Genomic DNA, 70,801 nt, shown 5'->3' on the forward strand with positions numbered 1-70,801 from the left:
TAACAGCCCTCCATCCGGCCGTGGGATTGGGAGGCCCTCTGGTTGCTCCTTGCTGACTGTAAAGGAAGAGAACCCTTCCTTTGGAACACTTGCCTGGAGGAGGGAAGCCTTCCTGCGAGGTGGTGGGGGAGGCAGAGCCGCACAATGTGGCGGAAGATTCTGGGTCCCAGTCCTAGCCTGACCCTTGCTGCGAGCTGTGTGTCCCTCGAGTCACTGGGCTACAAGACGAGGTGTCAGATTCATCGGGGGTCGTGAGGGTCATGAGACGCTTGTGAAAGCTCTTTGAAGATTGCACTTAGCTGCTAAGAAGTCTCCCTCATCTCAGAGCTTAAGCTGGCGGTATTGAGTGGCTAAACCATCGATACCTGTCTGGAAAACGAACTTTTGAGAAGACTGAATTAGGTGCCTCTCTCACACTCCGCTTTATTTATTTATTTTTTAACCTTCTATTTTATATTGGAGTGTAGCCAATTAACAACGCTGTGACAGTTTCAGGGGCACAGCAGAGCGACTCAGCTGTACATATACATGTATCCACTCTCCCCCAGAATCCCCTCTCACCCAGGCTGCCACATAACATTGAGCAGAGTTCCCTGTGCTATATGGTAGGTCCTCGTTGTTTATCCTTTTTAAATATAGCAGTGTGTACTTGTCAATCCCAAACTCCCTATCCCTTCCCTGCACCCTTCCCCCACTGTTAACCATAAGTTCATTCTCTAAGTCTGTGAGTCCGTTTGTTTTGTAGATACGTTCATTTGTATCATTTCTTTCTAGAGTCCACATATAAGCGATATCACATGATATTTGTCTTTCTCTGTCTGACTTACTTCACATGACAATCTCTAGGTCCACCCACGTCTCCACAAATGACCCAATTTCGTTCCTTTTTATGGCTGAGTAATATTCCATTGTATATATGTACCACATCTTCTTTATCCATTCCTCTGTCAATGGACATTTAGGTTGCTTCCACGTCTTGGCTCCTGTAAACAGCGCTGCAATGAACATTGGGGTGCATGTATCCTTTTGGACCATGTTTTTCTCCAGATATATGCCCAGGAGTGGGATTGCTGGGTCATATGGTAGTTCTATTTTTAGTTTCTTATGGAAACCCCATACTGTCCTCCATAGTGGCTGCACCAATTTATCACACTCTGCTTCAGCCTTGACAATAGCTAACATTTATCAAGCTCTGGCTCTGTGCCAGGCACTGTGGACGTGTTAAAACGAGTAACTCAGGAGGTACTGTGAGCGTTGGACTCCATCTCAAAGATGAAGAAACCGAGTCATGGAGGGGCTCAGCAGTGATGCCCGAGGTTACACAGCCAGTGGGTGGTCCAGGGGTGGGAGGGGAAGGGGGGGAAGAGGGGATCCCAGAGCAGGCACTTGTGTTCGTTACCACTGTATGAAATAGCAGCCGTCCTGTGACTCCTTGTCTGTTTCTGCAGGGAGTGCGAAGACATCGTACCTGGAACACTAGGTGCCAGAAACACATTTGTCGAATGGGGTGTTTGGTGCAGGATATGCCCGGCCCATGACCAGCCCTCACTTATTGAATGAACAAACAGTGCCCGAGAGCCCCACGTGTAAGAAGGGGTGGCGAGAAGTCATCATTGTTGATGGTTGGGATGATTGAAACAGTCTTGGGATTTGTACTTTTCAACAGATCCAAAAATCTCACAGGTTTATCTTCTTATGGGGTGAATATAGTGGTAGGAGAACTGAAAGTGGCTCCCCAAACAAACAAGCAACAGAGAAAAAGCTGATCTTCAAGCTGGCCTACCTGCAGACCTCAGTGTGGGCTGACTCGGGGGTCTCAGAGGAAGTTCAAGAATCGGGCCCAGCTCCCGGTTATCTGATAACTAATAGCCCATGAAGAGATAACAGAGCAGAGATGACAAAGCCTAATGAGGAATGCAGGTCTTTTTCACTTGGGGTAGAAAAGTAAAGGGAGGGTCCCAAGCCTGCTCTGCTCTCCCCGGGGCTTATGGGGATCCTGTTTCATAGCTGGAGGTGGGACAGGCTGCAAAGCTGCAGACTTCTTGGGGGACAGGCGGCTGACGTCAGTGAGGGAAGCAGGTTCCACGGTGGGGGGGTGGGCGGGGGGAAGGGGTCAGACTGTCTTCAGCAGCAGCCCTGACTGCCTTGCAGGCCTGTCTTTTGCCAGAAATGTATTTCCCAAGAGGAGTTAAAATCCTTACTTTTACGGGAAAGTTCTCATCTCATATTGGCCCGTAAGTCATGATGAGAGTCAAACTAAACACGCCCGCAGGCTGGATTTGGTTTACAGGCGCCGTTTCTCTCTCTTAGACACTGAAAAGAATGGCAAGAAGTCACGAATAGCACCAGCCCCTCCCAGGTGGAGTCAGGATATGGCAGTGCTGACAGGTGCAGGGGAGGGAGCTGCCGCCGTCCCGCTCACCTGCGGGAGGTAGGAGCCACCCTACACCTGGCTGCCCCCCTTCTCTCTGTTAAGTTGCTCCCGCCTGTGGCATTAGCGCCACCTATTGGACTTTCCAGGAAGTGCTCTATGTTGACACCCACCAAGGCCAGAGGGAGGAAGGAGATGGGGTTCCAGGGCAAGTCGCCAGCAATGAAATGGAAGCTGTGTTTTGGATAAGCATAAACGCCAAGCTCCCGTGGGATGCTGAGGCACGGTCCGAGGGAAATCAGCAGGGCTGTCTTGCTGTGTCCTCAGGCCGCCCAGTTTTGCTTACCCACCCGATGGGATCTGACCCTCCACGGCAGCAGGAGGCCTGCAAGCCCAAGCCATCGGCTCAGAACGGCCAGACGTACTTCTCAGGAGGAATTAGGTACATGGGAATCGACGTCTGTGGCCCAGTTCATCCCGTTTCACGAGGATAACATCTGTGTTCATGGTGTTTAAAATCCGTTATATTTTGCATACTCTTCAAGCTCTGAGTATTTTCCCATCACTTTTAAAATCATTTCCCATCCCCTTATTTTTGGAAAAAAGTCAAACTCTGTTTCCAAACTCTCCTGCATCTTTCCACACGTGTTTTCCTAAAACTCATTTGCTTGAGGGACCCAACCCATGTTGTCAGAAATTGCCCCCTGCCACCCAGGGCATCGGCGTTTGCCGTCAAGAGCTGTGTGCAGTCTTGGGGGCGTGTGTGTGTTGTGTCCCACGGAAACCCTCTTAAAACCAGGGGGCATGGGTTTTGTCTGCTCTGCTCTTCCTTGCCGGCCCAGTGTAGACCCTGCACACGTGTGTCGGCTGTGGCCAGTCAGCTCTTTGTGATGTGCTGACCCTTCCCCCTGGCATGTTTGTTGCCGTTGCTGATGTAAGAGCAGGGCAGAAATGATCTGGTGTAATACCCAGCTCTGAATGTTCGCCTCATGGCAGCAGGTTGAGAACATCACTAAGGCAACTGGAACTTTCATTTTGGTGTGACCTCTGTGTCCTGACTTAAAAGTCCCAGATCTCCGCAAAGTCGTTAGAAAAGTTAGTCACTAGAGCATGAACAAAAGACCTGGGATTTCGAAGTCTCCACTCCATCACTAACTTCCACTCGCAGAAAGGGCCCTTTTGTCTCAGGTTTGAGGTTTTCCACTTATAAGATGAAACGGATCTGAGAGTGTGTTGTGAAGGGGCCGTTGGATTGACCCAGAGCCAGCTGTGTGGGATGGAATACTTGCTTCTTCAGCGGCCTTCCCACCTGCAACATCCGTAGCCCCGGATGGGAGAATCCAGCCTTGCTGGATGGAACTCCTTATGGAGCGGTGTTGGAGTGTTATTAATGGACATGGCACCAACGCTGCAGGGCGAACAGATCGGGAGGGGAGGGAGGGAGGGAACTGGCTGGACAGCAGGTCATGCAGAAGAGGATTCCAAGGATGGTTAAGAGTGGCAACCAGAGGCCTTGGAAACTCCAGAGAGGTCCAGCGGACTCCACTAGGCAGAAACCCAAGAAAAACGTTATCCCTACTTTTCCCCAAGAACACTGGAAATCAGTGGGGGATGGAGAGAAAGAGGAATTTCGAGAGTCCCTGTAAGATGAAACATCCTATAGAGTGGAGCTCCTTGGGAGTAACAGGGAATGTTTTCATCTGGACTTTCGCACCGTGACCAGTATTTATCTTCCCACTTGCAACTCAGGTCAGAATGAAACTGGAAAACAGCCTTCAGTGACTTTTTTCTTTTTCCTTAGGAACTAGGTTATTATTTTGTGTCTGTGTAGCTCTATTTCCTTTAATATTTCATTGTTTAACTCTCACAGAAATTCACTTATGTTTTTACTTTTATTTTCACATTTAAACACATTTTATATTGGAATATAGTTGATGTACAATGTTGTGTTAGTTTCAGGTGTACAGCAAAGCGATTCAGTTATACATATACATGTAACTCTTCTTTTTTCAGATTCTTCTCCCATATAGGTTATTACAGAGTATTGAGTAGAGTTCCCTGTGCTCTACAGTAGGACCTTGTTGATTATCTGTTTTATATAGTGTGTATATGTTAATCCCAACCTCCTAATTTATCCCTCCCTACCACCTTTCCCCTTTGGTAACCACGTTTGCTTTCTAAGTCTGTGAGTTTCTGTTTCTGTTTTGTAGATAAATTCATTTGTATCATTTCTTTAGATTCCACATGTAAGTGTTATCATATGATATTTGTCTTTTTCTGACTTATTTCACTCGGTATGATCATCTCTAGGTCCAACCATGTTGCTGTAAATGGCATTATTCATTCTTTTTTACGGCTGAGTAATATTCCACTGCATATATGTACCACATCTTCTTTATCCATTCAGTGACTTTGAAGGAGACAGGGAACTACAGAGAAAATGAATTTTCATAGTAACATCAACAGGGCCTGACCCACCACTCTTGGGAAAGAGGCTGGTCTGAGTCGCTGAGGTCGCGGAGCAATGGGCAATTTGTTTAAGTGTGGACTTTCCCACCCCTTTCCCAGGCTCTACCTCACCACCCTCCCACCAAGGCAGAGGGAGTCCAGTCCTCACAGGAGGGATACAGAGAGGGAGGGTCAGGAAGCAGGTGGGAGCCGGGAAGAGCTGCAGGCAACCAGGAAAAGCTGCGGAGGTTGGGTTCTCCAGAGACACGCCCTCCCCTCCCCGCCAAGCCAGGAGATACTCACACCCAGGAGTGAGTAGCTGGCAATAATCAGAAGATTAGCATCTGAGGTCTGGTCAGGACAGCAGTGACTGACCCACCTTCTGAAGGTGGCCTGAGGCTTCTGGTTTATAAGAGGGTTGTACGGGTGACCCAAAAGTTAAAAAAAAAAAAAGGTCATCAATTGGTTGCACCGCAAATGACACACAGAGATGACCCTCCAGGTTAGGATTTGCATTTTACCCCAGCACCAACTGCGGCCAACAGAGTCCTGACTCAAGAAAGTTGTGTTCCACGCTGAGGATCGCTGGTCAAGAAAGAAGTCAAAAGAGCCAGAGAATTTAGGTCAAGGTGAGTTTATTGTCCAAATAGCATAACCTAATTGCATCCAAAACCATTTTCAAATCCATCTTTAAGCTAGTCAGAAAAACAGGTTATTATTTTTAAAAATCACTTAACACCGAACAGATAGGACCTCTGAAAAGGCAGCTTGACTATACCATGTCACCATCATGGCCAATACAACATTTTTTTTCCCATACTTCCTAAAAACCTTCCGTGTATACTCATCACGCGACTTCCGCACTTGCTCGCATGCCGACCAAATAAACACCCACACCTCTTACAGAGTACATGGTGAGAGAATAAAACTGACGGGATATGGCATTACACTCAGTTTAAAGCAAAAAAAAAATTTATAATAATAATAAAAGAAAGTCCAAGACGAGAAACTGTAACTGAGAGAGAGAGAGAGAGAGAGAGAGATCTGAGGTACGTGGTAATGAACATAATGGAAAAAATCCAATGGCCTGGTGATCTGCCGGGGATTTCAGAGCTGGCCAGCAGTAAGAAACACAACCAATTAAAAAAACAAAACAAAAGAAACCACGAGAACTTTTTTTTTTTTTTAAAGGATAGGCACCTGTCAAAATACACTGGCTACTGTAATGGCTACAGTCAGTAAGGCACTTTTTTCCCCAAAGTAGGCTGCAGGCAAAGGGATAAATGTGGCAGCTCCAGCATGCGTGTGTATGTTTGCCGATGGCTTCTGGAAACCCAAGCCAAGAATCGGGTCTGACAGCCCAGCCAAGTCTAAAAGCAGAGACACACGGATACAAAACGGTGGTTCTGGCTGAAGTGACGGTTCTGGGTCATTTAGAATCCAGAATCATGAAAAGCCAAGTGGGATGAGGAAGCCATACACGTCCTCTTGAATCTCCCGGCCCGATTTTGTACAAACGGGTGACAGGAACTGCCCCGAGCTCACTGTGCTCCGTAGCTACAGAGCGTCTGCTGGCTGAAAGGGACTTTACCGTCTCAGCAGTAATTTCCCTTTTAAAGCTATTCTCAGGGTCGGACCGTCTCAAAGATAAACAAAGAGGAATCCTTTTGGCTTAGAAGCCAGCTGGCTTACTCAGATTTCCCCCCCCGCCCCGTTCTTACTTCCCATTTCCACTCTACCAATATTCTCTTCTTGAGCTAGAAAATTATTTACATGAGATAAGGTGCGAGTCTATTTCTTCTCCCAGCCCTGACCCCTGTGGCCCGTGGAGGGAAAATGCCCCTGCCCTCTTTGAGAAAGTCATCCAATCCTGCTACCGTCCGCAGCCCCTTCGGAAGGGAAGCCCCCGATGCCCGCAGCCGAGGTGGCGTCCCCTCGGAGCCACGCGTGCCCGACTCGGATGCTGAAGGAGGCCGAACCGGGCCTCCACTGCGGCACACGCACCAACAGGGACCCGGCTGGGGGACGCAGTGGGCTGCTCAGTGGGGTGGGGCAGTTCCAGAGGACAGCCTCCCCGGACAGAAGCCCCTTCTCTCAGCCTGGCGGGGGGGGGGGGGGGGGGTGCATCGGTCCCCTGCCCCCGCCTGCAGGCTTCTCGGCTGTTATGAACCCGCATGGAACTGAATTATGCTTAGCATATATTTTTGGCATACAAGGATTTTCCCCCGTAGGATTTGGCCAAAATTTGGCAGGTTAGGGGAACAACTTAGCTCCCACTGATGGAGAAAAACATAAACAAACAAACAACCAAAAAAAACAACCAAAAAAAAAAACCATACAGAGGAGGAAGTAAAGAAGAGGGAGAAAGACAACAAGGTAGAAAAAGACCAGAATAGGTTTGGAACCCTCTTAGTGGGAGGAAAGAGAAAAAAATGCATGGGGAGAAGTGAACTCCTCTGGGACAAAAACTCCTACCGAGGAAACCAATCCAAGGAGCGGGTATAAGCCAGTTCAGCAAAGCCGGGATCCCTTCTTTTGTGTTAAGGAGAGAGCAGGCAGAAAAGCTAAACTACCTGGCACCCTCCTCACCAGCAACCCTACACCTCCCATCACACTAGGCCCTGAGGATGGGAAGAAGACAAAGCCAGAAGGCCCCAGTGGCCCCCTGGGGGCTCCAGGGCTGGGAAGAAGAAAAAACCAGAAGGCCCCAGTGGCCCCTTGGGGGCTCCAGGGAAAGTGGAAAGTGAAGGACTCTGGGGGAGTCTGTTGGCCTGTTTCCTTATTTGTCAGGTTCTCTCATTTGCTGCTTCCCTTTGAGCTTAGCGGCTGGTCACTGTTCAAGGGATCTGTACCTGGCTTTCTCTTTAGGTTCCAAGACTCCCAAGAACTCTAGGGTCCATGCATTCCTCCATCCTGTGGAACCCCTCAGGGCCTAGAAGAGTGGCCTGTGCAAAGTGTGCTCCCGATAAAACACAGGCTGCTCAGCCTTCCTCTCCAAAACCTCAGAATACAGCACCCACTGGCCCACCAGAAATCCCTAGAATGTCAGGGTCACGTAACTCACCAAGTCCTGAACCCTTCTAACACACTTCAAGGGAGACTGACGCATCTGGGACTGCATATCTCTGCAGAGAAGCAGCCTCCCTACCTCCCTTCGACCACCAATCCAATACTCATCTGACCCATTTTTCCAACCATGCCAATTCAACGCACGACCTAAAACCTGAAAACCATTTAGTGCCACTTAGCAAGGACCTGGCTGCGCTTGCCTGCCGCAGGCCGGACAGGCGGGAGCAGTTGCCGTGGCAACCTTACCTGCTGCAGGTTCAGACCTAGGAAACCCTCCGAGATCATCCTGAACGGGGTCTGCCCGTATCCGGGAAGGGGCCAGAGAGAGGGGAAACGTTTGTTCCAGATGAAAGGACCCAAAGCAGATGAGAGCCCTGCTTTAGAAAGGCCTGCAAGATGAGACTCTCCAGATAGCCTGCTGCAATTCTCTAGTCTGTGTCCTGATCGCTGGTACCCACGTGGTACCTACCCCACTGCATCAACCTCTGTGCTGAGTGTCAGCCTTGCGGGGGAGGGGAAATCCCTTGGTTCAATTGCATTTTTTCCATCATGATGAGGATACCAGAGTCAGAATGGAAGCCTGATGACCTTCACCACGGAAGAGGTCCCTGGGCGTGAGAGACCCTGGGGCCAAATCCTCCACCTGCCACCTGGGAGGGGCCGCACAGCCTCTTCCCCCGCCTTCTGCCTTCCCTGACTAATGGGCTCCCAAGCAGAAACTGTCCGGTTGTGAGGTATTATGAGAACAAAAATGTGAACCATTTTCTTTTGTAGCTATTGATTTTGTCCAGTACACCTGAGGTAAAGAATACTCTGTCTTTGAAGGATGTGACCAGAGAGGAAAAAAAAAAAAAAAAAAAAAAAATCCATGAATACGCTACCAGAAGAAAACAAACTATGTATGGAAGGGCTTTTCCAGTACGAAGAACTCCTATCTCAACCATCTACTTCAGGACTTGGAAATTTAAGCGGGAAAATAATATATTATAAAATTGTTTATAAGATAGCAGCACACTCGGTGAAACATTACAGCTATAGGTACTGTTAACGTGGATAACAATGAATGATCTCAGCTTCTTAGCAGCGCAAAAAAAAAAAAATAATAAAAAACTGAACATAATAAAATGAAAAATAAGAGACCCTTAGATTTTTCTCCATCTTAAACCCTTATACTATGAAACAAGGCAGAATCTGTGTATAAAACAATTCTTCAGAGTAGCCCTGTTCTGATTTTTATTTTTACTTAAAAAGGCAAATATTTTAATAGCTTCATTACCTGTCAATTACAATTGTGCAAAAAAAAAAAAAAGTTGGTGCTTCAACCTCTCTGCTAACTGAATGCCTCTAAGACGTGGAGAGGAAAAAAAATTCAAGTACGCTGAATGCAACCTTGCAATGAAATCAACAAAAAAACGGAAACGGGAACGAAATGCCACACTGATGACCCGCTGTCTGTCTTTGCACCAGCAATAACGCTTTTTTCCATGTCCAAAGGAGGAGTATAGAGGTGGGAATTAAGATCCTTCTGTGCCATCAAAATGGTAACAGAGCTTTGTTTTTAGGAATGTTGTGATGGGGATTTCAGCGGAAGAGGATGTGTCTTGAGTTCCGGTGGGGATGCCAGAGAGTGTCAGATACAGGACAGCAACCCAACTGGGGGCAGGAGGGGAGGGGGCACAGGAGGAGAAGGGAGGCATCAACTCTGCATGATTTGCATAAACCATCCCATCTATCCCTCGGGAACAATTTTTAAAAGTGCTTTTCGAATGGAATGGTTTATACCAAAACGCTCACCTGTGGACCAGACACGCCAATCAGCACCAAAGAATTCGTTTGTTTCCTAATGAGGGATGCCAAGGTCACATTACTCTCTTGAACACATCAGGAGAAAAGTTTCCATTCCAGATCCCACCCTCGGGCTCCATCTGCCTCCATCTCATAGGAGTTTGGGGGATGGCCCGTCGCTAGATTTTGCCCCTTTTAGATAAAAATTGGGTGGTGTCTGCAACGAACCATGTTTGGAAGAAGAAGCAAGAGGTCGAAAAATGTGAAACCCCAGGATCCAATCACCTGTGTCCAACGGGCAAACATCACCTCTTTTAGGTAGCAGCTACTGTAGACAGCAAGAGTTGTCACTAGACGCCCAGCAACGCTCCTGACTTAGTAACAAACAGGTGGTCGGGAGGAAGGGCGCTTCTCCATCCAAAACGGTTCGATCGCACTGAGATCCTTTTGTAACTCCCTCCCCATCCTGTCCCTCCTTATTTCTAACTCCTTCTCGAGTTCATTGCTTTGCAATCTAATCCTGCCATAGTGGCGTCTGCAATTCCTCGAAAGTATCCTACCAGGGGTATATACATGCTAGCTCATAACAGGAAAAAAGAAAAGTCTCTAATTTGTTCCCATAGTGCAGGCATACATTTTCGCTAGCTACTCTGCAGGTTCTCCTGTAAGCGTTTTACTATGACTTTTAACATCATCAAACAATAATAACTGTTCGCATATATACGGGATTCCCTTCTGTTGTACTTCAAATAGGCACCAAATGCTTTTACTGATTCCGTGTTTATAGGACCTTTATCTCTCACTTCTAAAAGATCTTTCAATATGATCTAGGTGGGGGCAGGTTTTTTTTTTTTTTTTTTTTAAGTTTCATTCTAAAACATTAAGAGAACAAAACACAACCGGAGAGGAGGAGAGAGCAGATTGGACGCTCCTCTCCCATTCGGCCTGCCCGACATCCTCACAGGTCAATATCCCGCACGTCTGTAGGGGTGCTGGCTTGGTCCAGCTCGTCCTCCGACTTGGATCCGTCGCCCTGGTCCTGACGGTACTGCTGCAGGCTGTTTAGCAGCACCACCTCAATCTGCTCCTGGCAGGCTTTGAGGCAATCCTAGAGGAAGAACGGTCCAGACCAGAGCTGTTAGCAAAGGCAACAGTACGCAGAGCAACTGACGAAGTCTGCGCTCGCTTTCCAGTAGAAAGAAAGCTGAAATGTACAGGAGATGCATCCTTCCGGTGCTGGAACCTCACCGCTCCAAGTGGGGTCCACGGACCGGCAGCATCAGCACCATCTGGGAGCTTGTTAGAAATGCAGAACCTAGGACTTCCCCGGTGGTCCAGTGGTTAAGCATCCACCTTCCAATGCAGGGGACGCGGGTTTGAGCCCTGGTCGGGGAACTAAGATCCCACAGGCCGCGGGGCAGCTAAGCCCACGGTGCCGCAACTACCGAGCCCGTGCGCTCCGGAGCCCACACGCCAAAACCAGAGACAAGCCTGTGTGCCGCGATGAAAGATCCCGAGGGCCACGACGAAGACCGGATGCAGCCTAATTAATTAATTAAAAAAAGAAAAAAGAAGTGCAGAACCTCATCCCTCTCCAGACCAGTCAGATCAGAATCTGCATTTTAGCAGAAGCCCGGGTGAATTGTACGCACAGGACCTGCGCACCACTGGCCAAGGTGAGCAGCTGTTTGTGGCCACACGGTGCCTGGTAATCCAAGGGCCAACGAGATGCTTCCCGCCTGGGGACACTGGGAGGTGAGAAGGAAAAGGGGAAGGCCAGCCGTACAGACAGTGTGACCGCACTAGACTACCCAAGGGATAGATAAGAGAATGGACTGAACTACACTGACCCTCAGAGCGACTGCGGAACCGCTTAAAAACAAGCAATCTGGTTTTCGCTTATTTACCGTTCCCTCAACTCTCATAAAAATACAACACAGAAATGTTTTCAAAATCCTGGACACTTGAGCCGTCTAATTTGGGAATAGGCAAAAAAAAAAAAAAAACAAAACCCTGCAGCATTGCTTTGATATTAGTCTGTATTTGGTCGGGAAGATGCACGATGTGTTAATCTCAGGCAGGTGTCTCTGTTAGCTGGGTGGCACGGGACACAGCAGCAATTCGTGGGTGTCCCTAGGGAGGGATGGTGGTTGGTAGTAAGTAGCAAGTGGGAGGTGAGCTGAAGAAATTGCTCTTAGGAGCTATTTCCCAACATCTCTCCTTGGCAAGCCTGCTTTCCTGTGCCCTCGTAAGCAGCACAGACACATGGAAAGTATGTTAAATCCACTCTGCCCGGGTCTTTCCACAGTTTAATGTACGTTTCCCTTGTGCTTGTTTCACCATGCAACTGCCCAGGGGTTACTGTTTGCCGAGCACCAAAGCGTTATCTGTTTTCCCAAGATCTAAAAATAAAGTTGGGGTTCTTAGGAACACCGTTTCCATTCCCTTCTCATCTCTCATCCATTTCAGCTTTGTATGAAATTCAAGATTGGGAGCAAAGGCAGACCGAGCACTAAGGGCAGAGATGAAATTTCACCTGCAATGAATTAAGAGTGACTAGAAGGCAGGGCTATTTGCTGTCGCCCCACCAGACTTGCAGGCAGCCGCTAAGTTATCTTCCTTCTCTGACCTCAGTTTCCCCACTTGTAAAATAAGGCTCAGGAAACGCTCACAGACGGAGGACCAACTGAGATCATTTGGACAAAGTGCTAAGTTCAACACACGACAATCATTTATTATGAACAGAAAGAAGTCCATCCTGGGCTGTGAAAGAATTCCTGAGATTTCTTTGAATCGAGGTACGAACGAGCATTTGCTCAGGACAGGCGAGGCGGGCAGTGCAGCGGGCACAGTGGATGGAGCGTCCGGCAGGGCAGACGTACCCCGGCCCAGAGCTCCCTGTCCCCAATGAGAAAGAGCCAGGGACTGGCCACTGAGGACCCAACAACATTTCTCAGACTGGCCTGTGGCCTCGCCTGGTCATGTCCTCTAACCTGCCTGACCCCCTAACTGGTGAATTAGAAGCTGACGGGCCTCGCCCACTGCCTGCTCTGCCCGTCCAGCACTCCTCCTCCAAGGCCCGTCCTGCAGTGGCCGTGCTTCTGGTCACTCACCACTCACGAAGGTGCTCGGCGGTGAAGGCTAAAGGCAGGATGCTTCTAAGGGCACCTGCATTTCAACGGAAGGCACTAGAGGACCCGAAAGCCTTATGATCTCAAACAATCTTAAAGAACAAGGTTAACAATGTAAAAACTGGCGACAGTCAAAACTCCTCTGGCTTGTCCCTGAGGAAGCTCCTGGCCAATCCTGTCCGACTTTCCTTCCCCAAGGCTCTATTTCTGGGTCAGCACATCTGCCACCCCAATAATACGACAAACTCAGGAGGCCGTGACCATCACTGCCTTAGCCACACCAGCAGCCGAGATGGATGGTCCTCCAAACAGGGAGACCGGGCTCTGGAGAGCTAAAGAATTTGATCTGGGGCCACGGACAGTCTCCCTTTGGGTCACCCATGTTCCTACTGTTCCCGGTATTTAGACTTCCCTCCCAGCAGCCTTAGACCCTAAAGGAACAGTTCTGAGAAAGGCCTACAGGGAGGGCTGGCACACTGGGCAGTGACTTCTACGGAACTTCAAGAGAACACAGGCGTCGAATGTCATATTTATGTAACTTCCAGCCAAAAACAGCTTTCCCGAATAAAATGAAGAAAGATTTCACATAAAACACAAACTCTCCTTTCTTGATTTTTCCAGTCCCACTTGAATTTCAATCTAAATCATTCCTGACTATGGCCAGCTCTTCCTCTTTGATACCTCTTACTCCAAGGGAAAAGGGACGACTATAGTAGCTCCCCCAGAAACGAGGGACCCTGAAGCCCACAGGCTCAGCTGTGACAGCAGGACGCTAAAGCTCTCGGTGGGTCGATGGCGTCCCTCATTCCTGGAAAGCGCTCTGGGGTCTCCGTCTAACCCTCCCCTGGTTCCACTGCTTCATGACTTGGCTGTCCTAACCTGAGTTTCAACCACGGGGACCTCTCGCTCTCGGCTAGATGAAAACCTACTTAAGGGCAAGAGCTTGTCTTGCATAAAGAATGTTGCAAGTTCTACTCTGACAGTGGCAGGAAGGAAACCGGCATCCCTCTTCCTGGAAACAGAGCTCACTCCCTGCATTTTAAACCTTCCTTTGGGATTGCAGGAGTCCTTCTTGGGCGTCCCAAGAGCGTGTGGATTTCCTGTCAGCTGGTGGAAAGTGAGGTCCGAGGGAGGGCGGGCTGGTGCCCCTACCTCAGCAGACACGCCCCTCCACCCAGTCCACCCGGCCCCGGTCTTGCCGGAGGGGCTCCCAATCTCCCGAGTGGGTAGGAGAGCGCCGGGGGGGACTGGGGTGGGAGGGGTGATCTGGAGGAAGGGAGGCGGCCAAGCCCAGTGAAGGAAACAGAAGGAGGGACAAGTTGTAGAGCCTGAAGGGAACCCAAAGCAAAGCTGGAGAGAGTGATGGCCATGTGCCCACGGGCGGAGTTCTAAGATTCTTACAGGATCTGAGAACTGGGGGCTCTGGGGGGCTTTTGGAGATCCAACAGCCAGCTGCGCCCACTTCACAGCTAGGGAGCCGACCCGAAGCTGGCTCCCCCCCCCCAACCACACCTGGTTAAAAACGATCCCCGGCCTTCAAAGGGTGAGACTCCAATTCCAGAACCGTCTTCCCTGTGCGCCTCTCTGCCTCTTCCGGGCTCTAAGGAAGGACAGAGCAGAGAATCTCCGAGAAAGGGAGACACAGCCCAAGCGGCCTGGAAAACCCCCGACAGCGCCTCCGATGAAAAGATGCTGCGTGCACGGCAAGTGCCGCGGCTCCGGGCCCTCTGCTTCTCCGCAGCCTCCAGAAGCACCAGCCATTGTGTCGAGATGCCCCAAATTAAGCTGATTAGAGGGAGAGCCATAATGCTCGTCTGTCAGCCTGGACAGGTGGCACTCCACAGTGTTGGGGGTCGGGCAGGCCTCCAGCCCGAGGATGCTCGGGCCCCTCCCCCCGCCACCCCCGGCCCAGAGCCCTGACAGCGGCATTTGTGATGCCCGGCTCCTTCCCCGGCCCGACTTCCTCCGCGTGCTGGCTCCAGCCCCGCGCCCCGCACCCTCCTCGGCCCTCTGAATGGGCTGCGGAACTGCTACCATCAGCCTCCAGTGTCACTGCATCACGGCATTGTCACCACACACGCACTGCACTCAACAGGGCCACAAAGGGCTGAATGAGCCCCAGACCCGCGGCCAACTCAGGCACAGACAACTTAGGAAACTATCTCATTCTTCTTTTCTTCACAGCCTGTTGGGCTTATTTCCTTGAATACCAAATGAGGCCCGCGGCAAAACTCGAGCTCAAGCAGGGGCGGGAAGCATCGGCCTCCGTTTCTGTTTCCTCTGCCGTCCCGCCCCCGGCTTCCCGTCCAGCGACTCTCCTGCGGGCTTCTGACCACAGGCCCTGTTCGGGGCACAAAGGGCAGTCTCGGGGACACGGGGGCCCTCAGGAGAAGGTGTGCTGTGAGGGCTCCGGGGACCAAGGCAAGGGTGGGGACCCTGGGGTTCTGACATGCAGTCACTATCGAGTCTTCCCTGGCGCTGCGGATGACCCTAGGGGAGGGATGGCCTGGAATCTTCCTGGGCAATAGTTAAGAATTCAAGGGACTTCCCTGGCGGTCCAGTGGTTAAGACTTAGCCTTCCAATGCAGGGGATGTGGGTTCGATCCCTCGTCAGGGAGGTAAGATCCCACAGGCCTCCTGGCCCCAAAACCAAGACATAAAACAGAAGCAAAATTGTAACAAATTCAATAAAGGCTTTAAAAAAAAAAAGAAAAAAGAAGGCAACAGACAGTTTTGGTGTAATCTAGGTAGAAGAGGATACATGTAATGACAGGACGACTCCCATCTGTACCTGTCCTGTTAAATACCTTCCAGTAACTTCCCATCTTCATGGCCCGTGAGCCCCAATTCTACTTGTTCATTAGTGACTTAGGAAAATGGTGTCACGTGAAAACAAAGTGACTTGCTCTAAGATAAAGTCAGGTAAAACTCAGGGGACCCTGACATATTGTTAATGTTAACATCTATCTAGCTTTTCCAAAAGACCTGGGGAGACCAAAGCACTAGAAACACACTTGAAACCCACCTGCCCAGCCTTTGTCCCCCTTCCTTCCTCCCCCGCCCTCCCTACATCATTCCCCAATGACTCTGCCAGGGGATCTGGAGAAAAGGCTGAGTCAAAGTTGGGTCTCGTTCAAAAGAGTCTATATACAAGTGAACAGGGAGATAAAGGCTGGCACCAAGCTCTAGCAGGATGCCGAGGGGACGGAAGAGGAACCCCGATTCTGCCAGGGAAGTGGCCCAGTCGGTCCCCCCCTTCGCAAGCGGACCCTTGGCAACGGAAGCCCCAGTAGACGTTCCCCCAAAGCCAGAATGGCCTCTCTGGCTGGTGTCTGTTTTTAGCAACACTTAGGAGTAGAAGGAAAGAGTACTTAAAATACACCACCCTCTGAGACTTTTATTCCCTGTAAAACTGTCAGGCTTCTCACTCAGCTTTCTCTTTGGAATGAAGCGTTCCGGTTTATTTTGACAACCAGAGCAAACAACAGAGAGCAGCTTTCTCAGGGCCGCGTGGGTCCCTCCTATCAAAGCTCTCTGCCGCTGGCCAGAGAGCCAGAGAGATGGCTCTGGCTGTTTCAGGGGAGAAAGAGGGGATCCTCTTTCTACAGTCATATCTCTGACAATCCCCGGAAAAAGGACACCGTCAGCTGGCCCAGGTCTCTAGGTGCAAGGTGCAAGGTGCACGGGGCTAGCACACAACTGTAGGGACTCTGGGGTCAAAGGCCAGCACTTCCCGATTCTTATCTGCCCATGCACCAGGGCCCATAGGGCAGAAGGTGGTCTGGGCACCGGGCTTCCCTGTGGGAGGGGGGCTCAACGCAAACCCCTGGGCACTTCAGTGTGGCCCAAGGACATTTTACGTCTATGTGGGTATCTACAACTTTTTGTTGTAGCAATATATACACCACCCAGCACTGAGCGACTTCATCAGTATTAAAAGTGTACAGCGTCAGCTTTGAGTACATTCACTGTGTCGTGAGACCACCACCCTCTCCAGGACTTTTCTTCCCAAATGGAAACTCCATCCCCATTACACAATCACTCCCCCACCCGCTGGGCCCTGGGAACCTCTATTCCACTTTCTGTCTCTATGGATTTGACTACGTCTAGGGGCCTCGGGACCTCATGTAAGTGGCATCCCACAATATTTGTCTGTGTCTGGCTTATTTCACTTAACACGTCCAAGGCTCATTCATAGTGTAGCATGTATCGGAATTTCATTTCTTTTTAAGGTTGAATAATGTTCTACGGCATGCACATACCACAGTTTCTTTCTCCATCCCAAGGACATTTTCAACCACCAAGTGATGGCTTCTACTCTGTATCTTACGTTAGGCCCGGAGAGCTCCTTCCCGAGGGCTGATTTCCTACTGCACGTCTAGTTCCAAACACCTGCTTAGCATCCACTCACTTGATCTTCATTTGCTGGGGTTTTACGTGCTTTACCGTGGATTCACCATACAATCGCTACGTTCCTTGATGACAGGAACCTCGTCTTTTATTTTCCGTGTGCCGCCCACCCCCCAACTTCTTCCACGCTGTCTGTGCCTTGCTTGTTCATGGGCCTCGCTCACAAGGTGACAGCCTGCACCAAGAGCTCTCCAGAGAACATAGGCTGATGGGTGGGAGCACTTAGCGCCCGAAGTCCGGCACACACAATAGCTGAGGCACCGAGGACGTCCCCAGGGAGAGTGGGAGTGCGGCTCTGGGGACCCGAGGTAAGCTGGGAACTTCCTGAGCTCTCCAGCTGTTCTCTGAAACAGTGGTACATGCATGCTTGGTTTTTCACATTAAAATGTTTAACCCGGGGCCGACTGGTGAGAACGAGGCACGTTCAACAGCTGACGACTTTTAGAAGGAACCTCTAAGCCAGCTTTGGGTCTAGTTGACCCAGTCTGACAGCGACTAGGATGGTCTGGCTACATAGTATCTGAAAGGGGCAAGCAGTGTCTCCCGTGTGAAACGAGAGACTGGTTTGCGGACTTGATAAGCAAGGCACAGCCCACGAGCTCCCTGGCACCCCAGGAGTGACCTCTGTCCATCTGAAGCCTGCAGTAACGGGTGACAGAGAGATGCGGGAGAGAGCTGGAGACCCCGTGGGACAATCAGCCCATCAGGGCACATCTAGAAATATCTGAAGGAGGTTACTATGCTGGCGGGGGGTGGGGTGGGGGGGAATCAAACACTTGTCACTGACATTTTTGTCCCCGGGGGTCGAGGAGGGGCTGGTCTTCAGCGGGTTGGGAGTCCTTTTGGCAAGGCAGCCTTAATAGGAGATATTCAGAAAAGGAGGGAAGCATATCATTTCTATAAATGCTAAGCTCCGTCCAAGATTTGCCTCTAGAGGATTCGAAGAGCATTCTTCCCAGGAAGCTGCACTGGAGGGTCTTTTCCATCTATATTTTGGAAACCATGCTTCGGAAGCCTGTTTGGAGCCAGCGTTTGAAAAGCATCTCTAAGAACTGTTTCAGAGGAGAACCCCTCCCTGTGCCATGTCCTTGAGATGGTAATGAAGGCTGAGGCAAAATCTGGGGGGGGGGGGGGGTAGGGGGGGAGGCCAGCCAACTGCAGTCTTAGGCGTGCTGACATCTACCCTTTCGCCCAGCATCCCCGGTGGAGGCACCGGCCCCAGGCCTGTAAGCCACATTATCCCTTATAAGTCAATATATGCCCACAGCAGGGCATTCAGAATCCCCCTGACCATCTAGAGGGGGTCATCACAAAGTTCCCCTGCATTCTTGAGCCTCTCCCTGGTGACTTGAGAGGGGCCTCAGAGCTGACACCCCTCTCTCAAGTGGCTTTAAACCAAAGGCCTTTTTCAAACAAAAAGATCCCAGGAGCTGCGGCGAGGGAGGAATGCAGGGTTCCCAGGCTGGGCGTCAGAGCCTCCAGGTTCTGGTCCCAGGCCGGTGACCCCGGCTTCTCCCCCTCTCTGACCTCACAGAATGAACCTTCTGAGGACCACAGTTTCCAGCTAGCTGAATCAGAGCCTCCCCGGACCCTGGGCTGTCCCCCAAACCTCTCTTCTTCTAAGGAGCTCCGAATGCTGGCAACCAGAGTTCCAGCCTCTGCACTGTCCACAGGGCACCCGGAATGGAAAAATCTATCGCTAATAATAGTTCCTTGCATTTGTACGGCACTTAACTCTTTTTAAAGTGCTTTTTAATCCGTCATCACGTTGAACTAAAGGGAGGTGAGAGGCAGGCGGGGTGGAGAGGTCTGTGGAGGTGGACGCCTCCTGACGGTGGGGGGCCCCTCCGTCTCCCAAGCCCTGAGGTGCAGGAGGGGCTCGCCCGGGTCCCGCCTGCCAGCCTCAGCGCCCGTGAGCAGGCAAGAAAGCTCCGCGCTGGAGGAGAGGCAGGCTAAGCATTGTACATAAATGGAAACAAACAACAGGCGACAAGTCAGACCCACGGGGAAGCCCGGGCCACACAGGAAACTGGTCAGCAGCCCTCCCTCCCCCGCTGTCTCTGCTTGCGAAGCTCTTTTCTCTATTTGATGGCACGTGGGGCCTCACCTGCTGAATTCTGTAGGACCGCGGGTGCCGATCTTAGAAAACAGAAACCAACAGCAACAAAGAACCTCTGCCACCTCCTCATTGAACCAACTGTCTCTTTCCCCGAGCTGAGGAAAGAGAGGCCTGGTCTCAGCCAAGAGGATGGATGGGGGCCACCTACCACGTCGGTGTTGGTGATCTTGGCCAGAAGGTCCACCAGGGCGTCGCCCGTGAGCGAGCTCACATCCTCGTCCTGCTGGAGCCCACAGATGGCGGCTCCCACGCTTCCAGTTGCGATCATCGACGGCGGGTACATGGCGAACTTGAAGTCTGCGAGGACGAGAGGCGGAAGGTCAGGACCCCCACGGACGCATCCTCTCCTAAGTCTTTCCTTCACGAGACGCCCTTCATTTGCCCACGACCGTGGCGGTTCCAGATTTAAAAGGAGGAGACTGAGTAGAACAGGTAGGTCTGAGACCAGTACAGACAAGATAGCCCACGTGCTACACAAGTGACACGAGCCAAGGACTCCACGTGTTCGAAGGAGGGGGAAGTACGAGCAGGTAAATCTTAGGAAGGACGACAGCCCTGACGTGACTGCCAGACTCTCTGGACAGGCATCAAGGACTGAGACGGCTCAGAACAAGAGATGATTTGATTGAAAAAAAAAGAAAAGGATGGGACTTCCCCGGTGGTCCAGTGGTTAAGACTCCATGCTTCCACTGCAGGGGGCCCGGGTTCAATCCCTGGTTGGGGAACTAAGATCCCATGGGCCATGCAAGGAAAGTGGGAGAAGCAGCCATGGGGGGCGGGTGCTGGGGGGCAAGTTTCACACAATTCCCCACTTCTACCCGGCGTTCAGGGCCCTCAGAACGTTAGAAGAGAGGACAGGAAGTCAATCACACTCCCGCTATTAGCCGTCCTAATCAGAGGAACGACTTGCTTTAGAATTTATGGCTTTGAGGCCTGAAGATCCCATTTTCTTGCTGGGGAAAAAAAAGAGCGGTTTGCTAGAGACAAGTGGAAAAACGATGATACATTGGATGGGCTCGAACCCCCTCATTTTCCATTTCTCCAAGAGCAACTACAGAGGATGCTTTTGTGTACCAGCCTGGGAGCCCAAACACCAGTTTCTTCTGGGGTGGGGGGGTGTCCCCCAGAAGGGCCGGCAATCAAATCGGCCCCTGCTGTCCACGGCGGGGAGGTAAGGATACACACCCCTTAGCCCTGCTCTTGCTGCTAAGGGCTCCCACCTGCCCACACGGCCAGGACCTGACTCATTACAGCCTGTGTGATCCAGCCGTCAGCCACAGAAGCTGTGTACAATCAGTACCTTAACGTCGTGGATGAGAAACCGAGCTGTCTGAGTCTCCACTGCCCTCACCCTGTCCTGTGCTGATAGATGAAAGAGGTGAGAGCTTTGTCCCTGATCCTGACTGCAGCCCCGGAGTGGAGAGCATCTTCCACAAAGGGTTCTCTCTAGTTTTGCTATCATCCCAGTGAATTCACTGCACGTAGAAGTGGAAAGTTGGAGGGAGGGGGATTGCTGTAGAGGGAAGACGTGGGTCACACTTCCATTCCCAGCATAAGCACCGCGTTAAACCTACAGAAACAGTTCAACCTACTATCTCCCCCTCTTGCTATTCTATCAACATAGTCCAAGGACGCACTTCTATCAGTGACCCCACTGTCCACATCAGGTCAGTGGCGTCCTCAGAAACTGCGCTGGGTTGCTCAACCAGGCACACACCCTTCCCCTCCTGGCCGAATGCCATGAACACAGCAGGCCTGGCCGTCTGTCTGTCTTTCTCCATGGCCTTCTGTTCTTAGCCCACGCACCATCTCCACCTCTCGAGGGATGTATATATATTACGCCATTCCACCCAAAGCCTGCTGTGCTCTAACTCATCCAGAGCCTCTTCTCTGTCCCCGGACAGTGACGAAGCCAGCCTCCCTGCCTCCCGCTCTGCTGTAGGTCTCTTCGCATGGGGTCACACAGGAGTGTTTCTCTGCCCAGTAACCTCGTTAGCTCCCCCCGGGGACATCCACAATGCAGAGGCAGCAGCCAGCCCGTGGCCCTGGGCCCACACAGGCCCTGGGTGGGAGCAGCTGGCAGGGAAGGGCAGGGCAGGAGGGGATCCCCGGTCCCCCTGCCCCAGGCCTCAGCCCAGGAAGCACAGCCCACACACGCCTATCTTTGCATCCCTCTGCCTGCAAACCCAACTCCCACTTCCAGCAAATGAATTGATCCTGGCAGTCAGGGCGTGTGGATGAATGGTCCTGGGGTTGCTGAGAGGATCGTACCTCCCTTCTCGTTTTGTGGGAAAATGCCGAGGGACACTGTCCCCTGCCCCGCCCCCCAGAACTGAGAAGCAGGGCAGTGACCCCCTCTAGGGCCCCGACAACTGCCCGGCTCTCCCACAAAGCCAGGTCCAGCCCGTGGGACCCTGGGCGAGTCACTTCCTCCCTCCCAGCCCCTTGGAGTCCCAGTTGTCTATATGAGGAGGGTAGAGGTAGAGCAGCAAACTAACTAGTTTTTCTAACCTCCACCTGCAACTCAGTACAGGGTCATGAAATTCACTGGTAGGTGGTGACCAGCATTTTTTGTTGTTGTTGAGTTGAACAAAATGTTAGAATAGAAAGTATCAGGAAGTAATGCAGATAGTGAGAGTCAATACTGTCTTAAGAAACATTTGTATCGATCTGACGTATACTGACAGTTATCCTGAACTGCTTTATAAAATGCATTTCTTCCTTTATGGTTTAGGTCCAAAAAGCTGGAAGATGGTAGGTAGGCTGGCTAATCTTCTCGGGTCCTTCCGGCTCTAACTGGCTTTTTACTTAAGGCTCTGGAGTAAAAATGACTCTCAAGGAAAAGAATAAGGAAGAGACAATAGAACACAGCACAGCTTCCCCCAGGCAGCAAAGTCACAAGACATCTCTCTCCATCGAGCAGTTCTGCATGGCCTCAGGGGCTGCCCCAAGACCACACCCAGGGACACCCCCCTCTCTGCTGGCAGGGGAAATGGCAGAGAGAAAAACACCTGAATAAAACATCTGAAGGGTCGTGTCCTTGTACTAGCTCTTGTTAGCTAACCTCCACACTCACCCGTGGAAAGTTCCATCCAACCCATTCAGCCATTTCTGGAAACCTTAAACTTTTGGCTATGGAACTGGATGGATAGATTCACAATATCTACTTGAGGGAGGGGGCAAAAATAAAATCAGGCTTCATGAGCACGTGCTATGATCAAGACTGCAACTGTCCATAAATATGTAAACAGAAATGCATCAACATGCATGCACATGGGGATATTAGGAAAATACAAAGATGTATGTAAATTTCCCCACCATCCAGTGGGGGAGACCCTATTTGCAAAAATAAAATACAAAGTAACGATCTCTCCCAAATCTCTGAATCTCTTGGTCAAAAAACGCTGACAAGCTCTATGTTGGTGCTGAAGGTGTGCTCGGGGGTGAGGGCCTATCTCCATCCTCAGCTGCCCACCTGGAAAGGTGAAGTGTGTGTGACCTCCTAAGAACCCGCCCCCCAGAGTGAGAGGCAATTAGCTGAGCAGGGACCCATTCTGATCGAGTTACGACGTGTCCCTCCCTGTTCCAGGCAGCACCATGATGATTCCCCCACAAGACACGGGACATATGATCTAAATGGCTAGGTGACTTCTAAAGAAATGTCTCAAAGAAAGGAGGGAGGTGCCCACGTGGATAGGAGCATTAGAGACAAACACTTAAGAGGATTCCCCAAAAGGAGGTGGGAAGGGTTTGGGCCAAGCAGCTCCAAGCGCTGGAAGGTGGAGGCCACGGAGGCTGGTGACCTTACCACCTACCAGCTGCGTGAAGGTGGGCAAGATACCTGACCTCTCTGAGCCTCCATTTTTCCACCTACACATAAGGATAATAATTATACTCTCATAGGGTACTTCTGAGGATTCAACTCGGAGAACAGTGCCTGGCTCTCGGTAAACAATCCACGACACCCACCAGCAGCATCACTGCCACTACCCCGCTATGCCTACCCCAGGGGCCCGCTGGGGGATCAGGGCGGGCGATTCTGACTGCCGGAGATTCTGTTCAGCGGGGAACAGCAGGTCCTGCACAGCAAGGCCGGGAGAACGAGGGCTCTGCTCTGGCCGCCCTGAGGCTCTTTCACTCTCCCGCGCGCTCGCGCGCGCGCGCTCTCTCTCTCTCTCTCTCTCTCTCTCTCTCTCTCTCTCTCTCTCCCCTCCCTCCCTCTCAGAACCGGCCTCATCGCGTCCCCACTGCCTCCTGCTGCTTTGTCAGCAGTGGGGGAAGCTGAGGCCTCATGGGGGGACGGAAAGAGGGCACAAGCACACAAGGAATGAGAGAGAAGTTGGACTATTCATTCAGCTGGGGTCACCCAGAACCAAGGAACAGGTCCCATAGCTCAGCAGCCCTGACCTGACCTCCACCTTCTCCACCGACCAGCCCAGGCAGTGTTCCTACTGTTTGCTTACTTGGCAAGGAATTAGCAAAGAACAAGGTGAAATTCACCTGCTTCAAGACACTCCCTTTTACGGGTGAATCGATGAAATCTCGAGAGGTTAAGTGACCTGTCTAACGTCTGATGCCGGGCCTGGGCTTAAGATGGAGAGAGGCATCTGGACGCTGCGCTTTGAGACTCACCAACAGGTAGAGAGCTCTTCAGAGGCACCGCCCACGCCCCACTGGGAATACACGGCCATCTTTCCCATCAGAGGCCGGAGAAAAGGCCAAAGGAAGGAGCCCTGGCTCAGGAGTCCAGGAGATGGGAACCCCTCCCGTCTGTGGCCCCAGCCCGCTGTGGGATCCTGCACAGACGCTTTACCACCCAAGGACCTCCTGGGGCCCCACTGGGCTCCTTAATCTGGACAAGGGCAGAGGAGCTGCTCCACGCTCATCAACTTGGCTAAGATTTCACTGAAGGAAGCGTTCTGAGCCAAGCGGGTTAGAAACCACAGATTACGCGGCCCTGGGGTGGCTTCATCCCCATTGTTTTGACTATGGTGGCCGAGGCCTTGACCGGCAAGTGTGACCACTGTGCTTCTGTTCACCACTAGGGGGCGAGAGGCGCTCGCCCCGAGGGGAAGAGAATCAGGGATGCCCTTCTCTCCCTCTCCTCCAACCTGCCTCAGGTGGGCCTTTCAAAGGCCAGGGCCGGTGGGGGGCCGGACGAGGACCCTCAGCCTGCTCCCCACGCACCTTACAGCCTGGTGGGAAGTGAGATGGGCCCTGTCAAGCTGCCCATATGCAAGAACTGAGACTCCCGGTTCAACAGTCCACTTCCCTGGGGCCCCGTGACCGCTCCTCGGTGGACGGAACTCAGAGGGTCGCAGATGGAAAGGGCTTTCCATTCTTCCTTCCACCTTCCAACCACCCAGGCAGACCTCCCTTTCTGGATCAGGGGCCAAGTCGTGGACCCTCTCTGGGCCACCACTGTCCGGCTATAAACCAGGGATGAAGCGTCGCAAGACACGTCCAGGTACAGCCAGGAGGACGGGGAAGCTCTGGGGTATCACCGTCCCTGGGGCCCAGGGAGCCTGGGTAGCTGAGGGCAGCACCTCGGGGTGGGGGGCTCCTAGGCGCAGAGGGAGATGCGGGGTGCCGTGGGAAGGGAGGCTAAACACCCCCTCCCTCACCCCCGCCCGCGCCAAGTTCAAACTCAATGCCACTGGCTCTTCTCAACTAACTGGAATCATCTGTTCAGCATGATGTCATGCATCAGGAATCTCCCCCACGCCGGCGCGATCCTGAGTCATCCCAATGGTCTCTTTCCTCGTTGGCAGACTTGGGGGCTCTGCCATCAGAGCGGCACCAGGGGGGTGCTAAGAACAGTGAGCTGCCCAGCATCCAAAGCTCTAGGGAAGGCGGATATGAAGGGCTCCCCCTCACCCCATGGCCTCCACTGACCAGTACCAGCCGAAGTCCCCACCCCAGAGGCTGTTCAGGGCTGGGAAGGGAAGAGGACACCTCTCTCCGTCTCACCACCACGTGAAGCCTCAAGCCCCCGGAAGGAGGACTGACAGCCCTGCCCTTCCCGCGTCTTCCCCTTTCACACACAGGCACTCTCCACGGGCTGCGGGACCACCGCCAGCTCTTTCACAAGCAGCTTTCCCCCTCAACTAGCCACACAGCCCCAGGGTCGCGGCTGCCCCCGAAAGGCCAGGATCCCTGGGCGGAACGGAGCAGGACCTGTGCTACTGTAACTCGTGCCTGCTACCTGCCGGCCTGTCCCAGGCACGCGCCCATCGCGCACGACACCCTGGCCCCAGAAACGAGGCATCTCATCTAGCCGGAAGGTGGTCCCCTCAAGAAAAGCAGCCCCTTGGCTTTTACTCCGTCAGGGCCATGGCCCTAAACCCCAGGCAGTGGGATGCCACGTGACTCGGCCATGCAGACACACTCAAGGGCAGATCAGGGAAAGAAATGCCTCTCAACAGGCTCATCCCCTCTAGACCCAGAAACGTGTGAAACCCTCCTTGTGCTCTGAGCAGTCCACACGTGGCGCTCAGTACCCAGCTGGAGGTGTTTCCTATTCCCATCCTTCCCTGCCCCTGCCCCACGCTAGCTCCCCTCTCAAAGGGCAGTCTTCCCCGACTTCCTCTGGCCTCCCCTCGGACCTCTATCCCCTGCCCCTGAATCCCAGGCTCCCTCCTCGGGCACCAAACGTGGCAGCTGCCCCAAGGACCTGGCCAAGAAGGCCAGGAGTGGCGGACGGGATCCCCAATTTTTCAGCGTGGGCCTTCAGGCAATCCGGGGATCTGCTTTTGGCCTGGGTCACTCCACCCACCCTCCCGACCCAAGTCAGAGATCAGCGACGGGGAGTAGGCAGATGGACCCCAAAAGATATGTCCGTCAAGAGACAAGGTCAGAGCAGAGCGCTGGCTATCGACAGCTGGGCGATGGGGGAGCGCAGGGTCAGGGGTCAGCTGTCCTAGAGAGAAAAGGGCTGGTTGACCCCCTTCTCCACAGTGAATCGTGACAATGGAGAGGAAGGGACAGCGGGGCCTGGGAGACAAAATGACAAGTCAATGAGGGGCTGACCTCTAGGGGCCAGGCCATACAGAAGGGGAGGAAGCAGAAGAAGGGCTACGGTGTGCAGGGCAGCAAGAATCACGGGCAAAGAATGGTCCCCCAGGGCTGCAGGAAGGGCACAGGGCACGGACACTCCACGAGGCTGGGCCTGGATCTGGGAAGCTCAGGGACAGGAAGCCTGCTCTGGGATCCACAGTGGGGGGGCTGGACCCTGCATCTGAGCCCACGAAGGCCGAGCACGCCGTCCTGCTACACTCAAATGGGGGTAGCAGGGTCAGGGTTGGGAAAGTCATCGTATCCACTCAGTAAAAGTCAGAATCGGAGACGTTTTCACATTTGGTAGCAGGGCACATCGCCTACACCTTGCCTGGTTGACAAAGGACCTCCTTGTAGATCATCTCTCTTCTGATGTCCGTCTTCCTGACCGCCTGAAAAGGCTGTAGGAGCGTCACGTGTCAACAGGCATATTTTGCAGAAGAGGCTGAGGTTCAGAGAGGTCGCGGGCTGGTAAGTAGGCAAAGCCCGACCTTTTGACTGTGAACAGGGCACGTACGCTACACTGCAGATAACGTGCTCATCTTAACACGTAACAAGATACTGAAAGAAGTCAAGCCCCAGGCCCACCTTTGCAATTCCAGTACATGCTCCTGGCAACCGTGAACCCCGCCCTCATCACCCGGGGCAGGGGGGAAAGGTCCACCCAAGCAAGTTCTTTCCCTAACCCTTCTGACTGAAAATATGACTCCTGAACGCTCTACCCTGGCCAACGATGGGTCCGGAGTTTCTCCCATGGCCTCTACCGTTAGGGGTGGGGGGGAAAAGATGGGGGGGAGGGGGAAGACGGCGGAATCTGGCCAAAGTTCAGTGTGGATGAGACGGTATCAAACCACTGCCTTTAGTTTATCAGTTAATTGCAAAGCAAACGGGCCAAGGAGGACTATGTATCCATTGCGGGATCAATGGGGTGGGTGTAGAGCTCTTAACATGAAAAGGCGGTTGCAGCGTTAAAAAGGCTGCAATCAAAACCCAACACATGGAGGGAGGGGCAGCAGAGCCCAGGCGCAGGAAGCAGTCCTTGCTGAAAACCCCACATGTTCACCCGAACCCTGCAGAAGGAGCTGCCGGAAGGCAGTAAATGCCCTGCAGCCAAAAGAATTCCTCTGGCCTCCCTGACCACTTATCAGGGCAGGCGGTATTTATCTTGACAGCGTTCCTCGGACCTATATTTGCATCCCGCCCCCCTCCAAATTTCCTCTTGGGCTTATCTCCAAGCCATCCTTTTCCTCCAAAGATGAAAGATTGAAACACGACCAGAGGGCAGTATATATAATCTTCAAAGAGCACTTTAGACACCATAAAGAATATTTTAACAGGCGCTATTTTTTTTTCCCCCTCACCACACCTGTCCTCATAAAACCATTTATGAGTTTGGCAGAGAGAGAAAAATATACCAGCTGAGATAAAGGAAGAAACAGCGCAGGAATGAAACCTTGGACTCTAGATTACTTGGGACCCCCTCCCCTTGACCCCCCCCAATCCCCGGAAGTTAGGGCTGCGGTCCCCCTCCCCTTGAATCCACCCCCCGCCAAAGCCCGCCCAGCACCCGGCCCTCACTGGGCTCCAGCAGCTCCTACCAGTGGCGCACAGAGCGATGAAGGTCTGAGCGTGCTTGCGGATCAGAGACAGCTTCTCGCTGGGCTGAGGCAGTTTGCGAAGGATGTGCTCGATGAAGTCATGGGGGGTGACGGCCGCCAGGTTCCACTTCAACTTGCCCAGCACCACCAGCTCCCACTCCTGGGGACGGAGGGAGGAAGGGAAGAGTATAAAACCCACAGGCTGACCTGGCATCCGGGACTGGGGGCTTGGCATCCAGACCAGTCTTCATAACGATTCTCATTAGGACACGCAGCTAGATCGGAAGGCGGGGCCATTTATCAGAGTGGCCCTAAAGCTTTGAAGTGGGTGACGGCTCTTCTTAGGCTTCAAAGGTCAGGCTCCACTGAAAATAATGAGCGCCCAGGCAGCTGTTGCCAAGATGGTACCTTCTTCTATTTCTCTGCCTCTCCAGCTCCCCGACCCACACCCAACCCTGACTTGCATTCTAGGGGATGCTTCTGCCCGCCCACCCAGAAAGTTGAATCTACAGTAAGATACCGCCAAGGTCATTGTAGCCCTTTGGTAGCAATTTATTGTATATCTATCACCAGATTAATAGTCTTTTTAATCCTCGTGGAAAAATGAGGTACACAGAATAAAGCTCAAAATTAGGTTTCTTGGCCCAAATCCTTGGCAGCCAATTAGCTTGCTCGTAGTTGGTGCCAAAAAGTGCCATTTTCTCTCTGCTGCTAAAACTTTCCCCATGACACGTAATGCAGAAATCTTGGGAAATGATACTCAGACACGGGGCACCCTTCCACTGAAATGTTTCACCAGCCTTTGTTACCATGACTGAAGGACCTCATGGTCACTGGCAACCCCCTTGCGCAGCTGGAGGTGATTCAGGGCAGGGTGAAGGTCCTTGTTCAAGGTCATAGAAGCCCGCGGCCCAAATGCTGGCACCGTGCAACCCTGTCTCTTGTGGGCCTCTCACCAGCAACCCACCTAGTGAAAAACCTTGTTTCTCTCTCCTTCCTGGGATACGTTGGGGGAACTGTGCTCAAAGGGAAACAAGCCAAAGAGAAAACCTTAAAACTACGTGCAGTCAGAGGGAAAAACAGGCCCATCGATCTATCATCATCAGCAGGATGAAGTGACCAGCTTACACTGTAGTCCGTTCCCCCATTCACCCCAAGATACCGACTGTCTTCCACCTGCCAAGCCGGCCACCAGAGCCCTATTCTGCCTGCGACCCACAGCACCGGCTGGCTGTGTGGTCTGGGCCAACTCCCTCCCTTCCCTGGCCTCGGCTTTCTTGTTGGTAAAATAGGAGGACTCCTCCAGTTCTCAACTTCTGGGATAAAGAGACAGAGACTGGAAAAAAGGCAGATTTGTCTGCAGCAGTATAAATTAGCTTGGCAAGCCCCTGGAAAAAAATTGGGGTGCTCTGAAACATACCCGAGTCCCCCATCGTGTTGGAACAGTGAAGCAAAAGGAAGATTCGTTTTCCTCGTCTCCCGTGAGAAATATAACTGGATGCCAATTTTAACCATGCTCTCTTTACCTGCCTTCAAGTCTGCCTTGGTTTTTTACGGGAGGTTGGCGGTGAAAACCCAGATAGACTACTGAACAGTCAGTGTCTTCCAAGATGGCTTGAAATTCCAGCTCTCCTTCTCACGGGGGAATGTGAGTATAAACCACTCGACTTGTACCATTATTAAAGGAAGCAGATCTCCCAGAAGAAAGCACCTTTCTGGGCCTCTCGGACCAAACCAGAAGCAGCTGAAATCTGGCAACTGTTCAAAGGTGAGGTCATTCATGCCCCTCTGCATTCTCGGAGATTCCTCCCCATCCTTGCACATGTCTGCCGCTAGGTGCCAGCACAGCCTCAGGGAGGAAGGCCTCTCACAAAGAGCTCAGTTCAGGCAGGCAGTCCCGGGCCCTGTGGACTTAGTGCAGGCCTGGCCAGCGGGGAGGGGGAGGGGGAGGGGGAGGGGGTGGTAAGAGGGGGCCCCTTTTCCAAACAGTTGGGAGATAGGCTGTGCAGATCACTGAAGGTGGGCCTCTGGAGCCACCCAACCAATGCCACGCTGCTGCCACATGGCCGTCTTAAGTATGAAGCTACAGGGGGCAAAGAGTCCTATCGGGCGGGCAAAAGGTTTGCGGGCAGAAAACCAGAGTCCAGACAGGACCCCGTGTCTATGCAGAGGTAACAGCCCCACCGGAGACAGGAATTCAGGCCTCCCAACCCTCTGACAAAGGGCCCAATTTGACTCTGCTCAAAAGCCAACGAGCTGGTATTTAAGTGAACAGCTACTATGTGTGGGTATCTTGAGACTCTAAGAGGTGCCTAAGACCTACCTTTGAACTCCCGTTCTTAGGAGACACGCCACACGCGTATTGGAGAATCATGTGAGAGGTTGATTTCCGTCTCGGAATTCAGCGATTGAAAATTTGGAATTTAATTAAAATATTTATCACCGTGTTTCATGCCTCCTCTGCATACGTAAGCGGGCGCACACACGCTGCAAATGAATCTCACCAACACAAACCTCCCTGAGCGAGGACGTTATTCACGGGTGGAGTCTCGGTACTTCGCACAGAGCCCAGCACACAGTAGGAACGCAGGAGCGTCGTGTTAAAGAGTTCCCAGAAGTGTGAAAACTTCAGTGATGGGTAATTTGGGGTCCTAAGGATCTGTTCTGGGAGCAGTGGCATCAAAGTATATTATTAGGATAGGGGACAGCAGAAAGGCAGGGGGGAAGGAGGCAGTCATTACCAGCAGCTCCTGAGGCTTGACGGAGTTGTCCGTGTAAATGCACAGCTTCTCAGCGGTCAGCGGGATGGTCTCTTTGAGCTTGGAAGCCAGGAACATGCACACGGCCCCCAGAAGCTGCAGATGGGTCTTTGGAGTTGGGACTCCGGCCAAGAAGCGGTCCAGGTAATTGATGGCCAGAGGAAAGACCTCTTCTTCGCACTTCTGCTCCTCACAGACCTATGACACGAGTGGGACAGGGGTCGGGGTGGGGGGAGACCATAGTATCAGGAAAAGAGGAAAAAAGGGAAACCGCACAATCTAGGGAAACGACAAAAATATTGAATTTGTCGGGGGGGGAGGGGGAGGGGAGTAGAATAAGCGATCAGAGTGAAGGCGAGGAAATTGGGGTCAATCTGAATGGCCATCCGCGCTGGGGTCCTCCGCCGGGAGCCTAAAAAACTCACACGGAGAGGTGGGTTAAGGACCCCGAGCCGAGGGCGCAGCACTCCGGCCCCGCCGCCCCCGTGGGCCGCTCACCGCTCCGCTCGCTCGCACTCACTCACTCTCTTTTTGGATTTCGTCATCTTTTCAAAAAAATCAATAAAAATATTCTGGAGGCTCCGGGGGTCTCGTTCTTGTCTCATTCGACCCCAGACCCTGCTCTATCATTCCCGACAATTGAAAAAATTGTCGGGGGAGTCCCCGCGGCCCAGGCGCCGCAATTTGGGGGGGTGGGTGGGGAGAGGTGGGGAAGCGGGGGGGAGGGCGGAGGGAGCCACGCCGCGCAGCCTGGGCGCGGAGTCTGGGGCAGGGGAGACGGGTTCAAAAAATAATTAAAAATCGAGGAAATACCCAGACAAGACCTTCGCCGTGAAAACCCCACCAGAGGACCCAGGCTACCCCGCAACGGAGGTTTGGGGTGCCGGGAAGGTCTGGACCGCGACCCCTGGGGCTTTGGATACCGAGGGGGAACCTTGCAGGGTGAGCGCGGCGGCGGGAGTGTCCGGCGCGGCCCACAAGGGCAGAGGCCAGGGGACGGTGGCGAAGAGCTGGGGACAGACGAGAACGGGGAGCCGCCGGAGAGAGGCGCGGGGGGCTCCGGCCTCTCCTTCGGGGGGGACCCGCTATCGCCCCTGCACACAGAACCTCCTCCCCCTCCCACCCCACCCAGCTCTCCGCACCCAGGAAACTGAAGGCCGAAACGTAAGTAACCTTCGTGAGGGAGGGGGGGATCGGGGGGCGAAGGCGCCATCAGAAGTGGGGGGCCGGGGATACTGGGGTGAGAGGGGGAGGCGGGCCGACGCGTTCCAGCCTCTCCACCCCGAGTTTACAAAGCAACATGGCGAAACCACGGCAGGTCCGGAGCCGTGCAGACGTGGGCACACGGCTCGCTCCGCAAGGGTTCGGAGCGAGGGGAAAGAAGTGGTTCTTTTGGGTTCCCCGAAAACACACGTTTCTTCAGTGTGACTTCCGGGGCTCCTGAATTCCCCGTTTCTCTTCTCCCTCCGCCCTCCGCCCTCCCCCCTTAAGTGCCAACGCGGAGTCGCGACCACAGGCGAGGGGGGGGTACCCGAGGCTAGGACGAATTTGCCCTGGCCTTTGGTGGGGGGGCTGATTTTTTAACTTTGGGGTCCCGGCTTCCCGCTCCTACTCCCTTCTTCAAGGCACCGAAAGCAGCCTCGGCTTCGCACAAGACAGGTCGGGGTTGGGGGCGGGGGGGAGGAGGCAGCCACAGGCAGGCACCCGCGCGCGGGATGCTCCCCCACCCCCGCCCCGGGACAGCCTCGCTGCTCCCAGATTTGCCTCCTCCCTCCTCCCCCCTCCCCCGTTAATCTTGCACCCCGCAAGGAACAGAAAGGAAGCCACGCGTCTCGCCGAGGGCACGGGGTAACCTCTCGCGCAGCAGCGGGGAGGCGGGCGCGGAGGCTGCCCTCTCGCAGGTTCAGGGTCCCCGCGTGGGGTCTGGGGTCCGGGCGGGGACGGACGGTGCGCCTGCCTGCAGACCTACCTCCAGCATCCAGGTGGCCACCATCCTGCGCATGTAGGGCTGGATGTCCTTCTGCACGCACTTGAAGTAGGAGCACTGGGGAAGGTAGCGCTCCTCGATGGTCAGCAAGTTCTGCAGCACGCGGTCGTCGTGGAGCAGGTTGGCGTCCGGCACGGCCCTGCGGACCGGGTCCACCTCTCCGCACAGCAGCTCCATGGCCAGCTGGGTGCCCACTCGCGCCCCTGCGATCTCCGGACTGGAAAATGGGGGGGTTTTTTGGAGGGGGGGAGGGGAGAGGATTCCCCTTACCTCCTTCCTTTGGCTAAGTAAGGGGTTTTCGGGGAAATAGCGAAGGGCAGAGAGGGAAGCTGGGGAAGAAGAGGGGAAAGGGATGGGCGGTGGGAGAGGAGCGCCCCGGGGGCTGCTGACTCTGCCTGCCCTCCCCTTCAAACTTGTCTGCTCTCCCCAGCTCGCTCTGCTCTCTGCTCTCCGAGGCAGTGACGCAAACTGGCTGGGCAGTTACTTCTCCTCCCTCTCGCCTCACCCCCCTCTCCGGTTCCTCCTCCCTTTCCCTCCCCTCCCGATCCTCCCCTCCTCCTCTCAGTGTCTCCCTCCCTCCCTCCTTTCCCCTCTTGTTATTAAGGAGAACAGCAGCTGGCCCGACCAAACTTCAAACGCGGTCCCCCGCCCCCCGGCCCCCTCTCCTTAGCTCTCCGAGGCCCTCTCCCTCTATGCAGCCCCGCAAGCCAGGGGCCTCGGAGAGGGGAACCCACAAAAAAAAACCCACCGATTCCTACTTATTTCCTCTAATTGCGCACATTCTGTAGGTGCATCCTGCCAAAATACGACCCTCCGACTCTGGCTACTTCAAAACCGATCCTAATACTACCGCCCATGTATTTTAAGATCCAGGAATGACGGGTGGATTACTTGAAGATGAGGTGGGCTCAGACAATTGAGAAATAGATCCCTTACGTGAGAAAGAGGGAGGGCGATCTGAGAAAACAGCAACTTCGCATACCCAGAGAAAAAGGTTATGTCCCTGAAATTTATGTTCCTGATCATGTTGAAGCCGTTTCCAAAACCCGAGTAAAGGGACCAGAACTTCGGCGCCCACTCCAACCCCCGCCCCCGCCCCCCCGCAGATGTGTTGGGGGGGAGGGGTGAGGGTCCGGAGGGAGGGGGCGCTTCTCCGACGTGATAGAATGTGACCCAGGAGCAGAAACCATCCCGTTCTTGGGGCGCCGCAGGCGCCACTGGGAGACGCGGGGAGGCGCCCCGAGCCGCCGCAGGCCGGGGGCAGGGCTACCAGCGGTTCCGCCGCGGCCAGCGGCCACGCAGGAAAAACCCGCTTCCTCGCCCTGCTTCTGCTGACAAGCCGCCCGAGGTGCCTGCGCCGAGCGTGGCCACACTGATACAGCTTTCTAGGAAATAGCCCGGGAGGAGGAGGGGAGAGGGGCGAAAGAGGGGTAGGTTTGGCTCCCCCTCTCTCCCCGGCCGCCAACGACACCACCCCTTCCTTTCCTCCGAGGCCCAAGAGTTCCACCCCGGGTCCCTCGCCTGCACCCTCGCGGACCCTCCGGGTTCACGCGTCGCTCGCAGCCAGGGCTTTCCCCCGCGAGCGGAACTACGGTGGAGACGCAGCCAGTGCGGTCGGCTCTGACACGTGCTCCAATGCATCCTCGGGTCAAAGCCGCTTTTAGAGGGGATCTGGTGGCGTTTCCTCACCTCCTTCCTCCCGCCACCCCCCACCCTGCCCGTCTGTGCTATTTCACTCCGGGAAGAAAGGGAGTGGGCCCAGGGCCCGCGGCGCGCTGGCGGAGCTGGCACGTGCGCCGAGCGCGGCGTGGGTAGGGTCTCTGGAGAGACACCGAGGTTGGCCCAGGACCTCCCTCGCGGAGAAAGGGGGCCCGAACCGGGGCGCGAGGGCGAGCGGGGGGAGGCGGGGGGCTGGGTGAGCTGTGAGCTCGGTTCCCTGAAAGGAGGGGGAGGTGGAATAAAGAGGGCGGACAGCGCATAAACCAGAGGTGCGAGCGATTAACCCTGGCCCCGGGGCCAGCCCCTTTCCACGAGGGTGGGGCGGAAGGGGTGGGTGGGTGGGTGGAAGGGGGATATCGCTTTAAAAGGGTGAGTAAGAGTTTGGGGCGCCGTCTCCCCTCCCTCTATTTGCATAGCCAATAGCTCTGGGTCTCCTGCTACTGCGCGCTGATTGTTACCGGGCAGATTACTTTTTTTTTTTTTTTTTTTTTTTTTTTTTTTTTTTTTTAGTAGGACGCGTTCCCCGCTACATCAAAAGGAAGCCAAGGAAGGGAGGGCGGAGGGAGAGCGGGGACTGGGGCGGGCGAGGGCTGGGGAGAGGCCGGGGCGCGGGCGACCTTATCAATAGCCTCGGGAATTAGTATCCAATCGACTGTATGTAAAGAAAGGGGAGGGAAGGGGCGGGCGAGGAGAATGTCTAATTGCGGTGGAAGCCATTAGCTTTCTGGAAGAAAAAAAGCTCGCTGAAAAACCCAAGTTGCAAACTCAAAATGAAACAGTCCCGCGCGGCGGATGACAGTCGGGGCTGAGTACGGTGTTCCTCGCGAGACGGCCGGTGCCTAACAATCACCTCTTGATTTCAGCCAGCGCGGACTTCCCAACTGAGGCCTTGGGTCCCTCTGGGTAAATAAGTGAACTTAACATTTTAAGACCCCATAAAGGACTTACTCAAACTTCAGCTCAGCCACCTTTGAGCGGATCAAAGAAAGCTGTAGGGGTAGGGGGTGGGGGGCAGCGTGGGCGAGAGAGGTATTTTTAAAGTATAAATCTGCCCCGACAGGCAAGGACAGAAGCCGGCGAGGGCTCCCAGCCTCTTGACATCACTTGGTAACTAACCCAGCACGGCCTTTTCTCCACCTCCCTGCAGGGAAAGCATCCCGAGCCCTGGGTCCCCTGAAGAGGGGCAGCTGGGGGCGGGGAAGAGGCGGGTGGTCGTCCTCCGGGCCTCGTCCACCCTAGGGAGAAAACCTGGGTGGTGAGGCCTCAAGTCTCGGGAGCGGCGAGCCGAGGGGCCCCCTCTCCCCTTCCCTCCCCCCAACCCCAAACCCGTCTGGCTTTACGGAGAAATTCCGGCGGGGAGCGGGGCCGGGGGGCGGGGGACCGACGGCTGTGAAGGGGAGGGGCGCGGGCGGATGCCCCTCTCCCCGCCGCCCTCTCCGTCCACCCAGACCCGCGGGTGCGGGCGCTCCCCGCGTGGCAGGCTCGCCCCTTCAAGTTCCCCATTGACTTCCCCTTCCGATTACGGACTGTTCCCAAACAGCAACCTCGCAGCGAATCCGTCCCCCAGTGGTTCAGGCTCCAAGGCTCGGGGTGGGGCGTGCGAGGGTGCGGAGGTTGGCAGGAATATCTCCGCGAGGCTTGGACTGGAAACTGAGTTTTCCCTTTTGGTCGCCACTCCGACCATGTGTTAAAACTTTAATTTTGCTTGCTAAAAAGCACTCCTCCTCGCACGCGGGAAAAGGCACGTTGCCTTCTGGGCAAACCTGCGCATTTTCTTTTGAGTGTAGCCTTAGGTTTAGAGAAAAAAACCAAACGTCTGTGCTCCGGCTTTTAAGTCAAAACTGGTCACTGTAGGGAAAACAAAACAAAACAAAATATTGGCTCTTCCTTATTCCTTTTAAACCCCTCAAGGGGGAAAAAAACCCACCTCCTTCCCTTTGTAGGATCAATGATAACCTTTAGCGAACGTCAGTTTTACTGGACTTTTATTCCCTCCCTGGCCGGCTCACCACCCCTCGCGTTGTGGAGTTTCGGTTGGAAAGTGTACAAACCCCTGTAGGTGCAGGGTGTTTACAGGCACATTTCTGCAGGAACCTGCAACGCTAAACACACTTACGTCCCAGCTCACCTGGCAGATGCCGCCCAGCCAGGTGATCCCGCTGTCGGCTGCAAGCTTCGTCCTCCTAGGGGCGCTCTGGCGGGGTGGGGGGAGGGGAGTGAGTTCGGGCTCAGGCGCCCCCGCCACCCCTAACTCCCCCCCAAGAGCAGAGCGGTGTATTTCTCCATTTAGGGATGGACGGGCAGTCAAAACCGAAAACCCGACGGTCGCTTGAAAGTAGATGGCCAAGGGTCCGAGTCTCGGCTCTAGGAGGCCGGAGTACCGGGAAGGCAGCCGAAGAGGTGCAGAAGGAGGGGACGGGAGGGAGTGGGAAGGGAGTGGAAGCAAATTAGAAAAATGTGCGAAAGGAAGAGGGACAGGTCGGGAACTGGAGCTCGAGGGGACAGAAGGTGGGTGGGGACGAGCCGCCGGGTGGCTCCCCGCGCCAGGCACTGGGACCCAGGTGTGAGAGCGCTTCCGGGACCCCGCACGGCCGCCCCTCGCCCGTGGCAGCCCCGGGGCGCCCAGACCCTGCGAGGATAGACACGGGCCGGCCTGCGCTCTCCAGCCGCCCTCCCTGGGTCCGAGCTTGAACCCGGGCTGCGTGCCTCGGGCGGCAGATGCGACAGGCGTGGGTCAGGAACGCCTGCCGTCCGTTCGCCCCCCTCGCATCTTCCTCCCCTCCCTTGAAAAAAAAATAAAAAGTAAAGAGACCCGAACTTTCCCCCTCTTCCTGTCTGATTCAGCTGCCTCACGCGGCCGAAAATAGCCCTGGAAGTGTCTTCGCTTTATAAAAGTGACTTTTCCAGTAAGATCTGGGGCGGGGGGCATCTGCCCCCCGGCGTCGGTGGGGCCCGGCCTCCGGAAGGAAAGGGAACCGGCCGGCTCGCTCCTTCGCCCTCCCCCCCCGGCGCCCGGGAGGGGCCCGCCGGGCAACGGAATCGCGCCTCCGCCGGAGGAGCCACCACGCGGCTTTTTCGCGGAATTTTGACGTCACCCACACGTGGGGGGAAGGGGCTGGGAGAGCGAGAGGAAGCGGCGGGGGAGGGGGCGGACGGGGGCGGGCGGCGGCGGTGCGTGGCCCGCCCCTAGCGGACGGCGCTCCGGCCTCGCGCCCCCGGCCGCCCGGCTCGCTGGGACCGCCGCGCGCGCCCGCCCGGAGCCAAATGGCGACCCCCTCCCAGGCCCTCCCTGCTGCGCCCCCGCACCTTCCACCACGAGGAGCTGAGTTTTCTCCCTTTGAAATCGCGAGCTGCTCTCAGCTCCGGGAAAAGCTGACTCCTTTGCGTTGCCGTCCAGTTGCGCTCATTGGCGACGTCAGATTGAATATCGCGATTGCTGGTCGCGACGCGACGCCACCTAGCTCTCCGCCGTCTCTCCAGCGGGGGAGACGTGGGTGTGCTTTCTGTTCCTCGGTAATGAGTTCTGCACTTACTTGGACGCCAGTATTTTACGCGCGACTTATTCCTCCCTGGTCCCCCCGCCCCATCCACTATTTCGATACCAGCTGGGTTGGCTGACTTTGTGACAATTACATGTGACAATCCATCTCCCGAGGATGCATAGAAGTAGTTTTGGACGAATTTTACTGTGTTAGGAGCAAATCCGTCTAGAAATAACGCCCGTCCAAAGAGTTCCACAAATAAATGGGCAAGCGTTTAGGGCGACTCCCCTCCCACTCGCTGGATACCCCCAGGGTGTCCGCGCTCGTGGAGGACCATTTAGACCCCGAGAGCTAAACACTGCAGCTGCAGAGTAAGTCCGCGCACCTTCATTTCCCCTCTATGTGGGCAAAGTCTTTTTAATCTTTCAGTCGGGGGGGTGATATCAGAAGTGTGCCATTCTTAAAACCCACGGTGATAATGCTGAACTTTACAAGAAGCTCTGTGGGGCTCTTTGGGAGGAAAATAGTCAATGTGAACTGGGTTTTACCTCGATGAGGTATAGAGAATGTTGCAAGAATCAGATGCAGAAAGCTAGGGGCTTCTTTGAAAATGTGCTTGTGAGGTGGAATTACTTGTTTCAAATGTAAAGGAGAAGCTTTCTGTTTGAATCAGTTATGAAGTGTGGAACTGTTTCTTTTTGAAGATGTCAGACTTTGGTTATGACCATTCTTCCTTCGTTTTAACACATTCCCTCTATTTTTAACTTATTATTTATTTCTTTTTCGTTTAATGGTTGCTGTTCCGACCCAAGAGACTTTGTTTTGTTTCTTCTGGGGGGAAAAAAAGAGTTAAAATTAATGAAAATGTCAATACTTGCTGTTGAAGGTCAGTCTGAGTGAACTATATTTAAGAGAGCTTGCTTTTTGGTGCCTGATTTGATGGACACTTGATTTGTATGTACAAAGGTAGAAAAACAGAATAAATTATTGAAGGAAAAGAAAAGGGAAGGAACCAAAGAAAAGCCAAAAAGACAAATGTCTTTTAAATTTTACTCCTGCTTCATTTGAGACATTTAAGTTCGGGGAGGTCATGTTAAACGTTTTGTAGATTTAAATCCCTAGTAAAATGTCAAGACTACCCCTACCAGAAATGTTTCTGGAGCAATAGTCATTTTTATTTGTTTTATGAAACTTAAAAATGTTTTTATAAACGTTTTGCCCAAGTTCAAACGTTCATTTGCCTTTAAAATGTCCACTTTCCTAGTGTGATTGAATATTCTTTCGATTTTGTGGCTTCATCCAGCTGTGTATTAGTTACAACCAAATCGAAGCAATGTAAACTATTTCTAACAAATAGTCCGTATTTCATATTTTACTTTTCAGCCTTTAAACACAAGGATGGCCGGCATTTGTTAGTATAGTTTATAGCATAACTCTACAACACCCTGAATTCATATTCTCCAAACTTTAAAAAACTCATTAATAAAAACCGGAGACATAATTTTCTTGTTGAGGTTTTGGGTTGCTTTTGTTGTTGTTTGTGGCTTTTTTCCCTGGTGGCACAATTCAGGAGGGAGATTGAAAATTTTTCTAAAATTATTTTCTTGGTGGTCTTTGGTTGGCATTTTTCATTTGAAATGTGAAATAGATTTGTTTTTAAAGTTTTATCATCTTTAAAATGTGCACCTCTGGAGAGAGATGTTCTTTCTATTTTAGGATTGACCTGAAAGCAAGCAGTTTGTATAAGTATGCTAGACAATCCAAGCTAGGATGGATTTAGACTCCTAGGAGGAATGCATTTCCTTTTTGTTCAGCCTGAAGTAAGGGCATCTGCTCTTACATGAACTTGAAACAAAGTCTGCGCCTATGCATTGTGTAAACAACTTAGAAAAGCACAAATTCAGAGGAGAGGGGTTTACGTGGAAGGTGAAGTTAGAACAGAAAATCCGAATTTATTTCTGCTGTTAGCCATCTCAAATCACACTTGCATTGTGGTCCCATCAGCTATAAACCAAATAATTTTTTCTTTATGACATATAGAGGTGTGTTCCTTCAAGCCCTGTTTAATGATGATGATGATAATAGATAATAGTAATTCCGCTGTCTCCTCTTCCAATGAGTGTGTGTGAGCCTTCACTTTATGTTTCTTTAAAAATTGTGATCGAATTGTAAGGAAATGGACTCTGAAGCTAGGTTTTTGTCCTGGGAAACAACACCAAAAGGGCTCAATTTTGTGCTTTTGAAAATAAAAAGTCACCAAAATTTAGTAGACGTATTGCTTAAGGGAAGAGGACAAAATGCACAGGATTAAAAATGAACAGGAAAATTCCTTTGCCTAACTTACAAATCCCTACCTTCATCGTGCCCACATATGTTTCCATTTTTGAGAGCAGCCAGGCGGTCAGTCTAGCTAATGCAAACTCAGGACCTAAAGCCTTTCCTGGTGTCAAGGAAGATGTTCTAAAGCGAATGGTATGGGTTTACGTAAGGTTTTGGAGGAAATGTCTTACATCTGGCATCTCACAGTCACCAATTATTTCAGGATCATGAAATATCATTTTAAAGAAATATTTTGAGAGAGAGGGGGGTCTGGATCATGCATTACCTCTGGACACAGCCATCTTGTGTGTGAGGTCTTCCTGAAATCATTTAAACTCAGGAAATTTAGTTGTTTCAAGTAGTAGCCCATGAGCTCCCTTTTGTATAATTCCAATAAACTGGTGAATAGCAAGTTTTTCTACCCCCTACTTCTGAATTTATATTCTTCTAATGTTTCTCTTTTTTAAATAAAATGGTGTACCTAATTTAAAATTTCCCTAACATAATATAGACTAAGGCTCCAATTTACTTGCCTTTGTACAAGGAAATTATTCAGATAATTACTCTTTGTAGTGTAATTACCCACAGTTTTATGTCATCTAGCAAATGAGTTAAGTAAGTTGGTAATCGAACTCCAGTGAAATTTGCTATACTTGGGATGAAAACCATACTTTACCTCGAGAAATCAAGGTCTGACCTTCCATTTAGACACTTAAGACTTTACCTAGGCTGCCTGTATGTTTCACTCAGTGGAACTCTTTTCAGATTTAGGGAAGCCTGGCTCTCTGTTATAGATTAGATGTAGTCTTGCTTGGAAACAGGGGAGTGGGCTGTGGACCCTCGTGACATTTTGGCCCGTCACAGAATATGCCTTCTGTGTCTGGGAGTCTGCAGTTGAAATCCTATATAGTATTCATCAAGGTATTCATGCTGAGCGATCACATATGTCCTAAACTGATAACAGCACAGGTCTCTGCACAGATACATCAGAACCTGTCGGGGGCACGCTTCAGATTTGTAAGGTAAAATTCAAATGGTTTTAATGAAGGAGTCAAACATGCAGGGGTTTCTGTGCTTTGGAGATTGCCTCTGGCTTTTGCGTTTTATTCTTTCATTTATTTGGTACAAGCTGAGTCCTTACCAGGTGCCAAACAGCGTGCTAGGCATCGGGGATGTCGTGGGTATGTAGTTAGACACTCAGTGAATGTTTTGTAAGGCTGGCAGGAAGGAAAAAGAGTTGAATAATACAGTCCCTGTCCCTAACAAGCCCGTTGTCTAGGGATCAAGCCTGGGAAAGAATTAACATCCTATACATGAATGCTTTAAGAAAATAATAAAACATAGAACAAAAGGCATAGAATAAGATGCCATGTTTTACCCATCTTACACCACCTACCTTAACGCAGGGGCGTGGAAATTATCTTTTCTTTAAAACTCAGTCTAGGCAAGTAATTATTCCTTGGACTGCCTAGTGTTATTTTTCTTAAATTATTCTTGAATATTGTTCTTAATAAACTATCGGAACTTGTTGATTGGACGTCTGGGTTACATGTCTGGGGTTTGGTCAGTCCTTTTAAAGTAGCCAAACCCCTTCTTGGTCCATCAGACTGCGAGAAGTCCTTTCTGTGAGTAGCTGGTTTTCCCAGAGCATCTGTTTCTCCTCAGAATGAACCTTCCCTGAATCTGACAGACTATATTGGTCAGCATTTCACTCTTTGGTTAGGGAAATTGAGGTCAGGGTGGATCGTTTACTTGTCCCGAATCACCCAGATGTTCACAGAGCAGAAGGTAGACCTCTGATTATAAGCTCAGACGCCTCCTAAAATAGATGCAGAAAACATTGTCCCTGTCATTGGCACCATGGTGGTGAAAGGGCACCAGGCTAGGAGTCAGAATGCACACGTTCTAGTTCCAGCACTGTGACCTGGGGATAGCTTCAGTGTTTCCATTTCTTTTTTTTTAAATTAATTTTTATTGGAGTATGGTTGCTTTACAATATTGTGTTAGTTTCTGCTGTACAGCAAAGTGATACATATATCCCCACTTTTTTGGATTTCCTTCCCAGAGCACTGAGTATAGAGTTCCCTGTGCTGTACAGCAGGTTCTCATTAGTTATCTGTTTTATACATAGTAGTGTATACATGTCAATCCCAACCTCCCAATTCATCCCACCCTCCTTCCCCCCTTGGTATCCATACGTTTGTTCTCTACGTCTGTGTTTCTGTTTCTGCTTTGCAAATAAGTTCATCTGTATCATTTTTCTAGATTCCACATACAAGCGATATTATATGATATTTATTTTTCTCTTTCTGACTTAATTCACTCTGTATGACAGTTTCTGGGTCCATCCACGTCTCTGCGGATGGCACAATTTCATTCCTTTTTATGGCTGAGTAATATTCCATTGTATATATGTACCACCTCTTCTTTATCCATTCCTATGTCGATGGACGTTTAGGTTGCTTCCATGTCTTTGCTATTGTAAAAAGTACCGCTGTGAACGCTGGGGTGCATGTATACATTCAAATCAAGTTTTTCTCTGGATATATACCCAAGAATGGGACTGCTGGTTATATGGTAGCTTTATTTTTAGATTTTTTGTTTTGTTTATTTTTTGTAATTGGGGTATAGTTGCTTTACAATGTGGTGTTAGTTTCTGGTGTACAATGAAGTGATTCAGCTATATGTATACGTATATCCCCTCCCTCTTGGACCTCCCCCGCATCCCACCCATCTAGGTTACCACAGAGCACTGAGCTGAGCTCCCTGTGCAAGACAGCAGGTTCCCACTAGCTATGTGTTTTACACATGGTAGTGTATATATGTCAGTCCCAATCTCCAAATTCATCCCACCCCGTCCCCCCACCGACCATGTCTACACGTCCATTCTCTACATCTGTGTCTCTATTCCTGCCCTGCAAATAGGTTCGTCTGTACCATTTTTCTAGATTCCACATATACGTGGAAAATCTCAGCACAAAAGTTAAACTAACTTAGTGCTTCTTCCGACAAGTCAAACACAACCCCCCTTACAGCACATATCAACACAGAGTTTTGGACGGACCCTAACTTGCAGATCCTTCTTTAGGTCTGACTAAGTGACAGCTTAGAGACTGTGGGCCTCTTTCAATCAGGCTTACTCTGAGCTACATGGAACTCATGGAGCATCAGGTAGCTTGTTTGGTGAAAAGAGAGCAAAGCAAATTTCCCAGCATTGCAATCTTTAGACAAGATATCCCTCCTTGCTTTCTGGCACGTCCTAATAGCTAGGAGTAAGCAAGGAAAGCTTTCTGCTCTGTCGCACTTTTCTCCTTCACTTTTCATTGCTTTGAACATGCGACAAATTTCATTCATTGGGGTTCTTTGTACTCCACCAAAATCCTCTTAGATGTAAATTATTTGCTTTATAGAATTATATGTTTGTAGACTTGTTTCCTTCTTAAAAGTGTGGTTACTGAGAAAGAGAAACTGGTAGTCATTAATAAGCAATTACGTTTGGGAGACTTTCTGGACAGTGTTCCATATAATTTTTTTAAACATGTGGTATATAGGGTCATGGAGAAAGCGCTAGACTTGGGGTTGGGAGAGGTGGGATCTAGTCCCCATTATGCCGTAGGCTGTGTAACTCGGGGCAAGACCCTTATGGGATTACCACATTTTAAGGTTGTCAGGGAAACCATGGGTCTCCCAGTCCATACCCCCATCTATCACAGAGGAACACCTATAGAGCATCCCTGACAGATAAAAGTGATGTCTTTGCTCAGATATTCTACTGATGAGGAACTCACGTCCTCTAAGTTATCCCCATTGTCTGTTCTAAGTTTATACGTTCTTTCTTACTGAGCACAAAGCTCCATCGGCATCACTGGTGTGTGTCTGCTTACTACTGATGGACCTTGAGCTAGGTGCTTTGCCTTATAGGATCTTCCCAAGAGCCGTGTGCCATTAGGATCCCGAAGGACAGAGGGGTTCGATGACTTACTCAAAGTCATTGAAAGCTAGTCAGGGGCCCAAAGCCGCCTGCTTCTAGGCCATTTCTTCCCACATATGTTGTCTCTGGCCACTGGGACAAGAGAGAACTAGCTATCTCCCTCGTTTGTACTGACAGTTGGTCAGATATCTGAGGGTGCCATCCCTTCATCCATTTCTCTTCAGCTCTTTTATTGGATGCTGGCCCCTCATTAGCGGGCTACCCTCCTCTGGATCCTGACTAGTTCATTGATATCCATCTCAAAGTGTGGTATCTTTCTTAGTGTGTCACTAATGAGATGGAGCAGCTTGGAACAGCTTCAGAAACCTGCAGATCATCGAGGGGGTCACAGAAAAACACACACAGCCATGGACCACCCTTTGGCTTCTCTCACTCCACTTACCTGGTACCATTGAGGCATCCCCCAGTACCACTGAGGACATACTAGTCTAGACAGGAAAGAGAAGATGGTTATCCCATCTTCTGGAGGCTGGTTTTGTTAATGAAACCCCAAATTGCACTCCATTTTCTCATCTGTAAGTTGGGTGACTTAAACTATGGATGATCTTACCTTATGTATGTTCTGTGGCCCCAGGGAACAAAACGAGTGATTCTGATAAAACGTTAGAAAGAGGCATATTCCTGCTCACTTAAAGAGCTTCTTCTGTAATCCATTGCAACATGGCAAGGGTTACCTTTAGTAATCAAATAAAGGACCTATAGTAGTAACTGATTAGGGATGTTACAAGGAGATGGATGGGTCACTTATTGACTCTGAGCCTAGATGTCCTCCTCTGTAACATTGGGATAATAATATCCGTAGCACAGTGGTTGTAAGGAATAAATGTTTGTAGTGTACTTGGCACAGCGCTTTGGCGTGCTATTAAGCACTGAGATAAAGATAAGTGGAGTTATTATTATTGTTAAACTCTACTCTCAGAATCAGTGCAGCTCTAGGAGTCCATGGAATTATTAATGCATTTCATACACTCTATGAAAGTACGGACATTTCTGTACCAGATCATGGCTCTGGGGTGTCTCTGCCCACCGTTTACACCACTATTAGCCAGTTACTCAGTGGCTTCTGCCAACATGGTTTAATCTCAAACCAGTTAATTCTCAACTTCCTATTACCTCGTCCTCAGAGAGACATGTACTCAGAGGTAATCTTCCAACCTATGCAAGGGACAAGGGAAAGCGCAACTACACAGTCATAGAAGTGGAAAGAACCTTACACATCGAATCCATTATTTATCAAAGTGAGGTAGTTGGTACATGGAGGAGCACTTGTATTTAAATGCTTTGAAGTTTATTTTAATGAGTATCAGAAAAAAATGCAACATATCAAACTCATAGTTTCACAAATATTATAATGGTATTTAAGTTTTTAAAAAATCCATTTTTTAAAAATTAAGTAAGTTGAAGAAGTGATATATAGATACGGGTTCTAAAAATCTGGAAGGTTGTATGAAATTATTAAAGCTTAGAAAACAAACTCCAGTTCTTCCTTAGAAAACTAAGGAACAGCATCTCATTTACACCCATAATCATACAGCCTGTCAGTGGCAGTCTGGGACTAACATAGCACCCCTCACTTCTGAAACTAAAGAAGTTAAGACTTTGCGTGGATTATTTTCATGTAAACTATATTGTTACAATTTACCCATTCTTCTCGTTTCTTCTGTCAGTATTTTATTGTGACTCACAAATGGATTCTGTTTTCTGAATGGCTTTAGACACTTCTTATTGTTCATCGTTTCTGTTTTAATGATTTTCCCTACTTTGAACTTTTGGACTGGCTGCCTTGCTTTTTACCAGACCACCACTGCCTGTTACTTTTGCCTCTCCAAGTAGGTTTTCCTTCTGTCCTATCACCTTTCCAAACTTCTCTGCCTTTTTAAGGGCAGAGAAATGTCATTATTTGACTTATCTATCAGTTCTCTGGAAAAGCTTCTTTCTCAAGCTTGTCATTATTTGATGTGACTCAGAGGCTGCTCTCTGTGAGCAGCCCTATCCCCAGTGTGTTTGCCCAAAACAATGAGCGGCAATTGTTTTGCATTTCATCTACCTGAGGTGGTGATATCCATTGGGCTAACAAGAAGCGACTAAGAGAAGTAAAAGGAAACACTGGGAAATGTGCTGTCCATATGGGCTTTGAACAGCTCTGGCATATTCTTGGGAATCTAGAAGGTCACGTGCATGTGCATGGCTTTGCGTGTACACAGGAAAGACCTGAGCAGGCCCTAATTACTCACTACCAGTGGACCTTGAGCCTCTGTGCAGACAGAAAGTGATTGTTAAGAGTTTTAAACTGTCTGCCACTTGCTGAAGACACGCCCCCACCCCCAACACACACACACACACACACACACACACAGACACACACATGCTGGATCTCTTGGCAAAGTCTAGGAGACATTACTGGCTCAAGGCATTTAAGGAAATCTCTATGTAATCATTAGCTGACCATGAAGCAAACGAAACAGAGACTTCAGTGGTTATACATGACCAAGAATACAGACTTTATGGAATTAGCTCACAAAAGGCACTAAGTAAACAAGCAACAGCAATAACAACAGCAATAAAAACAACAAATGCTGCTCTGTGTGTGTGTGTGAATCTGATTTGCAGGGTCGCCACCTTATATTATTTAAAACATCTAGTTTTCAATAAAAAATTATGAGACACACAGAAAAACAGACAGGTATGGCCTAAACACAGGGAAAAAGAGCAGTGAATAGAAATCATCCCTGAGGCAGGCCAGATCTTATACTTTCTACACAAACACTTTAAATCTGTTATTTAAATAGAAATATGTTCAAAGCAGTAAAGGAAACCATCTCTGAATAAAGTATAAGAAGTAGAGAATATTGGGACTTCCCCGGCAGTCCAGTGGTTAAGACTCCACGCTTCCACGGCAGGGGGCGCGGGTTCGATCCCTGGTTGGGGAGCTAAGATCCTGCATGCCATGCGGAATGGCCAAAAAAAAAGAAAGAAAGAAACAGAGAATATCAATAAAGAGACAAATTATTAAAAAGAATAAAACATAAATTGTGGATTTGAAAAATATAATGACTAAATGAAAATTTCACTGGCAGGGGGCTCAACAGCAGATATGAACTAGCAGAAGAGAGGATCGGCCAATTTGAAGATAAACCAATGGAGATTTTTCAGTCTGAGAAACAGAAAGGAAAAAAATGATGAAAAATGAACAGTCTCAGAGACCTGTGGACACCATCAAGCATACCAACATACATGCAAGGAGAGCTCCAGAAGGAGATGGGAGAGAGAAAGAGATAGAAGAATATTTGAAGACATAATGGCTGAAAACTCCCCAAATTTATTTTAAAACAGTACTCTACACATTCAAAAAGCTCAAATTCTAATTAAACTCAAGGATAGTCACATTTATACACATATTAGTCAAACTTTCAAAAGACAGAGAGAATCTTGAAAATAGCAAGAAAAGAGCAACTCATCACATCCAAGGATTCTCAATAATTTTAACAACTGACTTCTCATCAGAAACCATGTAGCCCAGAAGGCAGTAGGATGACACGTTCAAAGTGCTGGAAGCAAAAGACTGTCAACCAGGAATTCTGTATCTGATAAAATTATCCTTCAAAAATGAAGGAGCAATTAAGATGTTTTCAAATAAGCAAAAACTGTGAGTTTGTTGCTAACAGACTTTCTTTACAAGAGACACTAAAGGGAGTTCTTGTGGTTTAAGTGAAAGGACACTAGATAGTAAGTCAAATCCACACAAATAAAAAGTACAAAATAAAAAGTAAATGTAACTACAGAGGTAAATGTAAAAGGCAATATAGATGTAGTTTCTTTTTTGGTAACAGTTTTCTTCCCCTATCTAATTTAAAAACCAATTGCAGTAAGCAATAATTATAAAACTTTATCAATAGGCTTATAGTGTTTAAAGATGTAATTTGTATGACAATAATAGCACAAAGGAGTGAGAGGGAACAGTGCTGTACTGGAGTAAAATTTTTGCATATTAAGATGCTAACTGTAATCCCAGGACACCCACCAAGAAAATAATTTTTTTTTTTTAAAAAAAGGAAATGGGGCTTCCCTGGTGGCGCAGTGGTTGAGAGTCCGCCTGCCGATGCAGGGGACATGGGTTCGTGCCCCGGTCCAGGAAGATCCCACATGCCGCGGAGCGGCTGGGCCCGTGAGCCATGGCCGCTGAGCCTGCGCGTCCGGAGCCTGTGCTCCGCAACGGGAGAGGCCACAACAATGAGAGGCCCGCGTACCGCAAAAAAATAAAATAAAATAAAAAAAAAATAAAAAAAGGAAATGAAACAATAAGAGAATTTAAATGACACACCTGATAATACTATTCAACACAAAAGAATCCGTCAATGGAAAATAGAAGCACAAAAATGGCATAATAGATATAAAAAACAAAGAGCAAAATGGCAGGTGTCAGTTCTACCTTACAGTAATTACATTAAATGTAAATGAACTAAACAGTTCAATCAAAAGGAACTGTTTGGCAGAATAAAGAAAACATGATCCATCTATATGCTATCTACAAGAGACAAACTTTAGATTCAAAGACATAAATAAATTTAAAGTAAAAAGATGAAAAAATATTTATCGTGCAAACACTAACCAAAAGAGAGCTAAAGTGGCTATACTAACACCAGACAAAACAGACTTTAAGACAAAAATTGCTACTAGAGACAAAAAGAACAACCGACAAAAGGGTTAATTCATCTGGAAGACCTAACAATTATAGACATTATATGCCTCTAATAAATGAGCCCCCAAAATACATGAAAAAAGATCTGTTTTATGTTGAGCAGGAAACTGCCTCTGTTACTTTTACTCCATGTACTTATTTCTGCCCTCTGGAGCCTCACGAAGTAAGTCTAACTCCTTTGTGACTAGAGAGTGCTCCAAATATTTGAAGCCAACTCTCACGTCTTTTCTCACTTTCAATTTTTATGTGGCTTTGCCTTATAACAATTTCCCTAGAACTCAATTATGTTCACTTTATAAAGAAATCTACTGCAGTGTAGAACAACTGCAAGAGCAGAACCTACTTTCACAGAATTTCAGGGTTGGGAGGAAACAGATTGTTTTTTTTCCAAGTCTCTAATTTTATAGATGAGTAAGCTGGGGCTCAAGCTGGTTATATCACTGAGCTGGTTAATGGCATAATCTTGGTTTACAAACCCCGTGCCTAGTACTTATTCCAACATTTTCCTTCCATGATAGTTTCCCCCACTTTGGTACTGAGGAGGGTTGCCGGCTTTGGGTGAGAGAGAGGCTAAATAACTCTTCTTTCTTCGCCCTTCTTTTAGCAGTACCTGGCATCCTTCATCTTGAATGTGCCATAGAAGAAGAAAGCTAAGAGTAATGGAAGGAACTGTACTGGGTATTAAAAGATATGGATTCTCATCTCTTTTGGTCACTAACCAATTTCTGATACGTTGGATAAGTCACTTCAAAAACTAATAAGAAATACTGTCTATTGAGCACCTACTGTTTACTGGGCCCTGTACTAGGCACTTTATCTACAAGCCTCATGTATGTGTTCAAATGTGTTCCTTTCTTATCTGTAAGATAATCAGGTTATGCCATATGTTGTCTGTTGTCCCGTCAAGCTCCAGAGTTGCGTGACTGTGAGGAGCTATTAGGGTGTTCTCATGTAATAGTTCCTGAGGGTTCATCTTGATCCCCCTCCTTCCTGTTTCCTAGCTGGCAGTGGTAGGATTGCTGTAGAACAGTTGCTGTAGACTTCTCTCTACAGTGAGTCCATGAGTTGTGATGTCCTACTCTAGCCTCCTGACAGGCTTTCCATTTTCCGTAGGATTTGGCTGGGCTCTTACTGGTCCCTTTCAGGGTTTCCAGGACTGTATTCTCTGCCCTCTTCTCTCTGTAGATTCTCCCCATGGACCTTCGATTCACTCTGGTGGCTTCTTATTTTACCCGTGGGCTCGGAGAAGTCGAATAATTTAGAAAAGGTCACTCAACTTGTATGTAAATGGCAAACCTGGCAGCTGTCTGACCCCACTGCCTTTGTTATCCCTGGTATAAATGATTCCTGTCTCTGACAGTTTACTTGATCTAATTTTCCCACCCTTGCTTAATACCTTGCTCAAGCCCTGCCTTCTCCACCAGCTCAGCCTGGCCAGCTGCTTATTCCCGTCAATCTACCCAGCAAGTGTTGTCTGAAGTACACATCAGGCACCACCTTGGGACTTATGCCTTGGGAGACCCTATGGCTTAGTGGCTATGAATGCGAGGTCTGGAGTCAGAGGGCCAAAATCGGAATCCCAACGCTACTACTTACAAGCCGTGCAACCTTGGGAAGATTACTTAACCTCTGTGGGCCTCGATTTCCTCAATTACAAACTAGAGATGCTAGTAGCACTTACTTCCTAGGGTTGCTGTGAGGATGAATGTGAATTGATTCCGTCACCAGCTCTAGGGGTAAGCCCTGATTGGCCCAAACTGATGGGCATAATCCCATCCATCTTGCCAGAGTGATTGAGTTAGACTTGGGTACACGAACTTGACTAGGCCAGAGCGACCTTCAGGACTGAAGTTTGACAATGTGGCCTCAAATGTGAGGCCTGGAGTTGCTAGAGCCGTTTCGTTTTACTAGCAGGAAGCCGGCCTGAGAACAAAGCTGACACAGAGAGTAAAGCAGAGCTGAGAAAAATCAAAGAGAACTGGAGCTGCAGGCCTGATTAAGTATCTCCTGAAGTCCCTCCGACCTCTGGAATTTTCCATTGCTTGAGCCAATTAAAAAATTTAGTATTTCAGCTACTTTGCTAGGTTTATTTTATCATTTGCAACTGAAAATATCCTAACCGATACTTATTATTATTACCTTCCCGTGTATATACAACACTTTGTCATTAGACTGTCATGTCCTTTGGAGCAGAGACTAACTTCCCCAAGCTCTATGTTGCCGTGCTACCTGGCACGGTTCTGGCATATCATCTGTGCCTCATGTCACAGATCCTCATTCCCCCCTGGTAACTATGCATTTTGAGTATCTTTTTTTTTTTTTTTTCCTTTTCCACATCTTTATTGGAGTATAATTGCTTTACAATGTTGTGTTAGTTTCTGCTGTATAACAAGGTGAATCAGCTATATGTATACATATATCCCCATATCCCCTCCCTCTTGAGCCTCCCTCCCACCCTCCCTACCCCACCCCTCTAGGTGGTCACAAAGCACCGAGCTGATCTCCCCGTGCTATGCGGCTGCTTCCCACTAGCTATCTGTTTTACATTTGGTAGTGTATATATGTCCACGCTACTCTCTCCCTTCGTCCCAGCTTCCCCTTCCCCCTCCCCGTGTCCTCAAGTCCGTTCTCTACGTCTGCGTCTTTATTCCTGACCTGCCCCTAGGTTCATCAGTATCATTGAGGCAGAACGAGAAGGTGGCCAGAGTCCCAAAGAGGGTGGTCCCCTGCCGCTGGTTTGTCTTCCTACTTTGCTAAGATCATACGAAAGTAAAATGCTTCATAGATTAGCTAAACCTTATTGAGCACAAGGCGTTGAACACGGAATCATCTTTTTTCTTCTCGGTTACCGACGGTTACTATTACCATGCCCTGTGTTACAAATGAGAAACGGAGGCTTACAGAGCTTATTCAACTTGTATAGGACACGCAGCTTCTACGTACCATAATTTAGGGACCTGCACTCAAATGACTGCATCCGTGTCTTTAAGTTCTCATTCCACTTCACAGAAAATGAAACTAGCAATCGTAGACAGTGCTTTATGGGTGTGGCTTGCCCAGGAAAGATGAGGGAGAACTCCATCATCAGACCCATGCTAAAAAATCGGCTTTGAATGGACATCAAGAGATTTGTAAATAAAGGTACATTCACTTCAAATAAATGTTCAGGTGTGTATAATTCATTTTTTAATGATTTCTCACCTTCCTAACATTTTTAGATAACCCACCACCTTCCCAGTCACATCATAGAGATCTTTACTTTTTGGTTTCCTTTCTCTTTTTTTCTTGCGGTACGCGGGCCTCTCACCGCTGTGGCCTCTCCCGTTGCGGAGCACAGGCTCCGGACCAGCAGGCTCAGCGGCCACGGCTCACGGGCCCAGCCGCTCCGCGGCATGTGGGATCTTCCCAGACCGGGGCACGAACCCGCGTCCCCTGCATCGGCAGTCGGACCCCCAACCACTGCGCCACCAGGGAAGCCCGGTTTTCGTTTTTTGAGCATCAGAATTGAAAAATCTAAGTAGGATTATGACAAACATATTGTTCTGTAACTTGATTTTTTTTCGTTAACAGTAATCTCTTGGAGTCTTTCTATGCCAGCTGGTATAGATCTGCTTCATTCATTGTAAGTACAGAGTGATTTTAATAGTTACAATGTATCGTAGTTTAACCACTTCCTACAATTAGTGGGCATTTGGGCGTCCTCCCTCACCACTGTTTTTGCTTTTATAAATAACGTGCCATTAAGCATCCTCGTTCTCTGCTTCCTCGTGCATTCAGGTGTCCATGGGAGGAGAAAAATATTGAGGTCTTGATTTTGTGACCTCAGAGGAGGTCCAAGATAGAGAATATGACCTCACAGTCTATAGGGGAGCAGACATGTACACACATAGCTTTCCCTTTAATATAAGAGTCAGGCAGATAGGAATCCCCTCAGTGTTATGCAAGTGCAGGAAGAGGGAGACTGAGGGGCTCAGTTGAGTGGATGACTGGGAAGGCTGCGTGGAGGAGGCGGCACTTGAGTCCAGTCGTGGAGGATGGGAAGGCTCTGATGCTTGGTCTGCCCATCTTCCTATCATGGTCTTAAAATGTGCCTACCATTTGGTTGGATTCTTCATTAGGCCATTTGGTTGGATGAATCACGGTGGGGATGGAGGGGAAGGATGCTTTGAGCAAAGGAGACATAGCCCAGGAACTAACGTGACGAAGTGCCCGCTTTCTCAGAGGGCCAAGAACTTGGCTGCTGTGGCCGGAGCACACGAGCACAGGCCACCTCCGGGCAGCTCAGGGATAGAAGGATGTCACAGGCATGGGACTAACAAGGCACCCAGGAGGGATTTCAGTTTGCCGGAAAAGGAGTTTTGTTCAAGATGCATGCTGAAGGCTGGGCAGAGAGTGTAAGGACAGAGCAGGACGCTCTCTGATGCGATGATGGGAACCAGACAGATGGGTCCACATTCTTTCTAAGTGACCCCGCAGCCCCCAGTTTTAGTGAATCTGTTACTGCGGCATCTCTCTGCTTCACTTTGGGGGGTTGTCTCTGCTTTGAATTCAAGTGAAATAGCCATGTGGAAGACAAACTACAAAGTTGTTGTTTTTTAAAATATTTATTTATTGGTTGCACCGGGTCTTAGTTGTGGTTTGCGAGCTCCTTAGTTGTGGCTCACCGGCTCCTAGTTGTGGTATGCGAACTCTTAGTTGCGGCATGCATGTGGGATCTAGTTCTCTGACCAGGGATCAAACCCCGGCCCCCTGTGCTGGGAGCACGGAGTCTTATCCACTGCGCCACCAGGGAAGTCCTGAAACTACAGAGTTTTGGGGGGGGAAAAAAAACCCTCTTACTTTTAGCTGCTGCTGTGTCTGCATCCATAAAAATTCTCTCCATGCCCCATGAGTTTCAACAGGCAGTTTATCTCCTTTGTTCCGTAAAACATTAGATGTGACTTTAATGGCCTAACCCCCAAACGATAACCTGACAGCCATCAAACATTCAGCAGCGTTCCAAATAACCTTCTGCCGGAGCCTGCCTTCTACGGGGCCATGTGGATGTCAGACACACACAGCTGGAGTCACGCTGACATAGCTGGCATGCCTGGACCGCAGTGGAATCTCGGGGGTACCAATCACAGGCCAGAGAGAAGCCATCGGCCAGAAGAAACGTCAGCGTGTTCACATCTCTGCAGAAGGAGCTGTGTTGATAGTGATGGAAATGACAGTTGCAGCCAGAGGGGGACCGTGACCCTGAAGCAGCATGGGGCGCCACACGTCAGTGATGCTGGCAACTTGTACAGAAGCATTCCGGGGGTTTAGGGCCATGGCCACACATTTCTTCTCCTGACCCCCAAGCAGAAAAATCAAGAAGAGAGCAGATTTTCCCCAAAAATACTTCCTGAATGGAATGCCCTGCCACCTTCAGGGGTTTGAGAAATCCAGAGTGGATAATAATGGCCCGAAATTCATTAAGCACTTAACATCTACCAGACGGTGTGCTGGGCATCTTAGGAAAAATTCATTTACTTCTCGCTGCTCCATGGTGAGGTACTTTCATAATTCCACTTTAGGAAGGTGAAACTGAGGCTAGAAAGGAGGAAGAAATGTACCCAAATTCCTTAACCAGTAACTGACAGAATCATGGACTTGAACCACAGTCTTTCAAAAGCAAAGCCGGGTTCCTGACCACGGTTACTCAAAGCCACGTGGCGGGTCCACACACTCTGTGGCACCCACAGCAGCCACTGTCCCAGATAGAGGTCTGTGTGTTGACCAGGTACAGGAAAATCCTTCGAAGGATTCTTTTTACTCCCCTGGTTTCCTGGGCATTGGGCAGGCATGCTTAAACATGCTGTTCATTGAACCTGGTTTTACATCAAGACCCCTGGCTCAGCCCAGCGAAGGGGATGTAAGGATGTAGGGGATGAGGCCACTCCCTTGGGGGAGGAGGGGGGCTGAGTTGCAGGCATTTTTTACATCTCTCTTGAGTTTGGTTATTACTTTTCTAGCCAGTGTTGATCATCCTTTCTTTTTTTCTTTCCTTCAAGATTCTTCTTCTTCTTCTTCGTTTTGTTTTCATGCTATAAACCTTTATCTGACTCACTACATGTCAATTATGGTGCTAACATAAAACCATTAGCGGGCAGCATCTCTTTGGTCCTCCAACAGTCAAATGAAGTAGGTGCTGTGATTATCCTCATTTTAAGAAGATGAAGAGGGCTTCCCTGGTGGCGCAGTGGTTGAGAGTCCGCCTGCCGATGCAGGGGACGCGGGTTCGTGCCCCGGTCCGGGAGGGATCCCACGTGCAGCGGAGCGGCTGGGGCCCGTGCGCCATGGCCGCTGAGCCTGCGCGTCCGGAGCCTGTGCTCCGCAACGGGAGAGGCCACGGCAGTGAGGGGCCCGCGTACCGCAAAAAAAAAGAAGATGAAGAAACGGGGGCTCAGAGAGGTTAAGTGATGTCTCCAGGGATGCCTGATGCAGTTCTCTGCTCCCTTAACCACACGGTCACAACCAGACTGTATACTAATAAGGCCTTCACCCCGCACAAGACACCGCTCAAATACTTCTTTTATAGCAACTCCTTCAGTCCCCACAGCAACACCGTGAGGGGCGCTATTATCCCTGCTTAACAGATGGGGAAACTGAGGCACAGAACGGGTATGTCATTTGCCCAGGCTCACCCTGCTGGTAAGTGGCAGAGCTGAGATTATGCTTCACAGCTTATATTTTGTGATGAAACAGGAAGACATTCCTCAGTTTGGGTTTTGTTTTTCCCTTGAAATCTTCTGCGAGGGCTGGGGGTGGGATGCCAGGGTTCTGAGAATAGAGTCTCTGAGCTGCACTGCGAAGGCGTGCCAGGGATGGCCAAGCCCCTGCAGCTCTGGAGATGGAGGGCGGTGGGGAGGGTGATGAGACAGCAGCCACAGGCCTGGGGTTTTGCCAGGGAAGACCTCAAAGCCCACTGGCGGGTTGGCACCCCTGAGCTGGGCAGCGCACCAAAACGAGTCGTGGCTTCGAGGAGACCAGTAGAACATGGTCCTCGGGAGAAGAGAAAGCCTGGGGGAAGGGCTGGCACGACCTCAGCCTTCAGATCTGAGAAGGGCTGTTCTGTGGACGAGGGGACGTAGGGAGCAGCTCTCCCAAGAGCCAGCCAAGAAAAAGTAGGTTTCTGTTCGGGCAGCACCAGTGGGATTTCAGGGAGAAAGAGGAATTCAACCTGGCAACCCTGGCAGAGGGTGGCCACGGGACCTTGCCCAGAGGAGGGGCCTCTAGAGAGAGGACATGGGCCACCCTGAAGCTGACCTCTTCAGTGTCTCTGCCTTCTGAAACCCTACCCATCTTTGAAGCCTTGGCTGCACGGGCACCTCCTCCATGAAGCCCTTCCTGACCGACCCGTAGAATGCACAGTTCTGTTCCAGGGGTATAAAGCCTATAGGTACTCTGAGGTCCAGGCCAGTCCACGTTCATTCAGAGCAGGGGTCCCCAGTGCGCTGAGGTTCAGACCAGACGTTCCGGTGATAAAAGCCTCAGATACTCTGGAAGCCAGCCTAGTCAGTCCCGGGACCTCTCTCCCGAGAAACCCCATTCTTAACAGCAAACGTACCCTCCCTACCATCCAGCTGGCCTTGGGCACTGATGTCTTGCTGCCTCTCTGGTACAGTGTCTCCTGGCCGTAGCAGCTTCTTGCACGAATGCATCTCTCAGAGGCTCACAAGACAGTTAACAGAGCACCTAGCATGTACCAGGCACTATGTCCAGGGATTATCTCATTTAATCCTTCCAACAACCCTACGAGTCGGTGTTATTATTGCCGTATTACAGAGGAGGAACCCGAGGCCCCAGTCCTTGGCAGCTAAGGAGCCAGCTGGCCCTGGACCACAGTGCTGAAACCCCAGTCAGGCATGAGAGTCTGGGATGTGCCTCCAACTTGTCCTCAACAAGACCACATCAAGGACCTTCTTGGTACCTCCTATAGCTCCTAGTGAGTGCCTCTGCGGAGTAGTTGCTCAAGAAACATTGGCTAATTGGTTGTTCAAAGACGTATCTAGTCTGCTTTTCCGGTAATCCATGAGTTCGGGTGCTTTTGAGAGGAGAAAATAGCGTTGAGCCCTTGCTAGACAAAAACCAGGTGCTTCTTGGGAGAAGTGAGAGGTTTGCAGGCAGAGTCCTAGAAAATTTTATTCCAAGTCTTCAAGGTGACCGTGACACAATAAAAACATATGTATTTGGTCTCTGTCCCTGATTGGTGACACAGAGCTCCTAACTCTTTTGGAATTTCCTGAGTGATAAGAGTGTCTTTTGTTCCGATGAGGCCACTCTTGGTGTGTCCCTCGAGAGCTTCAGGATGGAGGCTGGTCACCAAGAAGACCAAGGTCATGGTTAGAAGGTTGGAACTTTGTGTCCCATCCCCCTACCTCCTGGGAGGGGAGGGGGCTGGAGACTGAGTTCATCACCAGTGGCCGATGATGTAATCAATCACGCCTGGGAAGGTGGTGCATCTCAGCTCCAAGGGGACAGAAGGTCCTGTGCCTGGGTTCCTTCCAGACCTCACCCTCTGTACCTCTTCTTCTGGCTGTCCATTTGTATCCTTCATACTATCCTTTATAATAAACCGGTAATAGCAAGTAAACTGTTCCTGAGTTCTGTGAGCTGTTCTAGCAATGATCCAACCCGAGGAGGGGGTCGTGGGAACCCCTGAATTTACGGCCGATTGGTCAGGAGTCCCAGTGGCAACCTGGGACTTGTGACCGGCATCTGAGGTGGGGAAGCCTTGTTGGCTGAGCCCTTCGTCTTCGGGGTGTGCGCTAAGTCTAGGTGGTCACAGTCAGAGTTGTATCGAACTGTCAGACACCCAGTTGGTGTCTAGAGAGTTGGAGAGTTGGTTGGTTGGGGGACAAAACCCACAGATTTGGCATCAGAAGTGCTGCGGGTGAGCAGTCTATACTAGCAAAGAGAAACGTGAGGCTTTCAGGAAGACGGCGCACATCAGTTGACTGAGTGACACAGCCAAAATCCAAAACATTTTGTTAACTGCTGTCCTTTTCTTCTGTCCTCCACTTGTAGGAGGACATATGACAAAACTGGCTCCTACAGGATTGATGTTGAAAATTCACCTTCCAGAAGATGCCCGGGCATCCATGTAGACTGGACTTGGTCTCTACCCTCTCTGTCCTGGGCAGTCAGACCTGGTGCCTGGTGGTGACCTCGAGCCAGAAGAAGCCTCTCGCCAAGATCACCAAGAAGGAGGCATTTGTTTCTCCGTGCTGGCTAAGCTAGGAAAGCCTGGCTTTGAGAGGTTTTTTGTAACAAGAATTGAAACCTAAAGGATTTTTTTTCAAATTATCCTTCAGGGGCTTCCCTGGTGGCGCAGTGGTTGGGAGTCCGCCTGCCGATGCAGGGGACACGGGTTCGTGCCCCGGGTCCGGGAGGATCCCACATGCCGTGGAGCGGCTGGGCCCGTGAGCCATGGCCGCTGAGCCTGCGCATCCGGAGTCTGTGCTCCACAACGAGAGAGGCCACAGCAGTGAGAGGCCCGCGTACGGCAAAAAAAAAAAAAAAAAAAAAAATTATCCTTCAGCTGCCAGAAATGGAGTTTGGAAGAACTTCTCCAAACTCTGTGGGCTTTGGCCAATGGACCTTTTACTGTAACAAGTACATCAGAAGCCAATAAATTGGGGAAGAAGGTACACACTTTACCAAAAGATTTCTTGCTGAGCTAGACACTCTCCCACCATGCATCTTTAAACTGAGAGCAATTCGGACACATTTTAAATGGCTTCATTCACTTGAAAGTGAGAGCTGTCTGTTGCATTCAGAAAATCTGGTGAAGTGTACTTGATTTTGAAATCCTCAAAAATCATATCACATTCAAGCTAAAAAGGGCACTTGAGTCTTATCTCCTCCGTTTAAAGGAGATGACACAGCGACCTGGAGAAATTAAGTGACTTGGTGGCACCTCAAGGCTTTGTCTGCGGCAGGCCATCCAGTTTCCAGCTTTCTCCCATTACTGGGCGCCTTCTTTGCATCCCAACTACCCAACCGTCCCTGGTTAGGACTCTCTACCTGGTCCTCAGCTGCTGTCATGGATGCTTAATCATTGATCCCCTTCTGGGTATTTTTGGTATTGCTTTTTCCTGTTTTCATGGAAATTTTTCAAACATAAAGTTAGAGAATATAATATAAATAACTCCCATGTGCTCTCACCCAGCTTCTACAATTATTAACATATGGCCGATCTTCTTTTATGTACACCTAGCCCCAGATTCCCCTGCTGCACAGGTGATTTTAAAGGAAATCCAAATATCACGCAATTTCATCTGTAAACACTCCAAGTGTACCCATAGAAGAACCCTCTCATACATACATATATATCTACAATACAGTGAGCACAACTAAAAACAATGAACGCTAAGTCCTTAATATCCAATTTCCCCGATTGTCTGTCTGTCACTCTTTTGCAATTGATTTGTTAGAATAAGGATCCAGCGGAAGGTTGGGTTGCAGGTATCAGGCAGAATGATTAGCTGCTCATTCAAAGTTCTTGCATGAGGATGTTTGCTGACTGAGAGGGAATAAATTACATAAGAAAAATACTTTATGATAATTATAGATCACAGTTATCTATGCCTTTATACTTCCTAAGCTTCTTTGACCCATGACCTTCATGTCGGGAGATGTTATGGGATCCAATTAGTGGTCCATCAGAGACCACCTGTTTCCTGAAAACAACAAAGCACCATGATAACCTCCAACTCATTAAAATTCTAGCCTCTCCTTTTAAAAGGAGAGGCTCAAGAGATTCTCACCCTCTTGGAGACACTTTTTTCTTTTAGAGAAGCTCCTGTAACCTTCACAGGAAGCCTGTGAAGTAGGTGCCTTCGTTCTCATTCCACTGAGGAATCCCAGGCACAGAGGGGCTGAGACATTTCCTCAAGGTCACCCAGCACCAGCATTTAAACTCTGTAGTATACTGATATATTACACCACCTGTAATATACTAGTATCGATTACAAGGCAACTGTAATTTTCAGTGTTGAAAAGTCACCTTGATTAACTTCATCATTTTTCCTTTTTAGAATATGGCTTTGACTTATGAAATAAAATGCCATTTAAGGCAATTTCGACTCTTCAGACATTTCATCAGTGCGGATGTGATTTTTCTTTTGTCCGAATTCATGAAATTTTATACGACTTCCGACTAAATCATTAAGAGCTGAAAATAAATCCTAGACTCTGGACCTGTCCCACCTCCCCCAGCCAATGGCTAAGGTCACAGCGTCCCCGCCTTGGCCTGGTCCTGCTTACTCTGTCTTGGGCTTTCAGGAGCAATCAAAGCCCTTTTTAGAAAATATTTCCTGGTTGTCTGTGGCCTTGGATGGACAGAGTTTTCCACTAGGCTTTTTTTTTTTTTTTTTTTTTTTTCCAGCCACACTGGCCCTTAAGAAGATGTTACTCAAGACTCCACACCTACTTCAAACATGTTTAGGGGCCCTGGCTGGGTCCTTGGGTGCGACTGCCAGGAACCCTACGGGAGGTGGAGCCCCGGCTTGGGACCTGGCCTCTGTCTCGGTGCTGAGAGCCCGGGGGCCCACTGTCGCTGGGGGCGACTTTCTCAAAGGTCCCCCCACAACGTATCCTTGTCAGGCAGCCGCTGCTCCAGCTGCTTCTCCCATGTTTCTGTCCCTGATGGGATAACCCCCCCTTCTTTTTTTTTTAAGGGTTTTCTCCCCAAGTCTGTCTGTCAGGGAACAGCTGTGCTCTGATATTAGATAGAATGTTTTCTGTGCTCACCACGAGCTTAGGAACAAAAGGGTTTTAAGAACCCTGATAAATGAACAAGGTCCTTGGAAAGATGAAATGTTACCAGCATTGCAGACAATCACAATCCTTGTGCATCTCGAAGGCTTTGGCCTTTGCAAAGCAGAGGGCCGGGCGGGTATTTGGTGGTGGAGCCTTGGAGACTGGGGTTTTTTTCAGCCTCCGTCTGGACCCGACATGAGAAAGTTGGTTGGAAGGTGGCCTTTTCGCTGTCATCAAAGCCCTGAGCTGCTTTCCCACCGCTGCTTGTCCGGGGCCGAGGCCCCGTTGAAGGGGGTGGGTTTTGGGTATTCTGTCTGCACAGAGGCCATGGCTGGGGTTTCTGGTTTCTATGATCTTCCAGGTGGAGGTGTTGAGGTTCCATCCTCCCCCAAAGCGTGCCCAGCATCCTTGCTTACACGCTGCCCGCCTGCAGGGGCCAGGCTGAGCGCCGGACAGTGGCCTCTTCCATCTGCCAGTGATGTCTTGAGTCCCCACCCCTGACTTTCAAATGAGGAAAATGAACCTTGGGGAAGTTAACAGACTGGCCCAAGGTCCTAGCAAGCAAGGGGTGGAGCCAGCATTTAAACCCAGACTTGGGGGAGCCCAAAGCCTTGGCTTCTTTGGCAAAGGTGGCTTCCCTGGGTGTCTGGCCAGGGGCTCCTAGTCTGTTCCGTGGTCCCACTTCTATGGAGGACCTCCTTCTCACCAGAGCCTCTCTCCTTTCTCTAAACCCTTCTCCTCACCCCACCCTCCTCCATTCACACCCCTGAAGGATGTGCTCTGGTCCTTAATGCACCCTTTCAAGGTCATCCGACCCCAGCTTACTTGCTTTGGTTCACTTACTGCCCAGTCTGCTGCCCAACCCAGACATTCACTCCCCAGCCCAAGCTTCTTCCTGGTACCGCCCTGCATGGGAACAGAAAGGTCAGGGCGTGAAGTAAGATGACAGATGGAAAGAAAAGCCTCTCTCAGCCCGCGAGCTCTGTGAAATCCTTCATTATGGGATTTCCCTTGTCAGGGCTGCAAGGAGAAGCCCAAAGGCTCCAGCAAAAATCTATAACACATAAAGGAACTGTCCACACGGGAGCTGCTCATCACGGTGGAAACATATGACAAGCAGCCCCCAGGGTGAGGGTAGTGGGGGGGGTGGGCAAGGAGGAGGGGAGTGGAGAGGAAAGAAAAGAGGGAAATGACCAGCCTCATATTTCATTTCCTGCCTGTTGGCACCCTGCCTGCTCTCTCCTCTGCAGAGATCCGAAGGGCTTTTTAAACTGCAGCAGGAAGGATTTAGGTTAGACTCTAAGTAGCGCCTAGAGACCTGGGAATTGATCAAGGTACCTCCTTCTCTGGAAACTTGTAAGAGCAGGGTTCAGACTCACCACTGGGGGAGGTTAGGGGTGGGCTAGACCCACGACTTTGGTCCTGTGGATTCAGGAATGAGCCTCTTGCCTTTGGAGGGTTCTCTTCTCAAGCCAGGCGGGGTCAAGTTAATAAGTCCACCACACGAGAAACTTCCAAGAGGTGGGCACGTATGGAGCAAACCCCAGAAACTCCTGTCTGCAGCCACACGCGTGCACATCTCTTCCTCCTCTGCCCTCCTCCTTCCCAAGTTTTCTAATTTCCTTTACTCTCTGAAGCTTACATTACTCCTATGGAAAAACACAGACAGAGCATCTTTCCTTGGGGCTTTTCATGTCGATCAAAAGATTTGCCCAGGATACAGAATTGATCACAAAGCACATGTCTCCAGTAAGTTGGGGAGAAAACGGAGGGTGGGTTCTGGTGCCCAGACGTGGTGAGGCTGCCCAAGAGTGACGTCCTTTCCCACCGCTGCCCCGCAAGAGCTCCCTACACCTCCAGGTTCTTTCATGCAAAAGGGAGGCTGTGAAAAGTGCAAAGAAATTTTCACCGTGACCTCTGGGAGTATGTCGTGCCACCTGGAAAGGGTGTGGCAGTGGCAACGTGGCCTGGGGAAGGCTCCACGGCTTCCATGCCAGCGAACCAGCCGTGAGACCTTGGGCAAGTCATTTCACCCCGCTCTGGTCTCTGCTTCTCCTTTGGCCAAAAGGGGTTTATCTGAATTATTCTGGGGAACTCATGGGGATCAAGTGGAATAAAATTTAGAAAGTCCTTTACGAGGTTGAAAGTGACCCTTAAGTGTGATGGTTGCTATTCTGGGTTTCAGAGAGCAACGGGCGAGGAATAGAAACAAACAATAGGCCACCCACCCTCTCCTGCCAGGATTTGCCAGGGCCCTGTCGTGGCAGTGACCGTGCCCTGCCAGAAGCCGTGGGAGGAGAGGGGGTGCTGAAGCCAGCAGCATTTGGAACCGTGGCTGGTGAAAACACCCACCTCCCTGCTTGCCGGGCTGCTCCAAACCCCAGGAAAGGCAGAGCTTCTGTGGAAACTTAAGCCGTGCCTGCTGGACCAGACTGGGGTGGGAGTTGGCCGCACCTGCCAAATGGTGGGCTTGGAGGGGGAGCGACAGCTGGAGGGTAGAGAGCTGGGTGGGGTGGGGTCGGAGCCCTTCCTGTGCCAGCCCTGCCAGGCCTGGGCACTGCTGCCTGCTCCCAGCACAGCCAAATGGTAGCGGGGCGGGGAGGGGCGCTCTGAGTGGGGGCAGGGTGGGGCTTGGAGAGCCTGTGTGTGGGATGCTGGAGAGGTCTGGGTACTCTCCAGGTGTGCACTGCCCATCGAGACCAGATGGGGGACTGAGTCCAGCCTGCCTGTCTTGGCTGCGTGTCCTCCAGTGGAAGATGCTTGTTGCTTGGCTAGAATCTCCCGAAAAGACCACGGACTCACGTGCTGCTCCTGGTGTACAAAGATCCCGCCTAGACCCATGCCCTCAATCCTACTTCCCCTTCCTCAACGTGCATCTCACCTTATGAGACCTGGCCACAGACAAGTCTCAAGACAGACGACCCACATGGAAACGTCTGAGCGGCTGTTCTCCAAGAAATCTTTTAAAAATCACAGGAATTGAGGAGAGTCTGAGTGCTGTATGTGTTCAGTATTTTCTCTGCTTTGAAAACAAAACCAGAATCATAAATGAGCACGGCTGGGAGGGTTCTTGAGACCACTGGCTCTAAGCCCCATCTGCGTGGGTGAGGAAGCCGGAACCCACAGGGTAGGTAGGGCCAGCGCTGCAGGACAGCCCGTCTCCTCTTCCTCTTGAAAACTTTGATTCATACGCCCTTTTACGCAGAAACCAAGCCACTCACTACGCTCCCCTCACCCCATAGCAGCTCAGCTCCACACTCAGATTTCTGCCCAGTTGCTATTTTTGTGTACCTGCTGGGTGTGTCCTTTTTGTATGTGTCACTATGTACGTTTTAATGACTTATTTCCCCTATTAACCTATAAGCTAGAAAAAATTGAGTCCTTTGGGTTTCTTCTTGTAAACTCCACACTAATGCCTCATTACCTAGTGACCTCGGACTAAACGGCCCCCGGCACCCATCTCAGGGGTCCTCCGACCCCCTAACCAGGGTTCAAATCCTGACTCTGCTACTTCCCAGCCATGTGACCTTGGGCACATGGCTGATTCCCTCTAGAAGTGGCACCCAGGGAGGGCGTCAGTCCTCGTCATTGCCATACCCACCCCCAAACACACAATGTGTAAAGTGAAAACAATGTATGGCGAAACCCAGCTTCAGGACGAATCCCCGGGGTACCTCCGCAACCATAAATTTCAACGATTAAAATCTGGCAGGTGCCACCGCTCCCTCACTTTCAATTTCCTCATCTGTAAAAGGGAGAAGATGATATCTTCCAGGGTCATTGGGAAAGTTCAGTAAGACAGTCCATGTAAAGCACTTAGCACTTGGAAAACTGTTCAGTATGTGTGAGCTCACGTACTCACTGGGGCTAGGGGTCCAATGACAAACAAAACCTGGTCCCCACCCTCAAATGCTCACAGAGGCAGAGAGGAGGCTGACAGGTGGTCCAATGACGGCTGTGTGGGACTTCCCCGGAGGTCTAGTGGTTAGGACTCCACGTTTCCAATGCACGGGGCGCGGGTTCGATCCCTGGTCGGGGAACTAAGATCCCCCGTGCCATGTGGAATGGACAAAAATTTTTTTTTAAATTAAAAAAAAAAATGATGACTGTGTGATGAGATGGATGGAGTAACAGAGGGATGAAAAGGAGAGCATTAACCAGAGGAGGGGGTGCTACGTCCGGAAAGAGGTCTGGGGAGATTTCACAGAGCCGGAGCAAGAAAGTGGAGCATAATAGGAGTTTCCTGGGCAGACGTGTGAGTATCGCACTAGCCCGAAAGAACATCCTGTAAGAGACCAGAGGCTTTAAACATCATGACGCCTCCAGGGAGTGTAAGTGACTGAGGGGAGTGAGAAGCGGCCGGCAAGGGGACAGCTTTGAGCCAGCAAGAGTTGGCTTCCGCTCACGGCTGCACCCCTGACCAGCCGCACGTGCAACAGCCTTTACCTCTCGGAGCCTCCGTTTCCTCATCTGTAAAAAAGGCAGGATAACAGGACAATTACTCGCAATAATAAACGCCGTGGCGCCTACTTGGCAGCCTGTGCGCAGGGCGTTCTAAGCTTCCGCAAAGGTCTGGGCTCTGTCTGGAAGCTGTGGGATTGCGGGCTGGGCGAACCGCAGCGGAGATGGGAAGTCTTCAGGAAAACGCCAGGAGGGGCTGAACCACTAACGGCAGGGGTGGGGATGCCGGTGTGGATGGGCTTGGGGGCAAAATCGACTGTTTGTGAAACTTAAATGAGGTGAGTGATGGGGAAGAGTGTTGAGGGTGAAGCCCTTTACCAACTAGAGTTATACAGGCGTGTGTGTGTGTATTAAAGGAAAGAGATGGAGAGTACACAGCAAGCACACGAGAGACCTGGCATCATTATTCCTCTTATCATTACTGAGTTTTCCTTCTGGAGGGAAAACTGGCCCATCCTGCTCCTTTCCAGGATGAATAACCTGAGGCCCAGAGAAGCAAAGCCATCCCCCCAGGACCCCGGGGGGGGGGGGGGAGTAGGGCTGGGGTGCAATTGGCCAGCGGAGGGACTGAAACAAGTACTGGGGACTCCTTGGGCCAGTGAAGCCAACGACCTTGGCTCAGTGGCCCCAGGTAGACACTACTGTACATTTTGGTTTTAAAAGCCATGTTATGTGCTATTTAAATCAGTCTTAAAATGTTGTGTCCTGCAGAAGGGACATGGACCGTTTTATGAGAGACCAGTTGACGTCACAGGCCAGAATCTAAAAACTGCTACTCAGTGTCTAGGAAGGTAAAACTGTGTCCAGAGGGGTGACCGTGCAAGCCCAGAGCCCTGAGGGGCACCGGTCACACCTCAGGCAAATGTTTCTGTGACCTCCATCTCATGGCCTGCTTTGTGACACCAGTCACTGGGACACTGGGAGGTTCCTGCTTGGCTGGGGTGGGGGGCGGTCAGATAGAGGTGGGAGGGAGAGAGAGAGAGAGAGAGAGAGAGAGAGGGAGTACATTTTTGTCCACGGAAAAAACTGGAAAGTCCCCTCCACGGGGTACCCCCCGGATGGTAGAGCTGAGTACCACACATTTTAATATTCTATAGATTCAGGAAAGTCAGCTGCAAGGAAAGAATCACCTAGTTCTCCAGAGCCCGGCAGAGTGGGTTTGAGATCCTTCATGACTTTGTATTATTGTAGCCAGTTCTTCCTTAGGCTCCCTTAGGCTAGTGGGGATGCTCTAGGGCTCTGATCTGACAGATGACGGGTGATAGCAGGAAAGCTGGTGTGGTCCACAGGCAGTGAGCTGGCTCTTCTCAGGGAAGCAGGGAGAGTGTAATCCCAGGCTGTTTCCTTGCTCTTGGCAGAGCGTTGCTTGGTGGGTGGGCGCTGGGTAGCCCGGGTGCTTCGCAGAAGCCCGTCCACCCCACCCTCCTTGGAAGGATAAGAGGAAGGTGAGTTTGGTGATTCTGGTTCCACGTCCAAGGGTCATGGCTGCATCGGGTGAAGATCACTGGCACTCAGGAGATGAGGGGAGTAGCAGCTGCTTGCGGAACCCATGGAGCTGCAAAGAACCTTCCATGTGAGGATCCCAATGGCATGTGTGGTGGGGAGGCACAGAGGAAGTGGGGGAGGGGGTGGCATGAAGGATGCTGGGATAAAGCCACTGCTGGGAGCTAGCTGTGCCAATGCTCTGAGCCCCGTGACTTTCTGAGGGCCACGGGGTGCTTCTCTGGAGAGCTTCTGAGGAGGGAGGAGGTAGACGGGGGGTGAGGGGAGGTGGTGCCCCAAACCCTGCCCGACAGAACTGCTGACATAACAAGAATCCTCATGACCTGCTGTGGGGAGACCCTTCCAAAGAGGAAGCAGTTTTAAACATTCATTTGACAAACCACGTGTTTGTGCCGGGTGGACACGTTTACAAAGGATGCTAACTCTCTATGCTTTGTTCCAGGTTAAAAATAAAATCTCGGGTGGCAGATTTGGAGCCCATCTTCACAAGGGTATTGAAGGAGATTCCAGAAAGGGGAGACCCTCTTGCCCAAGGTCTCTTCCTTAGGCTGTCACTCCTGCCCGTCTCTAGTGGACAAGAGAGCAGAGCCATGGGATAGGAAGAGGGGCCGGGTGGGTTCGCAACGATCTCTGGCCTGGCTTCCGCTTCTCTTCTGGGTCCATTGAGCCTCCTGGGAAACCGTAACTCAGTCCCCCTGCCCATTTGGCAATATGGGTGATCTTTCCCAAGGGTGGGACTGGCCACTTCCTCTAGCCGGGTTCCAAGCAGCCTTCTCCCCCTGGGTCTGATCCTCCGGCCATGGGTCAGGACGATTCACATCATCGCTGCTTGATCTCATGGTCCCCAGGATCCAACATTGCCTCCTGCACACAGTAATGGCCTCTCCTAGCTTAAAGGGGAGATGGCCCATTTGTGATGGTCTGATTCAGAGTGTGGACAAATAAGGAAGCTCTGCCTTTCCAACACAGAGACGAGTCTGCTGGCCACTCTCCCCCACCCTCAGCATAAGATATACCAAGAGCATCTCCTGGGTTCGGTGTAGAGATGAGGGTGAAAGAGACAGGAAACAAAGGTCCCAGCATCCATACTCCCCACAGCTCAGAGTCTCTGGCTGGACGCACATATAAAACTAACTGTAGCACTGGGGGATGAATGGGGCCCTGGGAATGTAGAGGATGGGGAGACTCCCCACCCCAGCAGGTGGGCAGGGAATCGGGAAAGCTGAGAGGAGGAGGGATTTGATTCAGAATTTGGAGGACAGTGGGATTTTGGTAGGGAGAGACGGGCGTGGCGCTCCCAGCAGGATTTGAGCCACGGTCTGGGGACAAGAAACGCTGAGTGTGAGGAATGGCAAATATTAAATCACCGAGCCGTGGATGTTTGGGGAGGTGGGTGGTTAGAGTGAGGATTAGAGTGAGAGTGTGGAAGTCGCTATTGGAGAGACGGGGGCTCCATAAAGACTATGGAGGACACTAATTCTACCCTAAAGATTTTGGCTTTTATCCTCCGGGTACTATAGCCCCACTGAGTGTCAAGGGCTTAAGCAACACTGTCTGTCCCCGTGTGCACCTTCTTTTCTCTAAGAAGCCTGCTAGAGCCAGGGGTTCAGCCTGGTTGAAGCTAACCGGCCGGCTGTGCAACGGCCCTGTGGCCACAGCGCTCTCTGTGAGCTCTGTAAGCACATCGGCCCGGGTGAACCACAGAGGAGCTGGTGTGGTCGTACTTGGGGTGCAGGAGCACAGTGGCCGGCAGAGCCAAGACGCAGCCAGACCGAGGTCCAGGAGCAATTCGGTAACTTGGTGCGGTGAAAAGAATAATAGGACCCAAAGCTCAGGCTGCCCAAGCCCCTGTTGGTTCTGTTGTGACCAAGATTAGTGTGTTTGCATGGACAACTCATTCAGCATGCGCATCGCACACCGGGCCCTGAGCTGGACGTGGAAATGCAGAAGGAAGGGACCCAGGCCCATCCTCAGGGATGCGCACAGGCTAGACAGAGAAAGAAGTCGTTTCAGTACCATATCGTGTGTCCTACGTTCCTTCCACCTGTGACTATCCGTGGCCTTGTTCTGTGCCTGTTTCTATAACCCAGGCCTAGCTGAAGGCCAGGGTGCTGGGCCACCGGGCACAAGTCCATGGGCTCATTTCTCTCCAGATGCAGGGGATCCCAGGATCTCTGCTTCCTGACCTCCCCCAGTCCACAGGCCTCTTCCCTGCACAGTCACAGAAAACCTGGGAATCGGAATTTGAACAGAAGCCATCAGTAAGGGGTGTGTAGTGTATGCCATGGGTACATTCCTTATATATGTGCCAGAAAAGGCCTTGATTCTGCCAATGGCTCTTATCTCATGGCCTGCCCTGAAAAGGGGGGTTTTGCTGTGATTTTTCTCCAAGATTGTGGCCGCCCTCCGGATACATGGACTCCCAAGGGTCAAGGAAAACCCCACTGTCTCAATGGGGAACCAGGACACACAGAGTTCAGCAGAACAGACAGAGCCTTGGGTTCAAAAAAATACAGAAAGGCTCTTGGAGAAGGAAAGTACCCGAGACCCAGGGCAGGAGTCCATCACCCACCTCCCTGACTCAGCCCAGCTCTGCACTGCTGCCCAGGCCACGTTCCTTATGCAAACCAGATTCTACCTCACTACCACCCCCTCTGCCTCTGCTCCTGCCACCCCTGGGGTCAGTCTGCACTTGGGCTGGTCTCTGCTTTGGAAATGCCAGACCCTTCTCTCCATCAGTCCCTGTCACCCCCCGCCAAACCCAACTTCCAAGACGCTTTCGGGACTGATCCTTCGTGCCACTGATCACTCCATTTTCCAGCATGTGCTCAGTACTCACACTCTTGGCCTCTCTCCACCTGGTGTCCCCTCTCAGGGCCTTATTCCTGAGCTATGTGACTAGTGAGGGGACTCAGAGGGGATGGCCTAGACAATGGTCCCCCTGCTGGGGCACCCAGACACAGGGGGTGTGCCAGATGTGTGGGTCAGGAAGAAAATGGTAAACTTCTATTTATTTTAAAAAATACTATTGTGGGACTTCCCTGGCGGTCCAGTGGTTAGGACTCCACACTTCCACTGCAGGTGGAGCGGGTTCAATCCCTGGTCGGGGAACGAAGATTCCGCGTGCTACACGGTATAACCAATAACAACAACAAAAAATACCATTGTAAGGCAAGGGCTTGAAAGTAATCGTGTATCGGTATTTGTTCATAAATCCCATTACTATGGAAGGTGTTAGTAATAGGAGAAGCTAACTAATAGGGGTATATGGGAACTCTGTGAACTGTCTTTACAAATTTTCTGTAAGTCTAAACTTTTTCTAAAATAGAAAGTTCGGAACTTTCCTGGTGGCGCAGTGGTTAAGAATCCGCCTGCCAATGCAGGAGACTCGGGTTCAAGCCCTGGTCCAGGAAGATGCCACATGCCCCGTGTGCCACAACTTCTGAGCCTGTACTCTAGGACCCGTGAGCCACAACTACTGAAGCCCGCGCGCCTAGAGCCTGTGCTCTGCAACAAGAGAAGCCACAGCAACGAGAAGCCCACGCACAGCAACGAAGACCAAAAGCAGCCAATAATAATAATAATAAATAAAAATAAAAGTTAGTCAAAATTATCATCCTTCTCATAGTGTACATTTGTGTACGTAAAATGATGTACACAACGTTATTATAAAAGGACAACTTAGTAGGTTCAGGTGCATGACAGCAGGACTCAGGTTAAGTGGAAGTGTCCAGAGGCAGATGGCCCAGGCTGGTAAGAGGTCCGTGCTCCACCAGGCTGTCCAGAGTTCCAGGCTCCTCCTCTGTTGCCTCGCCTTTGCTAGATCTTATCCTTCTTCTCCACAAAGTCCAGGATGGCTTGTTACCAAGTCCATGCTCCGGGGGCAGCCTGTGGGAAGTGGGGGGGAGGGGGGCAGGGTCCCGAATTTAGCCGTCCCCTGCCCTCCAGTTCCATTGGCCAGAACTTCATCCAAATGGCTAAGCCTAAACTTCTCGGGCATGGAAAGTACAGTCTTCATTGTGGATGGCTATGTGTCCAGCTAAAATTTAGGGGTTTCAATACCGTAGAAGAATGGAAAATGGTTAACGGGAGACCACTAGCATTCTT

General features: G+C 50.7%; 1 protein-coding gene across 2 annotated transcripts; it reads right to left on the minus strand.

Moving 5' to 3' along the window:
• Positions 1 to 5,437: 5,437 nt before the first annotated feature.
• CCND2 (cyclin D2) lies at positions 5,438 to 37,855 on the minus strand. Of its 2 annotated transcripts, XM_032644956.1 has the most exons (8): positions 37,759 to 37,855; positions 36,581 to 36,646; positions 36,216 to 36,300; positions 32,716 to 32,950; positions 30,729 to 30,944; positions 27,988 to 28,147; positions 19,482 to 19,630; positions 9,108 to 10,781 (listed from the first exon to the last, which is right to left on the minus strand). In XM_032644956.1, exons 3-8 carry the CDS (start codon positions 36,221 to 36,223, stop codon positions 10,632 to 10,634), a joined length of 918 nt encoding a protein of 305 aa, XP_032500847.1. In that variant the 5' UTR covers positions 36,224 to 36,300; positions 36,581 to 36,646; positions 37,759 to 37,855; the 3' UTR covers positions 9,108 to 10,631. The 2 variants fall into 2 exon arrangements, with proteins under 2 accessions (XP_032500848.1, XP_032500847.1); XM_032644957.1 differs by lacking the exons at positions 36,216 to 36,300; positions 36,581 to 36,646; positions 37,759 to 37,855 and having other exon boundaries at positions 5,438 to 11,216; positions 32,716 to 33,187.
• Between the last annotated feature and the right edge of the window lie 32,946 nt (positions 37,856 to 70,801).

This window comes from Phocoena sinus, chromosome 10, assembly GCF_008692025.1.
Source record: "Phocoena sinus isolate mPhoSin1 chromosome 10, mPhoSin1.pri, whole genome shotgun sequence".
Classification (NCBI taxonomy): domain Eukaryota; kingdom Metazoa; phylum Chordata; class Mammalia; order Artiodactyla; family Phocoenidae; genus Phocoena; species Phocoena sinus.

Coding starts and splice junctions, on each gene's coding strand:
- CCND2 (XM_032644956.1), bottom strand. Junction 30,945..32,715: donor TGGCCACCTGGATGCTGGAG/GTAGGTCTGCAG, acceptor CTCGTGTCATAG/GTCTGTGAGGAGCAGAAGTG. Junction 19,631..27,987: donor CATCGCTCTGTGCGCCACTG/GTAGGAGCTGCT, acceptor TCGTCCTCGCAG/ACTTCAAGTTCGCCATGTAC.